The sequence below is a fragment of the Tachyglossus aculeatus genome, chromosome 11 (genome assembly GCF_015852505.1).
Source record: "Tachyglossus aculeatus isolate mTacAcu1 chromosome 11, mTacAcu1.pri, whole genome shotgun sequence".
Lineage (NCBI taxonomy): Eukaryota > Metazoa > Chordata > Mammalia > Monotremata > Tachyglossidae > Tachyglossus > Tachyglossus aculeatus.
In genome coordinates this window covers 60,918,995-60,991,083 of record NC_052076.1, presented here as the reverse complement: position 1 = coordinate 60,991,083, position 72,089 = coordinate 60,918,995, and positions in this window count along the sequence as shown.

Genomic DNA, 72,089 nt, shown 5'->3' with positions numbered 1-72,089 from the left:
AACAACCTCCCAGCACCAGAAACCTCCAGGAAGCAGGCTTTGGGAGGCCTGGAGCAGGGAACCTAGCTAAATGGAAGAACCACAGAAGGAAGGTGAACTAGGCGGAAAACTTCTCATGCAGGGAGAACTGTGGTTTTTTGGAAGGTGGTTGCTAATGGGGAAGAAGGGGGCAACAGGTACGTTAGTCACCTCTGCCAATGACTGTCTCTTCTGTCCATCTGTTGCCCCTGACATTTTCTCTCTTCAAATCCCAAATCGCAGTTCTGTCACTATTGAACACAATTCCCTGACTTGTTTTTTTAAAAAATAAGATCACCTTTTCCCAGTGTTCAGCTCCAATGGCTTTGCTTCAGGGTCAGGCTTCATCCCCCAATTCCAGTCACAGTGAACCAAAAAGGGGAGAAGGACAGGGCAGGAGAAGGAAAAGAGAAAAGCTGAGGAGCCCTATAAGAGATGAGTTGGGGATAATGATGGAATGGTGAATGTGGTGGTATTTCTTAACCACTGATTATTGCCGCGTTGGATCAAGTACAAAATAAACAGATGAGAAATGGTCCCTGTCCCACTTGGGGCTCCCAGTCTGAAAGGGAGGGAGAATGACCATTTTATTCCCATTTTACAGATGAGGGAAGTAAGACACCAAGAGCGTAATAAGGGTAGGGAAGAGAGGAGAGGGGGTAGAGTGGAATGGGGGAAAGGGTGAAGAAGGAGTTCGGAAGAGGAGGTGCCTATCACCTTGCTCCCTCTGGTCATCTTCCTTCTCTGCCACTTTCTTCCTCCCCCCAACTCAGTATAGCTGTCTTTGTCCTCCATCTCCCATTCCTTTATCTTCTTCTTTGTTTCTTTCTCAGTGTTCCTAAGTCTCCATGATGATCCCGCTTCCTTTGCCACAGTGCCCTCTCTACCGTCTCCCACTAATTTCATTGAATAGAAGTACCATGAGGGGCATAATTGAGGGTCTATCTGGGATCAGATAGGTCGACAGAGAAGAGAAAGGCAGTGGAAACAGGTAGAGAAAAGCATGAGGACCACATAAGAAGACTTTCTAACAAAAGCAATGCCATTACCGTGGCAGACTAATAGCCTCCGGCCTATTGTTCTGCCTTCAAAAGTGGCAATGGGAGGCTTGAAAGAACAGTGTGATAGATGCTTTCCTTGACATCCATCCTCATGTTTAGAGATGCACCATCTAACATCCCAAACAAAATCCATTATGGGCGAATCATCTATAAATTTTCTGTCTGTACTACTTCCTGTAGTAAAATATTACATGTGCTATTTACCCAGTAGGTGCGTGAAATGTTTTGTTTTGGCTGCTCTGACTCTCCCATCCTCAAGCTTAAATGGATGTCCCCACATCATGGTATTGTGGGATTTGATAAACACCCCCTCTCAACCTGCATCTTTATGTTCATGTACTGAAAGAGGTCTATTTCAGGCTGACATCATGAAGAAGGTTTTCCATTCCCTTGATGATCCTTGTTGCTGATTTCCTACCTTCTCCAGCTCTGTTATGTCCTTCCCAAGATGCTATGACCAAAACTGCACACTATTCCAGGTAAGTTTTATATTGTGGCAAAATGATGCCTTTGGAGGTGTTTCCTATCCACTTCCTGATGATGCTGATTTTTTTACAGTATTTGTTAGGCACTTACTACATGCCAGGCACTGTACTAAGCGCTGGGATGGACACAACCTAATCAGGTTGGACAATGGCCACGTCCCACACGGGGCATGGGGCTCACAGTCTTAATCCCCACTTTATAGATGAGGGAACTGAGGCACAGAGAAATCAAGTGACTTGCCCAAGGTCACGCAGTAGAAAAGCAGTGGTGTTGGGACTAGAACCCAGGTCCTTCTGCCTCCATTAGGCCATGCTGCTTCTTGGCTGCTAATGTATAAAAATACGACAGCAGCAGAATTTCCTTTGACCACAGGCTTGTATCCTACACCATAGATCATCCTGTAGTCTCAAGTACTTGTGCTTGATAGGCTGTGCCTAACAAACTACTTTCCAGCAAAAGCTTTTCACTTCACTTTGAAGCTCTGAGGGCTTGCATGCCATTTAAACTGTACCTAACTTAATTCAGCTAACCAGATTATGCTTAATGGAGCTCATGCACTAATCTCGCTATAAAATGGAAACTTGTGGGAAGCAAAATCAAAGACAACGGGATTGTTTATGATGAGTTTCCCGTCGCAGTCATGACAACCAAGGCCCCCTATCCATCTCTCCAGCACAAAGCCTCAATTTCCATTGAAATCAACAGGGGCTCTCCAAGTGCATTCAACTCTGAGTCCTAGAAATGTTAGTGCAAGGAGCCACAGACTAAGACCCAAACATCTGTTGATTCTGAAATGAGTACAGGGGCATTCTCTTCTCACTAATATACTTCCGTAATCATTCAACAGAAAAGAAAATCTCCACAAATGCTACTGCCCTCCTACCGTACATTCCAGCAATACTACAAGTAGAGCCAGGCCTTTGTATCTGAGAGGAGAAAGAGGCACAATATGGCATTCACCAAACATTGAGCCAAATCCAACTCCGGTTGGATGATGGTGTAGATTGGAAAATTATAAGCCAAAACCTTTTCAAGCGCTTGTATCACTTCCAGAAAGAGTGCCAAGTTATTCAAAATGAGACTACTGTACTACTCCAAGTGTTTGACTGAAAATCTGATCCCACATCCCTAAATCCTGAAAGGTTCTTTTATAGGCACAGTGTGATTTCCTTGTTTTCTTTTTTTTTTTCCCCACCAAAAGGAAAAAAAAATATATTAGGATACCTGGAGTCTATTTCTGTGAGCCGGAACCGGTGTCTTGGAATGCCAACATTAACCTGAAGGGCAACCCTGAGTGCTAGAACTGGAGTCCCGCACTCACTCCTAAACTGAGGGCAAATTTGTTAGCTCTGCTTCTCCTCTGCTTTAGTCGGCACAGCAGGGAGAATTGGAAAGGCATCTGAGATTCAAAAGGTCAAATCAGAGATTTTTCAATGGTTCAAATTGAAGACTGGAATCTAGATGGGAAGGGGTTCTCTTTAGAGTCATCTTATTATGTGGCAGAGAAGGAAAACAGACAGTTCAATCACAAAATCATAATGCTTAAGCAGCATGAAATCATAAAGCTAGCAACAAAACAGGTGAAGCATGTTACATTTATGAGTCATATGCTTCTTCCTTCCTAACACCGCACTGGCTTGCCGATTGCCCTAAATGCCAAGTTTTTTCTAGCCTCTCTCAGCGGGGGGGGGGTGTCAGGGAATTTTGCATATGGGCGTACTTAACTGTACTACATTCCAGCACAGGAAACTAACACATATGAAGAGTCAAACTGCATACTTAACAATGTGTGCCGGTTACCGCGTACACTAGATGGAGGGGTAAGCTTTTTAAAGAGCACGTATTCATTATTCAACAGACACCTCCTAGCCCCATAATCTTTGTGGATTCATTGGCCAAGTACCAACAGAGCTGAAATAATGACTGTAGGGTTAATTTATGACTCTGCACTGGGCTTTTTTTCCCCTCCCTTTTTGCAGACCTTCAATAGTTACCATTATGACTAAAGTCATGATCACCAATCCTGTTTCCAAGATATCTACTCAAGTGACCACGATCCCCACCTGTGAGGGATTTAAGATGTCCTCCGCAGGTTAAGATGTCTCTGTTATGCCTAAGCGAAGGTACTCCCTGAGTTCCCACATGAATGATATCTGATTATTCTTTTTAGCATCTTGCTTCAAGAAATCCTATTCCTGTAATGATGTCATCAATCCCCTCCACACTACAGAAAGAGAACGAAATGCAAGCTAGTGAAATCCGTGTGACTCCAATTCTTTCAGATGTCTCAGATAACAATCCCAGGCCCCGAGGCCATAGTTATTATCCATATGGCTTTGGGGGTCCTATCAGAATAACTGGGGAAGGAAACAGAGAAAAATTCACAGTACCTTCAGAAATTTCTCACTCAGAATTTAGAACTTGAAGTTTAAGGAGAAAAAAGGGGGAAATCTCACTACACCATCAAAGCCCTACTAAAATAACACCTCCTGCAAGAGGCTTTCCCTAACCAGGCCCTCAATTCTCCTATTCACCTTCCCTTCTGCATTGCCTATTCACTTGCATCTGTAAGCCCTAAACATGTTCATCAACCCACCCTCAGCCCAGACCACTTACATACATATTTTTATACCCTGCCATTTCCCCTGTCATTTACTATAATGTCTGTCTCCCCCTCCTCTAGACTGTTTATGCCCCTCCCCTTCGATGAGGTCAACTTGTTTTTAACAGCCCTGTTAAGTACCTTCCTGTAGGGTTGAGTCAGTGGGACTCTCTGGATCAGTTTGCCTTGCACAAAGAAGGCTTTGCCTACTGGGATATAGTCCCTTTATCATTAAGAACAATTAAGAACATTATCATGTTCTTCAGGATGTGACAGGCTACCCTGATCTGCTGGATATCCTGCAGATATCCAACTTCTGTTTATGGCCCACAGATGCTTATAGCAACATTAATGCGACCTTTGGCAGTTCAGATGGGTCCCCTGCATATCCCAGCACACCCATTCTCCCCAACTTCAAAGCATCCCAGGCCCCTTCACATATAGATTCAAACTCAGATCAGAGATCTCTCCACATCAACGTGAGAGACCTGGTCATCATTTCAGAATTTTAATTTCTCTGAGTAGGCCTCTCTACTCAAAAATGTCAGGTGGTTTCCTATTCATCTCTGCGTCTGGCAGAAACACCTCACCGTCAGCTTTAAGGCACTCAATCAAATCTCTCCCCCTTTATCTATCCATCCTCCTCTCTAACTACAACCCAGCCTGCACACTTCCCTCTTTGAACACCAACCTACTTACTGTACCTCACTCTCATCTCTCTCGCCATAGAGCCCTTGTACACACCCTCCCCCATCCTGAAACTCCCTTCCCACTTATATTTGACTGACCACACTCTCTCCATCTTCAAAGCTTAACTAAAATCATATCACTTTCAGGAAGCATTTCCTAACTTCTCATCTCCCAACCCTACCCTATTCTCCCTCCATCCTGTGCCACCTAAGCACTTGGTATCCATACCCTCTAAGTGTTTTAATAATCACCCAACCCCAACTCCCAGAGCACTTATGTGCATATCCTTTTACCTAAGCGCTTTTTGTACTTCCCAAGCGCTTAGTACAGTGCTCTGCACATAGTAAGCGCTCAATAAATACGATTGATTGATTGATTTACTCTGGTGCTTCCCCTATTTTTATTTTATTATCTATCTCCTCCCCTGGATTGTAACTCCTTGTGGGCAGTTATCAAGTCTACCAACTCTATTAGACCAACTCTAAGAGAAGCAGCATGGCTCAGTGGAAAGAGCAAAGGCTGTGGAGTCAGAGGTCATGGGTTCGAATCCTGGCTCTGCCAATTGTCAGCTGTGTGACTTTGGGCAAGTCACTTACTTCTCTGTGCCTCAGTTACCTTATCTGTAAAATGGGGATTAAGACCGTGAGCCCCTGTGGGACAACCTGATCACCTTGTAACCTCCCCAGTGCTTAGAACAGTGCTTTGCACATAGTAAGTGCTTTAATAAATGCTATTATTATTATTATTATACTTTCCCAAGCACTTAGTTCAGTTCTCTGCACCTGTTAAATGCTCATTAAATACCACTGGTTGATTCTAAATAAAAGTCCACACTCAAGAAAGTTCAGGTTCCAATTTCCTTCATCCCCTTTCGATTCTAACCTCACACTTTGCAGCCAATACCAATATCGCATAGGTCGGTCGGATCAACACCAGAAACCACCACTGGTAGGTACGCAGACCAAAATTACAGAAACCATCTTCTTCTCCCCTGTTTAACTGAGGAAACTCTGGGTGTGACGGGGTCATAATTACAAGAACTGGAAAAAGCTCAATGCAAATATTTCTATGATGCAACCTCTTAATGATCTCAATAGCTTTTTGGGGGCATATCATCTACCTTATGCAACTTACAGCCAAACTTCAGTCTTCAAGTAAATACAAAAGTGGTGAGAACTTCAGGCACTGTTTCCACTGACAGCACTGCTCGAACCATTTAAAGTACACTGAAATATTACAGCACTAATAAACATGCATTATCTATATTCCTTTTTGTTTGGCTTTTAACAAAGTAAATCAGATGCTTGAAAACCAGCTTTGTCACCTTCAGGAAACCCTCCATGAAAAATGTCAGAAAAGACTCGTTTCGTAAACTGATACGCATTCCCTGGCTTACTTCAAATATTCTTAGTTCAAAGACCAAACCCCACAGATTTCTTTAGAAGAAGCAGCGTGGCTCAGTGAAAAGAGCACGGGCTTTGGAGTCAGAGGTAATGGGTTCGAATCCCGGCTCCACCACATGACGGCTGTGTGACCTTGGGCAAGTCACTTAACTTCTCTGAGCCTCAGTTACCTCATCTGTAAAATGGGGATTGATTGTGAGCCCCACGTGGGGCAACTTGATCACCTTGTATCCCCCCAGCGCTTAGAACAGTGCTCTGCACATAGTAAGCGCTTAACAAATGCCATCATCATTATTATTATTATTATTATTATTTAGAAGATTCTTTTTAGGTGGGCGATTGAATAAAACACAAACCGAGACGATCCTTCCGGTTTCCTCTTCTGAAACTGCTATTTCTTTAATGGTATTTGTTAAGTGCTTACCATGTGCAAGGCACTGTTCTAAACGCAAGGGGTGGATACAAGCTTAACAGGTTGGAAACAGTCCGTGTCCCAAATGGGGCTCACCATCTTAATCCCCATTTGATGGATGAGGTAACTGAGGCACAGAGAAGGTTAGCGTTCCACAATAGACAAGTGGCAGAGCTGAGATTAGAACCCTGTTCTTCCTGATTCCAGGACTGGGTTCTGTCCTCTAGGCCACACTGCTTCTTGAGTGGGTATTATTCCCACCTACTCCTGTGGTGAAGTTGCAAGCAACTCTAGTCATCAGCAATGGTGATTCTCACCTAAAGCGTTCTGGAAAGGACAGAGAGAGTTTTCTCTAGATCCTTGGTTCTATGCTTGTAGTCTAATACATTGTTCTCCTCCCAAGAGCATCTGAACTCCTTGGCCTCTACTGAGATTTAGAAAAGGAGCTGAAAACCTTCAAGTTGAAGATCCTGGGATGGGGTCACTGAATGGTTGGTGAATGGTTAGTCAATGGGTCAGTCAGTCCCTAAAGACTGTAAGCTTGTTGTGGGCAGGGAACGTGTCTATCAACTCTGTCATGAGCCTTCTTCAGTGCTCTGCACACTATAAGCACTCAATAAATACAACCTGATAACCTTGTATCTATCCCAGCGCTTAGAACAGTGCTTGGCACATAGTAAGCACTTAACAAATACCATTATTATTGTTATTATTATTATTGCCCTCAAATGTTGCCCATACATACATATTTATTACTCTATTTATTTATTTATTTATTTTACTTGTACATTTCTATCCTATTTATTTTATTTTGTTGGTGTGTTTGGTTTTGTTCTCTGTCTCCCCCTTTTAGACTGTGAGCCCACTGTTGGGTAGGGACTGCCTCTATGTGTTGCCAATTTGTACTTCCCAAGCGCTTAGTACAGTGCTCTGCACATAGTAAGCGCTCAATAAATACGATTGATTGATTGATTTATCAAAGGGAATTCAAGAAAGGTTTATTGAGGAATCAGTATTCAGTGACTCTTTAACTCAGATTGATGCCTACAAAGACTACCACATTTTTTGCTTCTCCTGATCAGCATATATTCAGTTCCCTATCTACCATCCCCACGAAACGTTAATAGTTTCTAAAGGTTCAGGCACAGAGGTGTTATCCTGAGATGAAGAGAAACAAACCAGAAAGGAGGCCATCTTGGGACATGTTTGGGACAAGAGGTGCGGAGAGAGAGAAAATACAATTTCAAGGTCCTCAGGAGAGCACTTGGAAGGTAAGACACTGTTGGTTTTATGTGCTAGGATGCACCAGATCCAGGGGTAAACAAACATTATCATTTGCTGATTTGCAAGTAATGAGCAGTTGACAAAATCAGTAATCAATCTCCAAAAAGCTGGTTCATGAGCTGCTTGCCTCACAGAAGAACAATTGAACAAAAGTTTACCCTAGACCCGTGAAGGGAATTTTTACAGCCTTTAAAATCTACTGATGTAGTCTGGGAAGGAATGCATCTGTGGAGCCTTCGAAAAGTCTACACCGAAGAAAACATTTTTCTGCATGTTTGGGGAAAAAGGGAATGTTAACAAACATGCAAGCTTTTCAAGGGCACATAAAGTTGTATATTTGTTTGTAGCCAGTCCTTGGGCTCTTTTCAAAATTTTAGGCTGCCCTAAGGGCTTCTGATTTATTTTGCTCCTAGATATTTCTATTTTAAAAACACTCTTTAAATGGACATAAAATATTTATTCCAGGAAAATCCAAACAGTTTGACAAGGCACCAGGTGGTAACTTTTTCACATTTACCCAGCAGCATGGCTGAGTGGAAAGAGCACGGGCTTGGTATTCAGAGTCGTGGGTTCAAATCCCGGCTCTGCCACTTGTCAGCTGTGTGACTTTGGGCAAGTCACTTAACTTCTCTGGGCCTCAGTTACCTCATCTGTAAAAGGGGGATTAAGAATGTGAGCCCCAGGTGGGACAACCTGATAACCTTGTATCTATCCCAGCGCTTAGAACAGTGCTCGGCACATAGTAAGCACTTAAATACCATTATTATTGTTATTATTATTACCCTCAAATGTTGCCCAGTTATCAGAGTAACCCTCGCCACAGCCATCTTAGACGCCCCACACAGAGTGGACAGTAGTGGAAAGGAGAAATAGAGGCAGGTGCACACTCTGGGGGAGGGCAAGGAGGAACCAAACTTTGGTCTGAAGCCCAGGGTTCAGCAGAGACTTAAACCATCCCCAATAGCTGCCTTGGTAGCACTTGCCACCCCTATGTCAGTGTCTTGGGCCCTGGGCTCATCATGTTTGGTTTCCTGTTCTCTGTTTTGCCCACTCTTAACAAAAACTGCCCTGGGTTTCCTCCTCCTTGTGGAAGTGACTTCTGCAGGCCTCGTGGAAAACAGAAAAATATCTGGATTTGATGGCCTTCCTGCAGAACTTTATGGGCGCCTGGGGAGTGGAAGGGGAGAGGAAGGAAGAGGGGCATAGGGGATATTACCCTCAGGCATCTGCACAAGCTTACGATCAATAGCTAGAACACTAAGGAAATGCCACGAGACTTCAAAGATGCCACCACAATCACCGTTTTTAGTAATAAAGAATCAATCAATCGTATTTATTGAGCGCTTACTGTGTGCAGAGCACTGTACTAAGCGCTTGGGAAGTACAAGTTGGCAACATATAGAGACAGTCCCTACCCAACAGTGGGCTCACAGTCTAAAAGGGGGAGACAGTGAACAAAACCAAACATGCTAACAAAATAAAGTAAATAGAATTGATATGTACAAGTAAAATAAATAAATAAATAAATAGAGTAATAAATATGTACAAACATATATACATATATACAGGTGCTGTGGGGAAGGGAAGGAGGTAAGATGGGGGGATGGAGAGGGGGACGAGGGGGAGAGGAAGGAAGGGGCTCAGTCTGAAAGAAGAGATCACTGATGCCAGAAACTATACAAAAATCCTCAATGCTGGTAAGAGTCCACTCAGAGCCTTATGAAATTCATAATCAATTGTGTATTACCTACATAATAATGTAGTTTCAGTCCAGTGTGCAGCACAGCTGATATGGGAAGTGGCGCGGCAATCAATCAATTGCATTTATTGAGTGCTTATTGTCTGCAGAGCACTGTACTAAGCGCTTAAGAGAGTACAATATAACAGAGTTGCCAGACGTGTTCTCTGCCCACAACAAGCTTACAGTCTAGAGGACGAGCTTACTATCTAGAGGGCAAAGATCTAGAAGTCTGAGGACCTGGGTTCTAATTCAGGCTCTGCCACTTGCCTACCACGCATCTTTGGACAAGTCACTTCACTTCCTGTGCCTTGGATTCCTCATCTGTACAATGGAGATTAAAAACCCATTCTCCCTGCTCAGTAGACTGTAAGCCCCATCAGAGACAAGGGCCCTAATTGCATTGTATCTACCCCAGTACTTAGTACAGTGCTTGACATGTAGTAAGTGCTTAACAAATACCACAGTTACTATTATAAGATCTCTATATCATGTTAAATGACCTTGCCAAAACGTACCTCACCCCCGGGGCAGGTCTCCGGAAATTACTATGCAAATTTGGTTATCCTGAGAAGATGGTGAAGCTACTCCAAGATGGAATGGATGGTCAAGTGAGAGTTGAAAAATACCATGTCTGACCCATTCCCTATCACTGTTAGAGTGAGGTAGGGCTGTTTAGTAGTTCTTTCATCCTTGAAGATATCTTTCAGTGACCTACTCTGAGAGATAGAAAGCATAGGACAACCAAGGCTTTTCGGGGGGCTGGAGTTGGGGAAGAAGGAGGAAAGTGTTTCGGATAGCTGATTATGGGCAGGGAATGTGTCTGCCAACTCTGTTGTACTGTAATCTCACAAGGGCTTAGTACAGTGCTCTGCAGAAAGTAAGCACTCAATAAACACCATCGATTGGATTCACCTGTCCATCTGGAGAACTACATTTGTTGACTTTCTGTGCTGCTCTTGTAAGACTGACCTATTTCTCATCCCTTTTAAACTTTGATTTTCCTTCAAGATTCTTAGGTGAAAGCCTGGCCCGAACATGGGTGCCTCCATTTTATTGGTTTTGTTGGGTGTTTTTTTCCTCTGTATTTTGCTGCTTGTTGCAGTCATAAGAAGTCATTTCATAAAATGCCATCTGCTACTTTGTTTCCAAATATCAGAGGCAGAACAATGTCCAATTTTAATATCCTACTGTTTGACTGTGTTCTGGGCTAATTTGTCCTGTGATAACAATGAATCAAAGACGAGGGATATGAGAAAGGGTGCATCTAAAGGGACTCTACCTCCCCAGATAGCAGTAGTGAGTTCAGTACAGGCCTGTTTTGCTGAATTATCCATATCTCCTGACAGCTGAATTGGTGCAGCTCATCAATTCCATATCACATTGCAGTACAGAAATAGTGAAGGGGTAAAATCTTTTTTTTTTTTTCCTCAGTAGGCTGGTATAGGCCTAGTATTCACAAAATCCAACAGAGATGGCAGTTTTCAGCTCGCCTAATAAAGAAGGTCGTTCTAGTGACTTAAAGCAAGTTTGTGCTTTTGCCGGTAAACTCTTCACTTTGTGCATATGCTGGGGGTGGGGATTCTGCAAATGATCACTTACAGTTATGGCGCTCTAAAAATCATAACAGTTCCAGTAGGCATAACTTGAATCCTTCCAGACTGTAAGCTTCTTATGGGCAGGGAATGTGGCTACCGTGGCATTGTAATCTCCCTAGTGCTTAGTCCGGTGTTCTGAACAAAGTAAATACCACCAATTGGTCGATTGAATCAGAGAAGGTTTGAGGGATGGGGTAAGCTAATGTTAGGGAAGGAATTTACTAATTGTCCTTAAGTCCCTCTAGAATGTGGGCAGGGAATGTGTCTGTTATACTGTTATGTTGTACTCTCCCAAGTGCTTAGTACAATGTTCTGCACACAGTAAGCACTCTATAAATACAACTGATTGATTGATGGAAGTCAGTTGTTCTTCAGAGCTACAGATGGTATCTCCTCCTGCCTTCAGGACATCTCTATCTGGATGTCTGCCCGCCATCTAAAACTCAACATGTCCAAGACTGAACTCCTTATCTTCCCTCCCAAACTCTGCCCTCTCCCTGACTTTCCCATCACTGTTGACGGCACTACCATCCTTCCCGTCTCACAAGCCCGCAACCTTGGTGTCATCCTCAACTCCGCTCTCTCGTTCACCCCTCACATCCAATCCGTCACTAAAACCTGCCGGTCTCACCTCTGCAACATCACCAAAACCCGTCCTTTCCTCTTCATCCAAACCACTACCCTGCTCGTTCAATCTCTCATCCTATCCTGACTGGATTACTGCATCAGCCTCCTCTCCGATCTCCCATCCTCCTATCTCTCCCCACTTCAATCCATACTTCATGCTGCTGCCCGGATCGTCTTTGTGCAGAAAAGCTGTGGGCATGTTACACCCCTCCTCAAAAATCTCCAGTGGCTACCAATCAACCTACGTATCAGGCGAAAACTCCTCACCCTTGGCTTCAAGGCTGTCCATCACCTCGCCCCCTCCTACCGCACCTCCCTTCTCTCCTTCTACAGCCCAGTCTGCACCCTCTGCTCCTCTGCCACTAATCTCCTCACGGTGCCTCATTCTCGCCTGTCCCGCCATCGACCCCCGGCCCACATCATTCCCCTGGCCTGGAATGCCCTCCCTCTGCACATCTGCCAAGCTAGCTCTCTTCCTCCCTTCAAAGCCCTACTGAGAGCTCACCTCCTCCAGGAGGCCTTCCCAGACTAAGCTCCCTCCTTCCTCTCCCCCTCCTCCCCCCCTTCCCCCCCGCCTTACTTCCTTCCCCTCCCCACAGCACCTGAATATATGTATATATGTTTGTACATGTTTATTACTCTATTTATTTTACTTGTACATATTTATTCTATTTATTTTATTTTGTTAATATGTTTTGTTTTGTTGTCTGTATCCCCCTTCTAGACTGTGAGCCTGCTGCTGGGTAGGGACCATCTCTATATGTTGCCAACTTGTACTTCCCAAGCACTTAGTACAGTGCTCTGCACACAGTAAGCGCTCAATAAATATGATTGAATGAATGAATGAATGAATGAATGAAAAGAAAATGGGTTTAGATTGCTTTAAGAGAGGATTTAGTTAGACCTGAGGGGGAACACCTTGAGTTCTGGGATAATGAAAAATAATAGAACAGGCCACTAAAGGACTTTAAGGAATCTCAGTCCACAGAGATCTTAAAATAAACCCTAGGTAGTTGATTTATTTGGCCAGGATAGTTTAATTATTCACCTCCGTGGAGGCAGAGGGTGGGCCAGATATCTTCCTGAAGCCTCTTCCAACACAAGGATTCTAAAATTATGTCATTCTGGGGGGAAACCACCAGACCTCAAGATAATGACAATTTCATTCAGAGCCACCCAATAACCAAACCCTCAGGCCCTAGATTTTTGGAACTATTTGAAGGGGAAGGGGGACACAGCCCTGAAAGATACAACCAGGTTAGGGGAAGGTTAGAGAAAACCCAGGGGTGGAGGAAGCTTGGCTAAAAATAGCAAAAAGTCCACTCCAGTGATCTGACAGTTTAATTTGAGAGACTCTTCACACACACCATTTGTGTGAAAATTCAGCATACGGTAGCTGTCAGGATGCACATTCAGTGCAAATGTCCTGCAAATACCATTTTTTTCATCGCACTGTAGCACACCATTGAGTTGTTCCATTTTTCTTCTTTCCCTCTCTCTAATACCTCCCAGTTATGGCAGGCATTTAAGAAACTACTCATTTTCTCATACAGCTACAAAGCTCCCATCTTAACTGGCAAAATCCAAGCTATCTTCCTTGCTGGACTCTTATTATATCTTTCACTTGGCACTCAGCATCCAGGACTCTTGGAAACAACTGGACATTAGTCAGCCGGACTTTTAGGTATGTAATCGCAGGTGGGTGTGTGGCACAGCAAAAAAACAAAAACAAAAAAACGGTCAAGCCATGACAATGAATGATGAATACAGTACGAAGAGTGGAATGACTAGCCCAATATGCATTTGGGCAAATGTCCAGTGGTCTGGCTGGTTTGGGGGTGGAATGGAGCTGCTAGCATGAGACTAGAGTGCTCCCATTCCAAACGTTCAAGTCTGGAAGTTGTCCTTGATCAGGATGTCCCTGTCCCAGTCTCACTCTTAGGAGGTTGGGAGCATCATAGGCCCCAGGCTCTGCTCTTTCCCTCAAAGTGTGAGCCGAGATCTGGTCATGGACAGTGCTGTTTCAGTCTCTCAGTTATGACAGAGAGGTGTGGGAATGAACTAACGAGTTCCTTTTCCAGAACAGGCTCAATGACGGGGAGTGGCTTGCAATTGGAACAACCTAATGCAGCCCACAGGTCCAGGGACATTCAGAAATGGGGAGATCCATGATGAGCCAGAACTGTTTCTAGTGGCCTGATGACTTGCCAACCCACTGCAAGCTGAAAGGACAGGAAGCTCGGGTAGGCCTGGAAATTAGAGTAGGGAAAAGGAGAAAGTGTGGCCCTCACCATCTTCAAACACTCCTAAAATCCCATTGCCTCTAGAAAGCCTTCCCAAATCAATCCCCAATAACCCAAGTTGTGTTGACACAACAGTCACCCTTAGCATTTATGCATTTACACCTATACTCAGCCCTCGTGTACCCTTTATATTCAACTGTCCATTCTGTTACTTCATTCTGATATATATTCATGCTACACATTTTATCCTTGATTTCCTCCTGCTTATGTAATTTGTAAATAATTTTATCTTTCTCTTTCTCCACAGATCGTAAGCTCCTGAAGGCAAGGAAGATGCATTTTACTTCCGTTGCATTCTCTCAAACGTTTAGTACCATGCTCTGCACTCAGATGCGCAATAAAAACTGTTGATTGATTGAACAAAGAATGAAAAAGGAAGAAGCAATGGAGATGTACAAAAAAAGAAGAAAAGAGGAAAGGGACAGAGAGAGAAGAGTTGTGGTGGTGGTGGTAATAACAATAATAGTTATTAGCACCTTCTGGGCAAGAAAAAAAAAATGACACATGTGAGACTTAAACACAGTTCCTGGCCCTCCGGCACTTCACAAACTAGAAATAAGATAGCAAAGATTTTGGCACCAGGCCCAAATGGAAAGATGAAATAATATACATTCAAAAATAACGTAAGCAGAGCCCAACAAACCCAGTAGTAATGGGAACCTGTAGAGGCCTCAGGATGCTGCCACCTCAAATCATGAAGCATCTAGTAACAGTCAAACCTTCCCAAAGCTCTAAAATTTGTAGAGGCGGCATGCTGCCACTACTTAATTCCCCATGGCCCAAGTTGCCCGGGGGCATGTCGGGAACAAGGGCACTGGGTAGCGAGGAGGGAACATGGCAAGGGTTACTAGTGATTTTGTTTGGCAGTCTGGTGGAAAGAGAAGCTGAGAGGTGTGCTGTGCTGCTGCTGCCCCTTAAATCCCCTGCAGCAGTGCCTACAAGGGGCATGTTGGGAGCAGGAGTCCTCGATATCATGTTGGGAAGGCAACAGGGGCTACTGGAGGTTTCTCTCTGCAGTTAACCAATCAATGGAATTCACTGAACACTTACTGTATGTAGGGCACTGTACTAAGAATTTGGGAGAGTACAATACAACAGAGTTGGTAGACACATTCCCTGCCCACAGTGAGCTTACAGTCCAGAGGGGGTAGATGGACATTAATATAAATAAACTATGGATATATGTTACGGTACAAAGAAAAGCGGAGTGGGATGGTGACAGAAGGAAAAGGAGGATGTGGATTACTGAGGCGGATAAGGACATGTAGAATGGAAAGTGCAAAGACAGAGATGGGAACAGGGAAGGGGAGAGACAGGATAAATGCAGAACCAAGATGGGCACGGGGGGAGAAAGGGAAAAGGGAGAGAAGGTTAGGAAAAGAGAAGAAAAGAAAGGCAAGGAGGAGAAATGCATGGACAGTGGTGGGAAGGGGGAAATAAAAATGAAAGGAAAGGAGAGGGAAGGATAGCTTGGAAAGGAAGAAGAGGATCAGACAAGGGATTCAGGGGAAAAGGGACAAGAAAGGAGGCAAGAGGAGAGGGATGTCTCAATATACATAGGGAGAGGGGAAGGAGACAAAGAAAGCAAGCAAGAAGAGAGATCACTCATCCAATCCTATTTATTGACTGCTTACTGTGTGCAGAGCACTGTACCAAAATCAAAGACCAGAGGGACAGAGAAGACAAGCAGGGGAAAGGAAGCAGAGAAGAAGAGGAGCAGAAGCGAAGCTCACAAGGGTGCTTTTAAAATATGACAATGGGGAAGATATCATATTGAAACCCTAATCCTAGAAACCCCACCCTGTGGATATTCTGCCTTCCCCAAAATGTCCTGGCATCCTGGAAATGTATCCAGTCAGTTTAGAAGAGGACGAAGTTCAATCCTTGATTTGCACATCGGCATGAGTGTGTTTGTACATAAATATCTCCTGTATGTAACACAACATGCAGTGTGTTGACAACATGAAAAAAATAAGAAATCCTGAAACAACAGATATTGATCTATCAGAGAGTTTGTACCACTGAAATGTAGAGGAGGAAATGGCTACTTCAGCAAAGCCAGCCAGTTCTCATATTACAGTATCACACTCCTTGACAGACTGTTAAGGCAATACTTATGGTTGCAATCACACATTTCTGTTCTAGGAATCAAACTGAGGGGATGCAGAGGTCCAAATGAACCTCTGAAATATTTCTGGCAATCTCAGAGGGCTGATGAATTGCCAAATTACCGAGACACAAATGAATGTGTAAGTGGCTGCAGTAATTGAACCAAAAAGCTTTTTTTTAGTGAATTTCAAAATCCTTGTACAAAATTAAAGAGAAATATTTTTCTGAATTATTCTTTTTGTCTCTAAAATTACTCAACTGACAGCTTGACTGTGCAAACTAGAAGCTCTGGCAAAAGCAGATTCATTCTAATCTAATATTTATTTGTCATTTTTTAAAGACTTTCCCCTTTTATGATCTATCTGTAAGTTTGTTCTCGGCTGGAGAACGTCACCAAATGAGGAGGCCTAGGATTCTTTTCAATGTGAAATTCTTAGCCTCCCCATCGCCTTTTCAACTACAAAGCAGGATGGGAGCTTTCAGTGTTCTGCAAATCCAGATTTGTTTCTTCCTTATTCATTCATTCATTCAATCGTATTTACTGAGCGCTTACTGTGTGCAGAGCACTGTACTAAGCGCTTGGGAAGTACAAGTTGGCAACATAGAGAGACGGTCCCTACCCAACAACAGGCTCACAGTCTAGAAGGGGGAATCTCAGTGTGTTGAAAGCAGCCTTGAGAAAAACCACTCTATCAGCCCAATGCGACTTCAGATTTATGTCAGACAGGCTTCATTCATTTTACTTTCTAGGAAACCTCGAAGGGAAAAGGCCACCCAATCAATAATTGGTGTGAATTGGTAAGGGCTCCCTACTTAAATTTGCAAGATAGAACTGAAAGATTCACCTCAGTATGCTTTATGCAGATAAAGATCTGGCTTTGAGGTTTGTATATAATGGAACTGAACCTGAACTCTTTCACTAGTCACTCAGTCTTAGGAATTACCGATCCACAAGGAAAAAGAGTTATAATCAGGTGTCCATGACTCATCTGAATTACTGCCCTTACCGCTTTGGATGTTCTACAGAGTTTCTGGCTTGGTTGGATGATTTTGCCAAAAAAGAATTCCTAATGTACACGTCTAAAAATAAATCACATTCAAACCTGACTTTCCCAAAACGATTACATATACGAGGCCAAACAGTGTTGCCAAAAGTGTGTTTCAAAAATCCACCAAGCAGGTTGAAGGGGGAAATTTCATATTACATGTACTAACCTCTGCTCATTCTGAAGGATGCCAGCTATAAAATACATTGGAATACTGTTATGTTTATTGATTGCACTATACATCAAAACCAAGCAGACTTTATGACCTTGGACAAGAAACACAAGAAAGTTGACATCATTGATATGACTATGATACTGAGGTCAAATTACCTTTCCGCAGCAAGCCGGGACGCCAGGGCCACTGGGTGTAGCTTTCAGGTTGGGATTTATGGTGAGTGATGATGAGCCTTGAGATGTTACTAGAGGGCAGAAGACAGGGAAAAATCAATCAATCGATCCACGGTATTTATTGAGCGCTTACTAATGGGAGAGTACAATACAAAAGACTTGGCAGACACTTACTTTCCCTATAGCCTGGGGGGTTTGATGGGCTTCCAGCAACTCCTGCCTCACCTCCCCAGAAATGGATGAGTTTCCTCATGCAGGCCATAGCCCTAGTCATCAGTTGCCTGACACTGCAGGACAGTGTTCAGAAGATATTAATGGATCATATCCCAGGGTTTGAGAACACAGCCAGGCATGGTTCAAAAGTAGAAAGGGCATCTTGACTTCTTGACACGCTGAGAAAAATGATGACTGGTGCTCGGACTACTGCTGCTTTGCATATGGCCCAAGTCTTCCCCAGGACCTTGCACATCACTAGCATTATGAAGTATAACAGAACAGTTGGCTCCCTAACTGAAACCCAGAATTTCATACCTACCCAAACATGGAGGGGGAAAAAAAATTCACTAGTTCATCTTCTGTAAATATGATATTGCTTTATGGTGATATTTATGGAAAGATACTAGGGCAGGAGGGGCAAAAAACCTCCCCCCAGAAACCTAAGATATCAACTGGGGCTAGGAGTCCTCCATGAGATTCAGTGAGAAGCAGTGTGGCTTAATGGATAGGGTACGGGCCCATGCTCTTTCCATTAAGCTACGCTGGTTCCTGCAGCAGGAGGGATTTTAGGAGGGCTTTAAAGATGGGTAGTTTAGGGGAAACAGAGTGACCTAGTGGAAAGGTCACAGGCCTGAGAGTCAGAGGACCTGGGTTCTAATCCTTACCCTGCCACCAGTCTGCTGTATGACTTTGGGCAAGTCACTTTACTTCTCTGTGCCTCAGTTACCTCATCTGTAAAATGGGGATTAAGCCTGTGAGTATCATGTGGGTATGGATTGTGTCCAACCTGATCAGCTTGTATCTACCCCAGTGCTTAGTACAAGGGCTGGCACATAGTAAGTGGTTAACAAATTTCATAAAAAAATGAGTCCGTCCACTCACAAATATGAAATGAGGATGGTTTATTGGGTTTTATTGGATTTTAAAACACACATCCTGGTGAGTCAGACAATCCTCCAAACAAATAACACAACCCAACAAGTCTTCCAAGGCTCTTTCTAGGGTTCACCTGCAGTTATTGATTGTTAATAATTATGGTATTTGTTAATTTCTTACTATGTGCCAGACACTGTACTCCGTGCTGGGGTAGATACAAGCTAATTGGGTTGGACACAATCCATATCCCATGTGGCACTCACAGGCTCAGTGGAAACAGCCCGGGCTTGGGAGTCAGAGGTCATGGGTTCTAATCCTGGCTCCGCCACTTGTCTAGTGTGTGACCTTGGGCAAGTCACTTCACTTCTCTGTGCCTCAGTTCCCTCATCTGGAAAATGGGGATGAAGACTGTGAGCCCCATGTGGGACAACCTGATTACCCCGTATCTCCCCCAGCGCTTAAAACAGTGCTTGGGCACCTAGTAAGTGCTTAACAAATGCCACCTTTATTATTATTATTATTTTACAGATGAGGTAACTGAGACAGAGGGAATTCGCTTGCCCAAGTGACTTGTGACTTGCCCAAGGTCACACAGGAGACAAATGGCAGAGCTGGGATTAGAACCCATGACCTTCTGACTCCCAGGACCATGTTCTAACCACTATACCAGATTTACTGGCCTGAAACCCAAAGTAGTCCCTGGGGCTTCAGACCCTGCCCTGGCAACCGGTGCCCTTCGGATGATGTTCTTTCAGGGTCATAGATTCAGGTGATGCACGAATCAGCATCATGGTGCAACACTGCTCTGGCAAAAAAGATCCCAGATGCAGGAGCTCCTTTCCAGAAGGTGTTAGAGAAGTAGCGTGGTTCAGTGGAAAGAGCGCAGGCTTTGGAGTCAGAGGTCAGGGGTTCAAATCCCAGCTCCGCCAATTGTCAGCTGTGTGACTTTGGGCAAGTCACTTCACTTCTCTGAGCCTCAGTTACCTCATATGTAAAATGGGGAATAAGACTGTGAGGCCCCCGGTGCGACAACCTGATCACCTTGTAACCTCCCCAGCGCTTAGAACAGCGCTTTGCACATAGTAAGAGCTTAATAAGTAACATTATTATTATTATTATTATTATTATTATTATTATTATTATTATGTTGCAGTCAGAGTAATCTTCCAGCAGGTATTTGAGGTCTGTAGCATCCAAGGCAGTGTTTGGGGAACAGTCAACTTAGGCTAGAATGTCTCTGTACCAGCACAACTGTACCAGCATTCTCAGTCAGTAGCCTCTCCTCAATTCTACATGGTTCCGTCATTCCTTTCCGTCAGTCTCAGTTCACTCAGGATGACTAAAATCAATCAGTTACATTTAATGAGCCCTACTGTGTAATAATAATAATAATAGTAACAATTGCAGTATCTGTTAAGCACTTACTTTGTGCCAAGCACTGTACTATGCACTGGGTTGGATATGAAACCACCCTCTCAAAGGTCACCAATGATCACCTTCTCGCCAAATCCAACAGTCTCTACTCCATCCTAATCCTCCTCGACCTCTCAGCTGCCTTCGATACTGTGGACCACCCGCTTCTCCTGGAAAAGTTATCCAACCTTGGCTTCACTGACTCTGTCCTCTCCCATTTCTCCTTCTATCTCTCTGGCCATTCATTCTCAGTCTCCTTCATGGGCTCCTCTTCTGCGTCCCACCTCCTAACTGTGGGGATCCCTGAAGGTTCAGTTCTAGGTCCCTTTCTTTTCTCCATCTAGAAAAGAACTCATCTGCTCCCATGGCATCAACGACCAACTACTATGTGGATGATACCCAAATCTACGTCTCCAGCCCTGATCTCTCTCCCTCGCTGCAGTCTCGCATTTCCTCTTGCCTTCAAGACATCTCTACTTGGATGCCCTCCCATTACCTCAAGCTTAACAGGTCCAAAACAGAACTCCTTATCTTTCCACCCAAACACCGTCCTCCCCGTGACTTTCCCATCACGGTAGGCGGCACCACCATCCTTCCTGTCTAACAAGTCCGTAACCTTGGTGTTATCCTCAACTCCTCTCCCTCATTCAACCCAAATATTCAATCCATCACTAAATCCTGTCAGTCCTACCTTCACAACATCGCTAAAATCCGCCCTTTCCTCTCCATCCAAACTGCTACCACGTTAATGCAATCACTCATCCTACCCCGCCTGGATTAGTGCATCAGCCTCCTTGCTGACCTTCCAGCCTCCTACCTCTCCCCAATCCAGTCCACACTTCACTCTGCTGACCGGATCATTTTTCTACAAAAACATTCAGGACATGTCACCCTGCTCCTCAAAAACCTCCAGTGGTTGCCCATCCACCTCCGCATCAAACAAAAAGTCTTCACCGTTGGCTTTAGAACATGCCATCACTTTGCCCCTCCTACCTCACCTTGCTACTCTCCTACTACAACCCAACCCCTACACTTCACTCCTCTAATGCTAACCTTCTCACTTCGCCTTGATCTCACCTATCTCGCTGCTCAGCCCTCGCCCATGTCCTGCCTCTGGCCTGGAATCCCTTCCTCCCCAAATTCAACAGACAATTACTCTCCCCGACTTCAGAGCCTTACTGAAAGCACATCTCCTCCAAGAGGCTTTCCCTGATAAAGTCCCCATCTTTCCTCTTCTCCCACTCCCTTCTTAATCGCCTTTACTTGCTCCCTTTGTTCTTCCCTTCCTTCCAGCCCCATAGAACTTATGTATATATCTGTAATTTATTTATTTATATTAATGTATGCCTCCCCCCCCAGACTGTAAGCTCGTTGTGAGCAGGGAATGTCTCTGTTTATTGTTATATTGTACTCTCCCATGTGCTTAGCACAGTGCTCTGCACACTAAGCGCTCAATAAATGATTGAATGAATGAACACCCACCATGTCCTCCCAGTACAGGTGGCTAGTAGGTTAGTAGCTAGTGAGGAAGATTGAGGGTTTTTTGTCCCTTTCCCATGAAATCCTGGGGAAGAACAGTAAAAATGACAATAATGAGTCCAAAAAGGTCTTGTCTAATATTTATCGCTTAAAATTACCATAACATATTTTAGCATCTTGCAATTTGTAAATGAAATGATGGCTGATAGTTTACAACTCCAGCAAATATGGGAATGTACTTAGGGTACCCAAAAAGATATTAGTCATGTCTTTGGAACAAGTTCTCTAGATTTCTTCACTGTCTGGGGAAGCTTATTAAACACATGACATGCCTAATATTTCTCAGCACAGTGGCTATTTGATTACCAGATTTCTACTTTCTTGAATTCTCCCCAACATAATATTTCTTTTAAAACTACAACATGCAGTGAGTCAGATGGAATCCCGCAGGGAGAGGTACAATTAAGAATCTTATGCAATAACACATTCCTTAGTCCTTACAGTCAGCATATGTATGGGCATCAGTGGTGGAAAAAAACAAAGTGCTGATGTTAGTGCTCTCCATCTAGCATTTTATTTTTGCAGCTTTTTGTGTATTTTAGTTATTATCACAAGCTACTGCATTATACACTTCAGCATTATTATAACCCTAATGCATTAATTTCTTACAGAATTACAATTTTTTCTAGCATTGTGCTTACGTAGGTCCCCAGGAATATTGTATATTTATCAGTTTTGATTCCTACATCCTCATCTACCTTCTCCCTGAATACCAATCATATCTTATGTTCGATTCTAGGGACATCTTCTTTTGTGGTTTTTCTGATGGGAAAAAAAGTGGGAGAAAAGAATAGAGAGGGAGAGTTGTACTGCTTCACAGAAGGGTTGTTTTGGATAATCAATCTTCAGGAATGGAAAATATTCTGTGCTACTTAGTTAGCCAGAGGTCCTGAGTTGAATGTATTAGTCCTTTATTTGACTCTCCAGCTCAAAATGTTAATAAGATATTCAGCATTATAAGAGAGCTAAGAAGATGAGGTGTTGAGACCGAGACAAATACCAGATATAGTATTTACACCAGGGATTGTATGGTGTAGGAATGAAATAATGCAAATAATTCAGCTGAACACATTCTTTTCGGCTCCATTTCCACACGGGTTGAACTAAACGCTTAGTCCTAACCAAGTGAGGGAGACACTTTCAGATCATTATGAGGACTATACCAATAGCTCCACCCAAGAGTTCACCAGAAAACCTGATGTTAACAAATTGATTACCTAGACAGAGGCCATAATCAAGCAAGTGGTCCCTGGGCCAACAATAATGCCATATGCAAATTGCCGATCTATAACCTGTTAGTCTGAAAAGGAGGCTACTAACCCATATATGTTCGGTTGCTAGTTTGTTTTACCAGCAGCAGTGCTGTTTACCTAATGTAGACCTGCTAAAGGAGTAATGTTGCAGGAAAGGTGTTCTATCATCTGTGGATTAGTTTCATCCATAAGTTAGATTTCAGTCTGGACGACTACCTTGGTTGTCCCTTCTTCCATCTTTTTTAAAATGTACAAGATCTTTATAAGAGCAAAGAGAAAGAAAAGGACTCCTTTCCCATACCCTTACCCCTCCTCTCTCTTCTGTGTCATCTATGCACTTAGATCCATACGCTTTGGGCATTTGGTATTCACCCCATCCTCAGCCCTACAGCACTGACATACATATCTGTAATTTATGTATTCATATTAATCTCTACCTCACCCTCTAGACTGTAAGCTCGTTGTGGGCAGGGAACATGTCTACCAACTCTAGTGAATTGTGCTCTGGACACTAAGCACTCAATAAATACTATCGATTGATTAACCTCTCCTTTTATTCATTCAATCATATTTATTGAGCACTTACCATATGCAGAGCACTGTACTAAGCGCTTGGGAAAGTATAATATGGCAATAACTACATACTACTTTCTGAATCCTCTTCCTGGAATGTCACTTGGCACACATTTTTCTCCTCCTCAAACGCCTTCTATAGCTACCCACTTCCCTCTGCATCAGGCAAACACACCTTACCGCTGGTCTCAAGACTCTCTTCTAAGGATCTCTTACCTTCTACTTTCCAACTCACACCCTTCATTCTAAAACTGAACTCTTGATGCTGCTACCTCTGGCCCTTTGCTCCTTCTGTTCCCTCAGCTTGGAGCTTTCTATGCTCCACAAATCCACTGTCATAATTTTTGATAATGGCATTTGTTAAGTGCTTACTATGTTCCAACCACTGTAGCAAGCACTTGGGTAGATACAAGCCAATTGGGTTGGACACAGTTCATGTCCTACATAAGGCTCACAATTTTAATCCCTGTTTTACAGATGAGGTAACTGAGACACAGAGAAATGAAGTGACTCGCCCAGAATCATATGGCAGACAAGTGACAGGGTTATGATTAGAAGCCAGGTCTTTGGACTCCCAAGCCCATGCTCTTTCTGCTAGGTCAAACTGCTTCCTCCAATCTGCCAATCTTCAAAGGCCTCCTAAAATCCTTCCTGCTCCAGGAAGCAGTGTAGCCTAATGGAAAGAGCACAAGCATGGAGGCCAGAGGACCTGAGTTCTAGTCCTGGCTCCGCCACTTGTCTGCTGTGTGGGCAAATCACAACTTCTCTGTGCCTCTGATACCTCATCTGTAAAATGGGGATTAAGACTGTAAGCCCCATTCATTCATTCAATCGTATTTATTGAGCGCTTACTGTGTGCAAAACACTGTACTAAGCACTTAAAAAGTACAATTTGGCTTAGTACAATCCATGGAACATGGACTGTGTCCAACCTGATTAGTTTATATCTACCCTAGCGCTTATATCTACCCCAGAAAGATTCTTCAGAAGTCTGGGCTAAGCCTAAATGAGCCAGTCAGATGGGGAGTGGGAAACTACACCAATTGGGTATCCAAACATGTCCCAATCTTTCTAAAAATTCAGTTGTCTTTTGAGGGATGAAGTGGCCAAATAGTTTTGGATGGGGCTTAGTACAGTGCCTGGCACATAGTGAGGACTTAATGAATACCATTAAAAAAAAGATTCAAACAACAAACCATGCTTCTCTCTCATATCAGGTTGCGGTAAAATATTCCTCAACCAATATCAGATAATGGAACAGATATTGCCTTTTTTGATTATTGTTTTTATAGTTCACTCTGCCTCTGTCAAATCAGCTTAATTGCCTTTAGTTATGTCTTGTCTTGCCTTATGCTGTCAAGTCGTCTCCAACTCACAGCGACGCCAAAGACACATCTCTCCCAGAGCGCCCCACCTCCATCATCAATCGTTCCGGTAGTGTATCCATAGAGTTTTCTTGGTAAAAATATGTAAGTAGTTTACCATCACCTCCTTCCATGCAGTAAACTTGAGTCTCTGCCCTCAACTCTTTCCCATGCCACTGCTGCCCAACTCAGGTGAGTTTTGACTTGTAGCAGAATGCCTTCCACTTGCTAGCCGCTGCCCAATCTAGGAATGGAATGGGTATGCCTCCTCTTGACTCTCCCTCCTGTAGTCGAGACTGTAAAATACTGGAAACTCTCCAGGTGTGACCCTGAGAGGAATCAGTTATGTCACAGAACAATAATAATAATAATAACTGTGGTATTTGTTAAGCCTTTATTATGTGCCAAACACTGTACTAAGTCCTGGGATAGATACAAGTTAATCAGGTCAGAGAGATTCCTCTCAAACATGAGACTCACAGTCTCAATAGGAATCTTGACTATGGTGACGATGAACACATTAAAAAACTACTAAGAATGAAAACTAATAGTTTTCCTCTCAGTTTCACTTGTTTGAACTTGTAATCGATCAAACTAACCTTTCCTGGATAATTATAGAGCTCCTTTTTTCTATGTAGGCAGATGAAGCATCTGTGCTCCTATCTCCCTGAACCCTCCGTGACATCTTTGTGGAAGCTCTTGGCGGAGGTTTATTCTCTTATTAAAAGGTACGATAATACCATAAAAAAACGCTCCTTCCCCAAAACTGAATGACATTCTCTCTCAGGATGGGAATGGGGAAGAGCTGGCAAAATAAAAGAAGTACACTCAGAATTCACTGATATCCTAATTCAATCTCACTCCCTCCCTCTGCTTAGCCAACAGACAAGGACTCTCCCCATATTCAAAGTCCTACTAAAATCATATCTCTTCCAGGAAACCCTGACTCAACTCTCACCTCCTCACCTTATTTTTCCTCCCTTCTGTCTCAACCACGCAACTAATACCACCACTTTACACTTTGGTACCCCAAAGCCCCTGACCCACATCCCCACTCCCAAAGCACTTAAGTACCTATCTTAATACTTGGCTGTTTCCCTTAGCTATAACTTATTTTATATCTGTCTCCCTCATTAGACCATAAGTTCCTTGAAGGTAGGGATCATGTCTACTGCATTGTATTCTCCCAAGTGCTTAGAAGCTCATCTGTAAGCTCCTCATGGGCAGAGAATATGCCTACCAATTCTATCATACTGAACTCTCCCAAGATCTTAGTACAGTGCTCTGCACATGGTAAGTGCTCAAAGATGATCGATTGATGGAGAATAGTGTTCTGCACAGAGTGCTCAATAAATACCGCTGATTGATTGATTTGGTGTTTGGTCTACTCAATCCTTTGTCAAAACACCATCATCATCATCATCAATTGTATTTATTGAGCGCTTACTGTGTGCAGAGCACTGTACTAAGCTCTTGGGAAGTACAAATTGGCAACATATAGAGACAGTCCCTACCCAACAGTGAGCTCACAGTCTAAAAGGGGGAGACAGAGAACAAAACCAAACATAGTAACAAAATAAAATAAATATAAGATGTAATGGCCAGAAGGTTCTCAAGCAGTGCCATTTATATACACTTGGTAGGGTATTTATTCATGTCGCTTAACTGCTAGATTGGTATAGCACCTTACTCTTTGTTAGCCCTCCGTACATGTTGGTGAGAAATAATAATCTCCTGGAAGGGGAAGAGTTAGCTTTGTCTTTTGTCACTGGTCTTTTGCAGCAGGATAGACATACACAGGAATTGTGCACAACTGGGTTGAGTGGAAATTGCTGCTTGACTGGAAATTGCCAGTTGACCCTGAGTACTGTTGTACTTCTTTAGGGAAGGCTATCTTTATTTAACAATGACTGCTGGTCTGGTAAGTAACTAAATTGCTTAGTTACTGACATATTCGGGGAAGATTCTTCAGAAGTCTGGGCTAAGCCTAAATGAGACAGTCAGATGGGGAGTGGGAAACTACACTAACTGGGTATCCAAACATGTCCCAATCTTTCTAAAAATTCAGTTGTCCTTTGAGGGATGAAGTGGCCAAATTGTTTTGGATGGGGCTTTTTTCTTACCAAAAAGATCTTAGAATTGACCGCTTCTGAATCCAACCTCGCAGTGAGGTTCAGTTGGGTTGGAGAAGATGGGAGGGAAGTGGGGGTAATATAAAATGTCTCAATAAAGTTGATAATAGAGACTGGATCTGGGGGTTCCAAATACCTATTTAGTAGCTGCAGGCAGAGAGTGTCTCCTCAAATAGGAAAACTCCCCTTTCGGGTAACAAAAAACTCCCCTTTCAATTAACCTAGGTGTCCGCTTTCCTGCTGTTGACTGCTTGTTGAACACCTACTGAGGGGTTTTTCACTCCTGTTAACAGAGGTAACTTTATTCTGTTCCAGTATGTTCTTTCAGGAAAAAAAAAATACCTTAGTTTTAGAATAGCTGTGCACTGTTAATATTTATTAATTGACATTAATAAACAGCAAGGGAGATTAAGTCCTATGAGTGTTATGTTTTATTCATTCATTCATTCAATCATATTTATTGAGCACTAACTGTGTGCAGAGCACTGCACTAAGCGCTTGAATCACTAAGCGTTTTAGAATCATTATCGCCTTTGTGCTTGGGACCACTGAATGCAAACATATATGAGATACAGTGCCATCTTTGAAATCTTTTAGAAGGAGGAATCTTTTAAAAAGTATTGATTTTTTTTAAGGAAGACACGCATTAAATAGAGGAAGTAGCACACCAACATCAGAATCCTTTCCCACTTTGTTTCCATTTAAATCTGCACACATGGCAAAGGGTTGTTTAAGGGCCTCAAATGTACACATTTCTCTTTCCAAGCAGGAATATGAATGTCTCAATTTAAGTGAACTCAGTGGGTGATCCAATTCCTCTACCCCATGCTTCTCCTGAATAACAAAAAAAGAAGTGAAGAACTACCTAAAGGTTACTGAGCTGCAAAAGAAAGTGGATTGTTTCATTTTAATGTATTTTATCAGAGGGACTTGCCTTCCTTAAAGTATGTTACATTTATGCAGTAAACAATACTGAATTTGCTCTGAGACCAACTTCTAGAATCAAGGATTCATTTAAAGATATTAATAATAATAATAATAATGGCATTTATTAAGCGCTTACTATGTACAAAGCACTGTTCTAAGTGCTGGGGAGGTTACAAGGTGATCAGGTTGTCCCATGGGGGGGCTCACAGTCTTAATCCTCATTTTACAGATTAGGTAACTGAGGCACAGGGAAGTTAAGTGACTTGCCCAAAGTCACACAGCTGACAATTGTCGGAGCCGGTATTTGAACCCATGACCTCTGACTCCAAAGCCCGTGCTCTTTCCACTGAGCCACGCTCCTTCTTTGGCTTCTCGGTTTGGGGAGGTCAGGAGAACTTCACACGGCAGGAGACAATTGAAAGAGAGAATCAAAGGATAAAGGACTGGAAGAGACTATTTAGGACATCCCCCATGTCTTCAGGCAGAATTACACCTAAACTATCCCTATAATAACCGCATTGATGAAATGAAATGTAATCCTCAGCTACCAGCTATGTCTTGATATCACTCCAAAATTGGTGTCAGTATTAACTTACTCTGCATGGGAATATAGAGTGAATCTGACTAATGGCTATCTGACAACCCCAGGAAAGAATGAAACAGCTAAAGTTCAATAATTTCCCACAAATGTCCCAGACCCACAGCACACTCAAATGTCCACCCAAGATATTCTAAATATGCTGAGTGCCAGATAGTGTTTTGAAACTGTAGCTACAGAAACAGCTAAGAACATATAAGCCTAGGCGTCCTTTCCTCTCTCAACTTTCTACTTCCCGCATCTGCCATAACTTAATAATAATAGTAACAATAATAATTTTGTTAGTATGTTTGGTTTTGTTCTCTGTCTCCCCCTTTTAGACTGTGAGCCCACTGTTGGGTAGGGACTGTCTCTATATGTTGCCAATTTGTACTTCCCAAGCACTTAATACAGTCCTCTGCACACAGTAAGCACTCAATAAATACGATTGATTGATTAATAATGGTATTTGTTAAGGACTTACTATGTCTCAAGCACTGTGCCGGAGTAGATACAAGTTAATCGGGTCAGACAGAGTCTCTGTCCCACTTGGGGGATTCACAGTCTAAGTAGGAGGGAGGACAGGTATTGAATCCCCATTTTACAGTTGATGAAACTGAGGCACAGAGAACTTAAGTGATTTACCCAAGGTCACAGAGCAGATGAGTTAAGTGACTTGACCAAGGTAAGTTCGTAAGGATATCAAATTTTTTGCCACTCATCATTCTTTCAGTCTCATGAATTCATAACCCCAATTTAGAAATGTTTAGAAATCATTTGCCTAGGTAAATGAATCTGCACTAGTAGTGGTCAGGGTTCCCAGAATAGATCACTTTCATTTCTACCAACGATAATACAGACCTGAGTAGTGCAGAACATTGTCCTGCACCCGGTAGATGCTTACTGCATCAATCAATCATATTTACTGAGTGTTTACTGTGTGCAGAGCACTGTAACAAGCGCTTGGAAGAGTACAAGACACATATTATTGCTCATTATTTCAAATTTTACAGACTAAAACAACTCCCATACCCACATGGGTTTCTCTTTGAAATAGCCTTTCCAAACTGCTTCCCCCTCTGAAGTTGGAGGTCCCAAAACCCTAACAAATCAAAGTCATGTCATTCATTATGTTTTTTCCTGTCTTCCAAATGTTTTTCACCAAGGTGCTGAAAGTAACTGAAGCTTCGAAATAGCATCCATAAGCACTCAGTGACCAGATTAAATGAAAACAGAGCAGGAGGAAAAAAGGGCCTCCAAGGAAAAACACAGGCAACTGTCCCTTTTAAGGAAGTCTTTCCCCTTACTTCGACTGAATATTCAGTTCTCACTCAAAGTACATGTCATTTTCACTCAAAGGCCGGGGAAAATGAATCCTTCATTCTCTCCAGTGGGTTAAGGTATTTGAATGAGATCATGTAAAGTGTAAATCCTCCAGAGGGTCTTAACAGAGAACACCATTCGGGAGAGAGATACTCTGGTACGAAACAAAAGAGTTTAAGCACTAATTCTCATTAAAAATGCAACTGCTACTTTCATCAGAGCTGATTTCCATATCAGCAATTTAGGATATCATGGTTTGGTTAGTTTTTCCTCAGCTTTAGAAATCCATTTAAAGTGTGGGCTGGAGGAAGTTGATCTTGGAGCTGACTTCACCAATTTAATAGATTGCATTCATTGAGGATTATAGCATGGATTTGCTAGAGAAGTTGTGAATAGTAGATCAGGATTGGAGGGAGATGATTGGGGAGGGGCCCGAGTGGAGGAGTGATATTGAACAGGCACAGAATATTGAAACCATGGAACTGAAAACAGATTCATAGAAATTGATTGGCTGCCTCGAAATGAATCACACCTCTGTGAAGAAATCACAAGATTATTGCCAAGTGCATTAGCCTGCTGCAATAAAAGACCCTCTGAATAAGACACACTTTCCAGCAAGTTGGATTTTTGCATTGCTTGGTGCCAGCTTAGTGATTTGTTTTGGATTAAACACAGCAGCCTGTTAGCCCTGTGAGTTAATATTCAGGGAAGGCAACTGAGTCCCTCGCTGAACTTTGAACACTTTTTTTTCATAAGAGAGAAAATGGATTCAATCAGGCTACCGTCTTGCACTCATCGAGCTAAAATGATCCAGATAATAGGCCTTTTTTAATCTTTTCTGGACCATTCCTTGGAAGGGTTTGGTTCATTTTTTAGCCTTTCTCTGCCCACTAGTCTCAGCTGGGAGAAGTTGTTCTGGCCATTCCTATCCTTCGGAGCTTGATACAGTTTGGGGTTTTTCAAAGTAAGGAACACACTAGGAGCTTGGCATGGAGCAGACGGTCTTATCAAACCTGGTTATTCATGGGATTAGGAAAGCAAATACGGTAAAAATGAATCTAGGAACAGTACCAAAACCAGAAAACTATAACAGATTTAATTGGCCCAGGTTGAAGTAGCTGAGGCAAAAGTTTCTGACAACACCGTGAAATTGGGATGGGCTGTTCACTCCAAACGCAGTTTTTCTTTCTCAGAGGCGGAAAAGAGTTTGCATTCCCAAAAGAACCTATCTGTTGGTGGTCTTCCTGCTCTAGACCAAACCAAACTTAAAAACTTCAGGGAGAGAGAAAAGAGAATGCTGGGATACCTGAGCTTGCTTGTTTGATTTAAACTGGCTCCATTATAGGATTTTTTAAAGACATTTGCTTTAAAAGACATTTTAAATGTCTTTTAAAGATATTTGCTTTGAGAAGCAGCATGGCTCAGTGGAAAGAGCTCGGGCTTGGGAGTCAAAGGTCAAGGGTTCTAATCCAGGCTCCGCCACTTGTCAGCTGTGTGACTTTGGGCAAGTCACTTAACTTCTCTGGGCCTCAATTACCTCATCTGTAAAATGGGGGTTAAGACTGTGAGCCCCATGTGGGACAACCTGATTATCCTGTATCTACTCCAGTGCTTAGAACAGTGCTTGGCAAATAGGGCTTAACAAATGCCATTTTTATTATTATTAAAAATCTGTTGTCATCCTGACTATATCCATTCCACTCCTTTTAAAACTGCATTGATACCAGTAAATGTAAAATAACACAAACCTTTTGCCATGTCAGGCCCCGGGATAGGCAAAATGACTATTTTCCAACTATCTTCCAAAGTTTCTTCCCACAAGGTCGGAGCAATTCAAATTCACTGATCACAGCCTCTCTGGAAGTTAAGGGTTGACTTTTGAGTTCCAGCTGCAACCTTTATTTGAATGAGAACTCTCCAGAGCTAGTCAGAACTCCTGGACCGCTGAACTGGGATGAGAAAAGCCATGCTCCTTCAATGTAGGAAAATTTAATGACAATAATAAAAGGTTTGGGTTGCAATAACAACACACCAAATGTTTTTGATTTATAAGGAAAAAGAGAGCCATGCTCGACTTGGAAATGGATTTGAAAATGAGTATGTGTCCAGCACTTTTAAAGTACCCAGAAGTAAAATCCTCAGTTGATATTCAGAAAAGCAGCAGGGAACGGGTCTCTTTCAACAGCTAAGGCACTGAAAGATGACTATGAACAGAACAATGCCATCAGAAAACATGAGAAATACACATCGGGCAGTAATAAGAACTTCATTCAGCTTGTACTGGCAATTGATTTCAATGGAATTGCAACTACCCAAGCAAGGTCAAGACAGCTCTCTCGAAAATATAGATCCCTTTACCAAACATTGTTGTGCAGGGCTCACTTATTTTACACTAATATGTACAGATGAATTAAGAGATCTGACTATGGAGTCCCCTATACTGTTTTCCAAGTTTGGCAACCATTACTTCAGTGCCATGATATTACATTTTCCTAACCATTCTCCCAAGGAACCCAATACCAACAAACTCACTTGGGATTTATCCTCTGTTTCTTGATTTTTGCAAGACGGTTCCACTAACATATGAAATAAATGATCGGGCAGTACATTGCTTTATTAAAATTGACAAACAGATAAGAGGTAGTCTTGCATTTCAATGCATAGACAGCATTACAGGTCATTGCAAGACTTCAAAGATTAGTTTCATACACCTCAATTCAGAACCCAATCTAACAAAAAAGTCAAAAGTTGAGGCTCCTCAGGGATACAAACAGTTGATAATATATTCACAATGAAAAATGTTCTCCTTGTTGTAAAAGTGTTAATTGAATATGGTCTTCTCTGATATCAGAGGTTACTCTACTAAACACTCTCACCAATGTTACATAAATTCCTAAATGTTTCGAATGAAGTAGAAGTATCTTATTTAATACCTCATTTCCGAGAATTCACAGAGATGGTAGATTCTCCAATAATTCATCAAACATCAAGATAGTATGCAAGTAATTTACACAGAAGCTTATTATTTCTATCTTTAAATTAATTATTACATCTAAAATGTGAACTTTTAGCTTCATCTTTAGGTCTTCTAAAACACACTTTCTAGAGTATTCTCCCAATTATTTAGTACAGCATGCTGCACACAGGAAAAAGTCAAAAAAAATTTTAATTGATATCTATTGAGCTCATGGACTATGAGAGAAGAACTGAACAAGCACTGGTTAGTGGCAAATCAGAGCAAGTATACCAAAGAGTTTTCCTCTCTTAAGACTGACCCTCTATCAAATAATTTCTTGTCATTACGTTTCTTCAGCCAGTCAAGTGCTTCCCGGAGGAAAGGGGTGAAGACAGAGGGGGAAGAGAGGGAGGAAATGGAAGAGGACAAGGAGGAAGGAAAGTCGAAAGTGGGGGTAGAAAAGGAGAAGGAGAAGGAAAGAGAGGGAGGAGGAGGGCAGGAAGGGAGAAGAAGGAGGGGAGAGGAGAAAGAGGAGGAAGAAAAATCTGGGGAGAAAGTGTTTTATTTGGAAACATTGATTAGCATTTTCTAAAAACAACTTTATCACAGACAAAACCTTGGCATCAGGTCCCAAAGTGACAAGAGTGACAAGTAGCAAAATACGTGAGTCACATTGTAAAGCGACGGACGTGATCGGCAATAGCTTTCCCAACACACTGTAACTGATATGTCAGCAAGTCATCTCATAAAAATGCAAAAAAAAAAAAGTTTGCAAAAATACGGGTCTAAACATTTTTATAGTGTCTTGCATCTCAAGTAATTGCACAATAATAATATGGTAATCTAATAGTAATTGACAAGATAGAAATGCCTAGTAATCATGTATTGTACCTGACATAAGCTATATTACATCATCCAATATCCTGGCTTTCATACAACTATTTCATTACCTGAAAGCTTCCTAGTAATGAATATGCTATTAAGGGTTTTTTAAAAAATTTTCATATTTCTCATGTAGCAGATTTTCAATAAATTTCCCTGACTTCTTTCATAAATAAATTGCATTATTCCTCATTATTAAAAAAACCCACTTTTTCCTGCTCTTAAATAGATGTCGTATAATTAGATGACCTTCCTACATAAAATCATGAATGAAAAAGGACCTGACAATTTGCAGAAAAATATTTAATCAGACATTAGGGCGTTAAATACAGTTAGGCAGACATAAGGCATTATCATGCAATCAAGAGCTTGCAGAAGGAATCCTTTACAATACAATAGTTTAAAAGAGAATTTAGGTTTACTACAGCATTAGACGAATCCTACTATCAAACGATTTATCATTGATTTCTTCATTTTGTTGCTTTATACTTGCTTTTAAAATATGCTCGGTAATTAGTAAAAATTGTATACAATTCAAATGACATTTCGGGATAACTTTTATTGACTTAACCCTCTGGTAATAAAATGATAACAGTCAGTATTATTGTGATTCATTGTAATTTTTACTTTCACTTTTTAATGGACTTGGTGCAATATAGAATTGAATGTAATGCTGCTGCCACCTCAAGGTCACTATAGAAAATGAGATGGTTTATTTCGGTGGATTTAATATATCTGGGCATGTTTAAGTAATACATTTAAACAACTAATTGATGAAAATTTCATATCTTGGTCACAGGGCAGTTAATCTAAAATGTTATTTGCAACTAAGGCTATAGATTTCCCTTGCAATTTGATTGTGAAATGAACTCTGGTGGGCCAATATGTACACCAAGTTAGAGAGAAAGACGCATGGTCTAGCGGATAGAATACGGGCCCGGGAGCCAGAAGGTCATGGGTTCGAATCCCAGCTCCGCCGCTTGTCTGACTTTGGGCAAATCACTTCAATTCTCTTTATCTCAATTAATTACTTGTGACTGCAAAATGGGGTTTGAGGCTCTGAGCCCCACGTGGGACAGGGGCTGCCTCCAACCTGATTTTCTTGTATCCACCCCAGTGCTTAGTACAGTGCCTGGCACATAGTAAGCGCTTAACAAATACCATAATTAGCAGCATGGCCTACTGGCTACAGCATGGGCCTGTGAGTCCGAAAGTCATGGGTTCTAATCCCGGCTCTGCCACTTGTCTGTTGTGTGACCTTGGGCAAGTCACTTTACTTCTCTGTGCCTCAGTTCCCTCATCTATAAGATGGGGATTGAGACTGTGAGCCCCATGTGGGACAGGGACTGTGTCCAACCTGATTTGTTTGTGTCTACCCCAGCACTTGGAACAGTGCCTGACCCATTGTAAGTGCTTAACAAATACCATAAATATTAATATTATTATTACTATTATTATTCTATTACCAGTTGTGGGTTGATGTCAGGAATAAACCAGACTACATTTTACCGACACAACGGGCTGGACTGCCCAGAACAAGAAAATCGTCTGATTGATCAATCGCATTTATTGAGCATTTACTATGTGCAGAGTGCTGCATTAAGCACTTGGGAGCGTACAATACAACAGAATTAGCAGGCACAGTCCCTGTCCATCTTACGATCTAGAGGGGTAGACAGTCATTAATATGAATAAGTAATTTATAATTTAAAGACAAGTATTTAAGTACTGTGGGCTTGGTGGTGGGATGATTATCAAGTGTCCAAAGGTCACAGATTGAGGTGCATAGGTGACACAGAAGGGAGAGCAAGCCAGGGGAAAAAAGGCCTCTTGGAGGAGATGTGACCTTAGTAATGCTCTGAAGGTGGAAAGAGTGGTGATGTGGTGACTATGGAGTGGGAGGGCATTGCAGGGTAGGGGAAGGATGTGGAAAAGGGAGTGGCAGTGAGATAGACGAGATAGGTGCACAGTGAATAAGCTAGTGCTAGAAGAACAGACTGTGTGAGCTGTGCTGAAGTAGATTAGTGAAGTGAGATAGGATGGGGCAAGCTGATTGAGTGCTTTAATTATGAATATGCATTTTTATTTGCATTTTTGAAATGTGATGCTAATTTTAGCCGGAATTTCCCCGCTTCTCCCTCTAGACTGTAAGCCCTTTGTGGCCAGGAAACGAGTCCACCAATTCTGTTGTTGTACTCTCCCAAGCACTTAGTCCAGTGGTCTGCACACAGCAAGTCCTGAATAAATACCACCGGTTGACAGAGTGATTCCCTAGTACAAACCAAACTTTAGAAAGGTCCTTGTCCCGAATCCCTCCTCTGAGCCACCCTAAAGTTGGCCAGTCTACCTGAATGACAGAGATTAACTGGGGTTTGCCACCCCCACTCCATCGCCAACCTCGCCCTTCCACTCCTGGGGTTGCCAATCTTGGGGGTGCCGTTACCAACTACGGAGAATGATTTTTACAAACACCATAAGGAAAATTCCATTGTTCATCCTTTTTTTAAAAAAATTGACAGATCAAAAGCAGAGGAGAGCAGGCTTTAGCGGGGATGGGAAGGGACCAGGGTGATCATCCACAGGGGAGCAACGGGCTGGACTCACAAACCCTGTTTGTAGCAACCATCCTCAGCAGTCCACAATGGAGACAGGGTGCACTGCTCTCAAATTGCATGTGTTGGGGATAGAACATGTCAATATCTTGTGGGCATTAAGGAAGGTCCGGGTGGGATGGCAATCTGAAAGTCAGGCCAGGAGGACTTGCACATACCCAATGCTGAAACCCATCCTTCTGTCGGCTCTGCTTCATCCACGCCACATCACGCCAACACCTGCCTGAAGTTTTTGCTCTTCAAGAGCACTTGACCAGCCAGCCACCTTGCCTCTCTGCTGGCCAGCAAAGAATCTGGATTGAGTGGTGTCGGACCTCTGGACCCCTAAAGGAGTGGGGGAAATGTGGGGCGGTGGGGGGAACCACAAAGAGATTCGCTCCAACTCGGGATCCCAACACATCCCCGGCTTTGCTCAGCGATGGGTCGGGGCGTTATTTCACAGTCCCATGGGGATCACCGGAGAGATCCAGGAACAAATATTTGGAAGCTGCAACACCTTCTACTCGGATTCCAGACAAGAATGCTTCGAAAAGGATCAGATCTGCCCGTCAGCCTGCTCCTTCCCTGAATGCGGTCATACAGGCACCTGCCATTTTAAATGAGGAGGTGGCAGGGAAGCTGTGGTGGCTGTGTCGATGGCAACCATTGGCACTCCCAAAATTCCTCCTGTTGTCACCCCGATATGGCAGCCATTCACATTTCCAGATGGTCAAATATTTTTAGAGGCTCTACATGCACAACAGATTTTAGTTCTTTTTTAGGGACTACCTGTAAATTTATGGATTTTTTTACATAATATTTAAGTGTTTACTTTGTGCCAGGCACTGTAATAATAATAATAAAATAATAATAATAATGATAATAATAATGGCATTTGTTAAGTGCTTACTATGTGCCAAGCACTGTTCTAGGCGCTGGAGGAGATACAAGGTTATCAGGTTGTCCACGTGGGGCTCACACTTTTAATCTCCATTTTACAGATGAGGGAACTGAGGCCCAGAGAAACTAAGTGACTTGCCCAAAGTCACACAGTTGACAAGTGGCGGAGCCAGGATTCAAACCCATGACCTCTGACTCCCAAGCCCGGGCTCTTTCCACTGAGCCACGCTGCTTCTCTAAGCACTGTACTAAGCGCTGCTGTAGATATAAATTAATCAGATCGGACACAGTCCATGTCAATCAATCAATCGTACTTATTGAGTGCTTACTGTGTGCAGAGCACTGTACTAAGAACTTGGGAGAGTACAATATAAGTATATGTCCCACCCAGGGCTCACAGTCTTATTCCCCATTTTACAGATGAGGTAACAAGCACAGAGAAGTTAAGTGACTTGCCCAAGGTCACCCAACAGAACTGGTGGAGTCGACATTAGAACCCAGGTCCTCTGACTCTCCCCCTTCTAGACTGTGAGCCCACTTTTGGGTAAGGACCATCTCTATATGTTGCCAACTTGTACTTCCCAAGCACTTAGTACAGTGCTCTGCACACAGTAAGTGCTCAATAAATATGATTGATTGATTGATTGATTGACTCAGGCCCATGCTCTTTCCATTGACTACACTGCTTTCCATGGTTGGCACCACGATCATCTTGGCAGGACAGAGAAAAGCAGACCAAGCATGGCACCTCCAAAAAAAAAAAAAAAAAACACAGGAAAAACGACAGCCACTGCTGTAGCCATCCCTGTGAACTCTGGGTGCAAGGAGCCTGAAATTCTGCTACTCTATTACAGTTCCTTATTGATCTTTGTCTTGGTCTTTACATTGTCTTCATGCTTTGTTTCATAACCCCTGACCTTTCTGTCATCAGTCCCCTCTGCCCCTTTTTAGTTTTAGATTTTGGAGCTGCATAAGGCACGGAGATCCTTTCTGATTCCTGTGTATGTATCCTTTCCCAGTGTTCAGTTCACTGCTCTGCACACGTAATAATAATAATAATAATGGTGGTATTTGTTAAGTGCTTACTATGTGCAAAGCACTGTTCTAAGCGCTGGGGAGGTTACGAGGTGATCAGGTTGTCCCACGGGGGGCTCACAGTCTTCATCCCCATTTTCCAGATGAGATAACTGAGGCACAGAGAAGTGAAGTGACTTGCCCAAAGTCACACAGCTGACGTGGCGGAGCTGGGATTTGAACCCATGACCTCTGACTCCAAAGCCCGGGCTCTTTCCACTGAGCCATGCTGCTTCTCAAGTACTTAATAAACACAACTACTACTACTACTATTACTACTACTACTTCTACTCTACTATTTCAACTTCTACCCTTTGTGCTTGGAGAGAATCCAGAGGTGAGGCAGGCTGGTGGGGAGATAAAACTAATTTTGGTATTTAAGTGCTTACAATGTGTCAAGCACCATACTAAGCACTGGGGTAGATACAAGCTCATCAGGTCAGATGCAGTCTCTATCCCACGTGATGTTCACAGTCTAGGGATGTGGGAAGATGCGTTGATCCTCTGTTCCCCCTGGTCAGCAGCTGTCACGGGACAGCTGTCAAGCGCTTAGTACAGTGCTCTGCACACAGTAAGCGCTCAATAATACGATTGATGATGACAATGCTGAAGCAACAGGAGAGAACACCCAAAATTGATGCAGTCTCTAGCCTGAAAGCTCCTCGTGGGCAGGGATTATGTCTACCAACTCTGGGATATTGTATTGTATTCACCCAAGTCCTTGGTAGAGTTCTCTGCACACAGTAAGTGCTCAATAAATAGCCTTGAATGATTGATAATGCCTGGGAGAGGGAGCTGTTTTTAGCTACCCCACCCTGAATCATCCAAGCTAGTCCCACCACATTCCCTCCCTGGCACCGCCACAAGGACAGTGGGGAAAACCAAAGGGGTGAAAGGAAAGAGCAGCCTCTGGTCCCAAAGTCCATTCCTTCCCCCGGCTTGTGGAGAGACTCCAATCATTCAATCATATTTATTGAGAAGCAGCAGGGCCTAGTGGATACAGCACGGGCCTGGGCGCTTAGAACAGTGCTTTGCACATAGTAAGTGCTTAACAAATGCCAACATTATTATTATTATTAAGGATCTGGATTCTAATCCTGGCTCTGTCACTTGTCTGCTGGGCGACCTTAGGCAAGTCACTTTGCTTCCTCTGTGCCTCAATTACCCCATCTATAAAAAGGGGGTTAAGACCTTGAGCCCCATCTGGGACACATCAACCTGCTTACCTTGTATCTACCCCAGTGCTTAGAACAGTTCCTGGCACATAGTAAGTGCTTAACCAATATCATAAAAAAAAATTTTTTTTAATCACCCATCGACAGTTCTCCGTTCCATCATTCTTCTTTATCCCTCTTATCTTAGGATCTGAGTTTCCTCCTTACCTCAAATCATAGCACTGAGCTATTTTCCCTTTCAATATTCTGTGCTAATGTATGTCTTCTACCCTTTCCCCAGTCCAGGCCACTCATTCATTCAATAATATTTACTTAGCCCGTACTGTGTGCAGAGCACTGTACTAAGCTCTTGGGAGCGTAAAATACAACAAAACTCAGACAAATTCCCTGCCCACTCACCACTTCTCTGGAATGCCTTCTCTCTTCATATCCGCAAACAATCACTCTCCCCACGTTCAAAACCTTACTAAAGGCACATCTCCTCCAAGAGGCCTTCCCTGACCAAGCCCTCATTTCCCCTTCTCCCACTCCCTTCTGCATCACCCTTGCACTTGGATTTGCTCCCTTTTTTCACCCCTCCCTCAGCCCCACAGCACTTACGTACATATCTGTAATTTACTTATTTCTATTAATGTGTTTCCCCCTCTAGACTGCAAGCTTATTGTGGGCAGGGAATGTGTCATCCAAGTCTGTTGTATTGTGCTCTCCCAAGTGCTCAGTACAGTGCTCAGAAGATAGTAAGCGCTCAATAGGATTGATTGATTCCTGGGCTGATCCCCCGCCTACTATCTACTTCCCTTTCTCTGACCCCCATTCCAATAGAAACTGGTGAGATTCTTTTTTTCGGGAGTTATAAGGAAGCAAGGACCAGGGGGCCAAACTTCCTGCTGAGGAAATGAGCATCCACTTTAGCGGGAGGCTGGGCGGGGTGGGGTGTTCCTGAATTTGCGGAGACTTCTCTCAAATGTATAAAAGTAAACGATTGATTGAAACCTCTCTGACTTAAGTCATGTGTGTCACCATAACTTGGACACATGTTTAACATCTTTTTCTAAATAACATTTTTCGGCAGATCTTCTGGGACACACTTTTGCCAAGGAGTGGCTGCACACTACCCTGAAAGCTGGAATTGGGGCTTGTGCTCATCGTGGCTCTGTGGAAAGAGCCTGGGATTGGGAGTCAGAGGTCATGGGTTCTAACCCCAGCTCTGTCACTTGTCAGCTGTGTGACTTTGGGCAACTCACTTAACTTCTCTGGACCTCAGTTACCTCATCTATAAAATAGGGATTAAGACTGTGAGCCCCACGTGGGACAACTTGATCACCTTGTATCCTTCCCAGTGCTTTAGAACAGTGCTTCACACATAGTAAGCACCGCTTAACAAATGCCATTATTATTATTAAGCCTGAATTCTTAAGTCTGCTGCTTTTTCATGTCCACATGGGGAGAGACATCAGCATCCCTGCTTCACACAATGGGGATTCTGGACATGTACCTGAGCACCTTTCTAGTAATAATGGCACTTTTTAAGTGCTTACTATGTGTCAAGCACTGTTCTAAGTGCTGGGGTATATATAAGTTAGGTTGGACACAGTCCCTGTTCCAAATGGGGCTCATAGTTTAAGTAAGAAGGAGGACGGGTATCGAATCCCCATTTTACAAATGAGAAAACTGAGGCACGGAGAAGTTAAATGATTTATCCAAGGTCACAGAGCAGGCAAGTGGTGGAGGCAGCATTAGAACCCAGGTCCTCTGGCTCCCAGGACACACTCATCTAGAAGCAACAAAAATCTTGGCATATTCTGCCTAATTCCCCTATCTAATCCATGCTGATCTTTTATCCCCCACTTCTCTGTGCTTCTTTTCCCTCATCAGTAAAATGGGGATTAAAACTGTGAACTCTATGTCCACATGCCCACCTCGATTAACTTTTATCTACCCCAACACTCAGTAAAGTGCCTGGCACATAGTGCTTAACAAATAGCATCGTGGCTTAGTGGATTTCGCATTTCCTCTTGCCTTCAAGACATCTCTACTTGGATGTCTTCCCAACATCTCAAGCTATGTCCAAAACAGAACTCCTTATCTTCCCACCCAAACCCTGTCCTCCCCCTGACCTTCCCATCACTGTATATGGCACCACCATTCTTTCTGTCTCACAAGCCCGTAACCTTGGTGTTATCCTCGACTTCTCTCTCTCATTCAACCCACATGTTCGATCCATCAGTAAATCCTGTGGGTCCCACCTTCACAACATCGCTAAAATCGGCTACCACATTAATGCAGTCACTCATCCTATCTCGCCTGCATCAGCCTCCTTGCTGACCTCCCAGCCTCCTGCCTCTCCCCACTCCAGTCCAGACTTCACTCTGCTGCACAGATCATTTTCTACAAAAACATTCAGGACGTGTCACCCTCCTCCTCAAAAAACTCCAGTGGTTGCCCAACCACCTCGGCATCAAACAAAAACTCCTCATCATTGACTTTAAAGCTCTCCATCACCTTGGCCCCTCCTACCTCACCTTGTTACTCTCCTACTACAACCCAGCTCGCACACATTTGTTCCTCCAATGTTAACCTTCTCACTGTACCTCGATCTTGTCTATCTCAGTGCCAACCCCTGGCCCACATCCTGCATCTGGCCTGGAACACAAGCCCTCCTCAAATCTGATAATTACTCTCCCCGCTTTAAAGCCTTATAGGAGGCCCATGGCCTCCAAGAGGACTTTCCCGACTAAGTGCCCCCTTTCCTCTTCTCCCACTCCCTTCTTTGTCACCGACTTGCTCCCTTTGTTCTTCCCTCCTCCCAGCCCCACAGCACTTTTGTACATATCTGTCATTTATTTATTACTATGAATGTCTATCTCCCCAAATCTACACTGTAAGCTCACTGTGGGCAGGGAATGTATCGGCTAATTGTTGTATTGTACTCTCCCAACTACTCAGTACAGTGCTCTGCACACAGTAAATGCTCAATAAATACAACTGAATGAATGAATGGATAAACCACAAGCCTGGAAGTCAGAAGGACCTGGGTTCTAATTCTAGCTCTGCCATTTGTCTGCTGTGCAAACTTGGGCAAGTCACTTAACTTCTCTGTACCTCAGTTACCTCATCTGTAAAAGGGGTGTTAAGACTGTGAGCCCCATGTGGGACATGGACTGGGTCCAAATTGACTAGCTTCTCTCTAACCCAGTGCTTAGAACAATGTCTGGCACATTGATTAGCTTGTATCTACCCCAGCGCTTTGAACAGTGTCTGGCACATAGGAAGTGCTTAACAAATGCCATAAAAAAATCAGTCTAACTAGAAAACAAAGCACGTAAATAAGGACTTACTCTTCTTGATAGCTAAAAAACCTGAATCTAGTTGAGTATTGTTCTGCATCTGGGTCTCACTGGTCTAGATCTCAGATAGAATTTACAATGAGATAATCAATCAATCAGTCGTATTTATTGAGCACTTACTGTGTGCAGAGCACTGTACTAAGCGCTTGGGAAGTACAAGTTGGCAACATAAGATGTATGGATTACATCCATAGATGTAATATGCAGGATCTGTCTCTTGATCTGGGCATACTCAGTAACACTGAAAGAGAAAAGAGCAAAAACTCTCCCACACCCAGATACATGGAGGGAACACAGTGACCCACAGCAGTGACCACCTGAGCTACACAGAAAGAAGTGCACAGGCACAAAGACAGAGAATGGAAGAGACCAAAAGGCAAAGACAGAGAGATGGAGAGAAATGAGATGAGAGAGAGGGGGAGGGACACAGAGGAGGATAGTACCAAGGTAGAGAAATGGTGACCAAGAGGCAAGTACTGAATGTCAGAGATTGATTGAGAAAGAAAGAGAGCGAGAGAGAGAGAGACAGAGAGAGAGAGACAGTAAGATATGGAGGATGAGCCTGAGAAAATCTGAATCCAAGACAGAGATGAAAAAAAATGGTGTCAAAGACAGGCATAATGTAAGCAAGGAGGAGGCAGAGAAAGAGAGAGAAATAGAACAAATCATGAAATTTAAAAGCAGAGGCATTCAGGGAGAGCAGAGAGCCACTCATTGGAAAAGGAGCTGGTTCCTTCATCCCTACTTGCTCTCCATCTTACTTTTTCTCTCTTTTCCCACTACACCCCAACTTGTGCTCTTTGTTCCCTTCCGAGATAACCTCCTAACTATCCCCCATACGTGACTCTTCCTCCTCTAACCTACAGTTCCCCTCTTTCTCCATGTTTGAAATGTCTTTCCTCCTACTTCACCAAGCCACAATCCTCCCACCTTGCAAAATTCCCATAAAAGTCATCACTTCCTTTCATGGGCTTTCCCTAAATATCCCCCAGTCTTCTTGTTCATGCTGTCCCATTAATCACCTCAGCAATGATGGATTTATCTATTTATTTGATATGTATATATTCACTTTTGTCTGTTATTTACTGGGCATTTTCTCAATATTTCTATAATTACTCTCTCATTCATTTAACTACCAGGTATTCATCAACTAATATCCACTACTTTCCCCGTTATTTTGTAAATTCCTAGAGGTACATGATTGTCCCATCAAAACATCAAGCTCAATGTGCTCAAAATTCAACTTCTCATATTCCCTTTCAAATCCTTTTCTCCGCCTAACTTTCCCATCAGAGTTGACGTCATCTCCCTCCCGAAATCTGAAGGCCGCAATCTTCGTATTATCCGTGACGATGCTCATATTCGGTCGGTTGCTAAATCAACATCCTGATGTTTCTTCCTCCCTAATATTTTCCAGATCTGCCCCTCCCTCTCCAAACAGCTACTCTCCTTATTCGGGCATTTTGTCATATCACAGCTTGACTACTGTATCAGCCTCCTCACAGGTCTCCCTGCCTCCAGTTTCTCCCCTCTCCAGGCCACACTTCACTTTACTAACCAGGTCAGTTTTCAAAAATATCATTCTCCACCCATCATGCCACTTCTTTAAAACCTTCAGTTGTTATCCATTCCTTTCCATATCATTATTTTTATGGTATTTGTAAAGCACTTATTATGGGTCGAACACTGTTCTAAGCACTGGGGCAGATAATAATAATAATAATAATGGCATTTATTAAGTGCTTACTACGTGCAAAGCACTGTTCTTAGCGCTGGGGAGGTTTCAAGGTGATCAGGTTGTCCCACGGGGGGCTCACAGTCTTAATCCCCATTTTACAGATGAGGTAACTGAGGCACAGAGAAGTGAAGTGACTTGCCCAAAGTCACACAGCTGACAATTGGCGGAGTCGGGATTTGAACCCATGACCTCTGACTCCAAAGCCCATGCTCTTTCCACTGAGCCACGCAGCTTCTACAGTGTATCTAACTTGTAGATACAAGTTAATTAGGTTGGACACCATCCCTGTTCTTCATGGGGCTCACTGTCTAAGTAGAAATCAAGCAGAAACTCATGGGCATCCACTTCAAGTCCCTCCATCAGCCCCTCCCTCTTTTTTCCATTCTCTTCTCCCACAATATTCCGGCTCACATGGCTTCACTCCTCTCAAGATCACCTACCCTCACAGTGTCTTGTTCTCATTTCTCCCACCTCCAACCCCTTGCAGACCTTTCCTCCTACTTCCAACTCCCTTTTCCTTCAAATTTAACAAAACAGGTCTCCCTTCTTCAAAGTCCCTCAGAAAATATCTATCTTCCAGGAGTCCTTCCCCAGTTAATTTTTCTTCCCCCAGGATTACATTCCCCCAGCTACTAACTCAGTACTTCTGCACTAACTATGCACTCACACCCACCCATAACCTGTTTATACTTATCAGCTTCATACCTTAAGGACTCGATCATCTACAGATCCATTTTTCTTTCTTCTTCTTCTAGTTGTAAATCATTTTGTCTGCCTCCCCCAATAAATCAATCCATTGTATTTATTGAGCACTTACTATGTGCAGAGCACCGTACTAAGCGCTTGGGAGAGTATGACAGAATTAGCCAAAACATTCCCTGCCCATAATGAGCTTACAGTCTAGAGGGGGAGATGGTCATTAATATGAATAAATGATTTATAATATATAACTTAAAGATATGTACACAAGTGCTGTGGGGTTGGGGGTGGGGTGAATATCAAATGTCCATAGGTCATTCATTCAGTCGTATTTATTGAGCACTTACTGTGTGCAAAGGTTACAGATTGTAGTGCACAGATGATGCAGAAGGGAGAGGAAGCAGGGAAAGAGAGCTCAATCATGGAAGGTCTCTTGGAAGAGATGTGACCTTAGTAATGCCTTGAAGGGGGAGAGAGTGGTGGCCTGGCATATATGGAGGAGGAGGGAGTTCCAGGCTAGAGAGAGGACGTGGCAGCCATTGGCGACTCTTGAGAAGTGGGAGGACATGAACTGAATATTTCTTTTGTAAATGGTTCGTGAAGCAGAGTGAAGTATGGATTGGAGTGGGGAGAGACAGGAGGCTAGGACGTCAGCGAGGAGGCAGATGCAATAGTCAAGGTGGCAAAGGATAAGTGCTTGGATCAGCACAGTAGCAGTTTGGATGGAGAGGAAAGGGAGGATTTTAGCAATGTTGTGAAGGTAGATGACAGGATTTGGTGACAGATTGAATAGGTGAGTAGAAGGAGAGAGATGAGTCGAGGAAAACGTCAAAGAAACAGGCTTGTGAGATAGGAAGGATAGTGGTGTTGTCTATAGTGATGGGAAAGACGGCAGTTGAGGGGGCAGGGTTTGGGTGTAAGAGCTTATGTAATATTTTCTAATTCTTTTGTACTCTCCTCAGGACTTAGTACAGTGCTCTACACAAAGTGGGTACACAATAAATGCTTGACAGTTCACCTCTAATCAATTCTACCTCAGAGAAATAGTAGAAGAGGTCCTGAGAGGAAATGGAGAAGAGAGCCAGAAAAGGAGAGATGAGTCAAAAGATCGGGTTCTAATTCCGGCTCCATTACTGTCTGTTGTGTGACCCTGGGGAAGTCATTTAACTTTCTTGTGTCTCAATTGCTTCATATGTAAAATGAGGATTAAATCCTCCTCCCTCCAATTTACACTGTGAGCCCCAAGTGGTATAGGGACCGTGTCTCACCTGATTATCTTGTATCTGCCCCAGTGCTTTGAACAATGCTTGACACACAGTAAGCACTTAAATACTGTAAAATAAGAATGTGGTAAAAATGAGCAATTCTGGGTAGATTCAAGATAATTAGATTGGCTACAGTCCCTGTCTAAGAGTAGACAGTAGACAGGCTAAAGAATAGAGAAAACAGGTATCTATCCTCTATTTTAAGGAAAAAAACTGAGGCATGTAGTAGTTAAGAGGAGCAGTGTGGCTCAGTGGAAAGAGCCCGGGCTTTGGAGTCAGAGGTCATGGGTTCAAATCCCGGTTTCGCCACTTGTTAGCTGTGTGACTTTGGGCAAGTCACTTAACTTCTCTGGGCCTCAGTTCCCTCATCTGTAAAATGGGGATTAAGACTGTGAGCCCCCCTGTGGGGCAACCTGATCACCTTGTATCTCCCCAGCGCTTAGAACAGTGCTTTGCACATAGTAAGCGCTTAACAAATACTATTATTATTATTATTATTATTATTATTAAGTGATTTGCCCAATGCTACACAACAGCCAAGTGGAATAGGCAGAATTAGAACCCAGGACCCCTGGCAGCCCATGATCTTTCAGTAGGCCACACCACTTCTCGGCGAGTTTCTCTATAGCTAAGTATCCCTATAGAGTAGGGGTAGAGTCTAGTATTAAAAGAATGGGTGAGTCATATGGGTAAAGAGGGATTGCCTAAGAAAAACAGAAAAGAACTTTTGAGGACTCAAACTTGTCACCCTTGGATCTGAAACCCTTTGGAAAACTAGTGCTGGGGAGGCAAATTCTAACAAGTATCTCTCAGTCAAAACGTACGTTCTCTGCCAAGGAGATTGCTAATAAGAATAGCTGTGGTGATGGATAATATTTATCATTTCACCTACTTAATGTGGGCTAGACAGAGTTAATCATTACATATGTTAACATTATGGAGGTTTCACCCGTTTTCATTCAATACATAAAAGATTTACAGGAAATCTTCAGGCAGTTAAATGAAGAGGCTGGGTTCGTCCTTAAATTGGCCCAATGCCAGTCTTCCGAGAGGAACTTCAATTCCTGGGATATAGAGTCATGCAATCAGGAAGCAATTCTGACCTCAATAAGGTCAGTGTCACAGGCAACTACCAAGTGCTCAATTTAGAGACATAACTATGACAACTACTGCACCCAATAAGTTATTAGAGGAGATTTATTGACGGATATGCTTGAACAGCGAGACCATTAATTGCAATTATCAGACAAGACACTTTGTTCATCTTAGGGAACTGATTGCCAAAATGCCCTAACAACTTCAAAATCCCATTTACTTAAGCTTTCTGCTGGTATTACAGCACCTGATTTCCAACTTCCAGATTTTTCTGCATCAGGTATAAGTGAAGTCAGTTTTAGAAATAGTTCTGCTGACAGGAAGATGATGAGATAGCTAAGGCTATCAGTGCTTGCTGTAGACAGCACCACCTTCCTCAGTGTTTGCCAAAGGGGACATGAGAAAATGGTAAAGATCAGTTAAGGATTTGGGCCCAAACACTGAATCATCCCCACCCCAGGGATGCCCATAAAACACTGAAAACTTACAATAATAATAATAATTGTGGTATTTGTTTCGTGCCAAGCTCTGTTCTAAACGCTGAGGTGGATACAAGATAATCAGGTTGGATACAGTCCCTATCCCATGTGGGGCTCACAGTCTCAATCCCCATTTTACAGATGAGGTAACTGAGGCACAGAGAAGTGAAGTGACGTGGCCAAGGATCACACAGCAGACATGCGGCAGACCAGGATTAGACCCATGAGTAAGATGCCATTATTTAGAATGAGTTCAGAGGGAGAAATGCTTCCTCATCAATAATCAATTAGTGGTGTTTATTAAGCACTTAATATGTGCAGAGCACTTTGATAAACACTTGGGAGAGTACAATAGAGTTGGAAGACAGAATAATAATAATAATGGTCCCTGCCCCAAAGGAGTTTACACTCTAGTTGGGATGACAGATATTAAAACAACTTATGGATAATGGGGGAAGGAACAGAGTGTAAGGATATGTACCTAAGAGCTGTAGAGTTAGGGCGGGGTGAGTATCAAAGTGCTTAGGAGATAGGGGCTTAAATGCATTAATAATATAGGAAGAAGGGAGAAGAGAGTGGGGATATGAGAGGAAAGTCAGGGAGAAGATATATTAGGAGGGCTTTAATGATGAGGAAAGTGTGGTCTGTCAGATGTGAAGGTAGAGGAAGTCCCAGGCTGCCTTGGCAACCTGGTTGATGGTTGATGGGGAGAGAGACAAGTGGAGCAAAGTGTGTGCGATGGGCTGTAGTGGGAGAGGACCAAGGAGGGATGGAGAATAGAGGGGAGAGAGAGCTGGTGGACAAAGGCACTGGCACTTTTCAAGCACATCACACTGACCTAACCATCTAGGACTCCATTTTGAGGCTCTGACCGGAGATCAAGATTCTGAAGTTTAAGGCAAAGTTGCAAGTGATGCGAAAATTGCTCAAATGACATGAAACCCTCATGTATTGTCGCTTCGATCCCCAGGTTTTCAACTGGCTTTTCTTTCCATGACTCTGTCAAAGATTCCTCCAAAGCAAATTATACATTTTTTTCCTCAAGCTTTAAACCCAAGTTGGTGATCACTCAGTAATCAGACTAAATAATTTGGTATCAGAAAGGCCAGGGCTTTTCCTCTGGGAAGTTTGATGAGATGATAGCAAGCCTAGTGGTATGGGGGATAGATTGAACAGGCCCACTTGAGGTCTAAGAACCAACCTTAACTGTGGGGGTCTCTCAAGGTTCAGCTCTGGGTCTCCTTCTATTCTCCAATTAGACCCCTCTCTTGGAGAACTCATTCGCTGCCACGGTTTCAACTACCACCTCTTGGGATGCAGATGATACCCAAATCTACTTCTTCAGCCCTGATCTCTCTCCTTCACTGCAGTCTCACATTTCCTCTTGCCTTCACGACATCTCTACTTGGATGTCTTCCCATCACCGCAAGTTTAACATGTCCAAAACAGAACTCCTTATCTTTCCACCCAAACCCTGTCCTCCCCGTGATTTTCCCATCAATGTAGACAGCACCACCTTCCTTCCTGCCTCATAAATCTGTAACCTTGGCATTATCCTCAACTCCTCTCTCTTATTCAATCAATCATATTTATTGAGCACTTACTGTGTGCAGAGCACTATACTAAGCACTTGGGAAGTATAAGTTCAACCCACATATTCGATCCATCACTAAAGCCTGTCAGTCCCACCTTCACAACATCGCTAAAATTGGCCCTTTCCTCTCCATCTAAACTGCTACCACGTTAATACAATCACTCAACCTATCCCATCTGGATTACTCCATCAGCCTCCTTGCTGTCCTCCCAGCCTCCTCCTCCAGTCCATACTTCATTTTGCTACCGGATCATTCTACAAAAACTTTTAGGACATGTCACCCCGCTCCTCAAAAAATTCCACCCATTGCCCAGCCGCCTCCACATCAAAGTCTCCTCACCACTGGTTTTAAAGCACGCCATCACCTTGCCCCCTCCTACCTCACCTCGCTACTCTGCTACTACAACTCAACCCCCACACTTCACTCCTCTAATGCTAACCTTCTCAACGGGCCTTGTTCTCACCTATTTTGCCGCTAACCCCTCGCCCACGTCCTGCCTGTGGCCTGGAATGCCCACCCTCCGTGAATCCGATAGACAATTACTCTCCCCTCCTTCAGAGACTTAATTGAAGGCACATCTCCTCCAAGAGACCTTCCCTGATTAAGCTGCCCCTTTTCTCTTCTCTCACTCCCTTCGGCTTCACCCTGACTTGCTCCCTTTGTTCTTCCCCTGTCCCAGCCTTACTGCACTTACGTACATAACTGTAATTTATGTATTTGTATTGATGTCTGTCTCCCCAACTCTAGACTGTAAGCTCTTTATGGGCAGAGAATGTGTTTATTGTTATATTGTACTTTCCCAAACTCTCAGTACAGTGCCCTGCATACAGTAAGTGCTCAATAAATACGATGGAATGAATGAATAAATGAACCCTTTTCTGATTCTCTGACCTGTTCCAAGTGAGCCACCTCAGCCCACGCTCTTAGGCAAGACTAGCCTCACCAGAAATTGAAAAGGCCCACTGTGGGCAGGGATTGTCTCTCTTTACTACTGAACTGTGCTTTCCAAAAACTTAGTATAGTGCTCTGCACATAGTAAGCACTCAGTAAATACAATTAAATGAATGAATGAACTGAAGGTGAGCCCGGCAGCAAAATGATGATGTGGATAAAGTAGCCTACTGGCCAAGGGCTTGAAATTTTAGCTTAAAAGAAAAAAATGAGAAAGAAATGAATAAATGGAGGGATGGAATAAAGGAAAGCAAGAAGGGGGACATTTCAGAAGAAGAAAATGAGGGAATGAAAAAGAGGGAAAGGCAGGGGAAGACAGAAAAAAAAGAGAATGATGAGAGGAGAAGATAACAGATAAGATTGCTTGCATATAGCAAATCCAAACTCCACAGTATAGTCAAAGTGAAAAGGGAAAAAAAGCAGGTGACAGGAAAAAATAAATCTAAAGTGGGCCAAATTGCAACTGTTTTCATAATAGGGTGCCAGACTGCCAGGTGAAGTCAGTATGTGAAATAAATCTAATATTTCATTCTGAGAGAATGATTGAGAAAGAAATCACAAGACATGAATACCTTAATAATTCGTTAGAATGTTGGGTGTGGAGGGTAAGAAGAAATGATTTTATTAAACAGAGTCACTGTTCTGTAATTTTGGAAAGTATGATCATTAAATTAAATACCCAAGGCCCAACCAAACTAAAAGAAGCAGCATAGCTTAGTGGAAAGAGCACGGGCTTGGGAGTGAAAGGTCATGGATTCTAATCCCTGCTCTGCTACTTGTCAGCTGTGTGACTTTGGGCAAGTCACTTAATTTACCTGGGCCCCACTTACCTCACCTGTAAAATGGGGATTAAGACTGTGAGCCCCACGTGGGACAACCTGATTACCTTGTATCTACTCCAGCACTTAGAACAGTGCTTGGCTCATAGTAAGTGCTTAACAAATAGCATCATCATCATTATTATTATTATTATTATTATAAAAGGAAATATGACATGGCTATTCTCCTTTTTATAAAATCAATACAGTACAAACCAAATTTACAATTTCTTTGCAAACTATTTGGATTTAATCAACATATTACTTCCTTTCTTCTCCAAATGTGGGAGATGCATATCCAGGATTAAACTAATAGAAACCAACCCCTAGATGTCATTGTTGCAGCTGAAATATTGCTCTATGGATTCTGAAAACTTGAATCTAAAGAGATAGCAACGTAGGGCTGAATAATACATCTAAATAATGCAAATTCAATTCCATTTTAATTCTTCACCACAAAGCCTAAAGGCTTCTGGAATCCTAAACTAAATTGCAACTAAATCTCAGAATGTTGGCATGCCTTGATTGCCAAGAAGAGCAGCACTTACTAAGACTACACAAAAAATATACTGTATCCATAGGAGTACAAATACACATAACATAGAGCAGAGCCAATTCTGAAAACTTTAAAGGTTAATTATCCAGTTTGTGAATTATCCAGGCTTTTCCTTCTACTCCCTCTCGATTACTTTTGCTTACTTCTGCCCCTTAGTTGGGCAGATAGGAGGAGGAGATGGAATTCGCATCACCCTATTTTGACATCTACTAGAAGCTCAGATAAAAGGTTTGTGTGGGAATAAGGTTGAAATAACTGACTAAAATGATACTTGCTTTTCTGTAGACTTCATTTAGCCATACTCCTGTTACAATGGATGAGTTATATTTATTCACCCAGACAGAGTAGCTGGAAATGAGATTATGTATTCTCAACTGGATTCAGAAAAACAGAATTCTCAATACCAAAATTTCTCCACTCTTTCAATAAACCAAAGATCAAAATCCCTTAAAAATGTGTACTCAAAACACAATAAACTTTGGGGGAGCTCTTATTTGGAAAGTGGTCTTTCTTAAATTTCTGTAGACCTTTTCAAAGCACCTGCATAATCAATTGCATTTGAGAGCTTATTATGTGCTGAGCACTATACTAAGCGCTTGGGAGAGTACAACATAATGGAGCTGGTAGACATGTTCCCTGCCAACAATGAGCTTACAGTCTAGAGGTAAAGGTTTCTACCTTCGGAAGTTCAGGATTGGTGATGACAATGTAAAAAATCTGTCTCTAATCCTTCAATTAGAAGGAATCCAACTCACAAACTGATGGCAATTCAGCCCTGTTTGACTAGCCTGGTATATCCACTTTTCCCTTTCTTCAACCCCCTTCTGTGTAACCTTGACTTGCTCCCTTCATTCATCTCCCCCCAGCCACCAAGCCCCACAGCACATGTACGGATCTATAATCTATTCATTTATATTAATGTCTGTCTCCCCTTCTAGTCTTTAAGAACATTGCGGGAGGGGGATGTGTCCATTATACTATTGTATTGCACTCTCCCAAGTGCTTAGTACAGTGCTCTGTACACAGGAAGCACTTAATAAATATGATTGACTGACTCCAGTGAAAGCACCAACCCCCTTTTCCAAGTTCTATATTTTGCTTAGCAAAAGAAGCTTCTTACTCTTCTCACTCTCCTCAATCCCCTTTCCCCTCTCTCCCCAGTGAGAAGGAACCACGGATAATTACACATGATACCACCTCATAAGCACTTTTTTTGGAGAAGGGAACCTTTTTCGCAACTTAAATAAATCATTTCTCTCAGAAGAAGGTGATGATGTAACACCCTTCGGAATAAGCATCACCCACAGGTCGATGTCAGCCCAAACGGTACCACCCTCAGCAGCCCACCTGGCCCTTCTGGGCATAAAGTGGCAATAAATCCTCAAACCTGGCCAGAGCCCAGTGAAGACTTCAAGATCTCTTTCTTGTATCCCTTGTGAAGGACAGACAGATTTTATTGACAGAGATGACCCGAAATTGCTCGGAGTACTCACGCTGTACATCCGCATCAAAGCAGAGAGACAGTCTGGCTGAGGCGAACTCACTGAAACCCTGAATAACTCCACTGGGTCATGGTTTAGTTCTGCAATAGCTCTGTGGTATATCCAAAGCCAGACTCCACGGAGCCTTCTGTTATCCTCAAAACCAGCCCTGCGCCACCTGTGCTTCCATCGGGCTTCTACATTTCCTGGATCCCAAACATAAATCAAAATGTATTCTGAGAATCTCTGACAGAAACGAGTCCTTTAGGTGATTTAGGGGCAAGAGGGTAGGATAGGGATGGCAAAGAAGTACCAACTTATAAACCAAATGCTCCTTCTTGGACACCACTGTTCGCCTGTGATGCCTGGGCAGACCACTAGATGTCGCTATTATTACCTAATGATTCCAGAAGTCCAAACACTCAGGGATCATTTTCAAGGGGAATTCTGGAAAAAAAAGTTCAGTATCTCCCTTAACCAAGTATTGCTGGAATTTTAAATCAATCAATCAATCAATCAATCGTATTTATTGAGCGCTTACTGTGTGCAGAGCACCGTACTAAGCGCTTGGGAAGTCCAAGTTGGCAACATATTGAGACAGTCCCTACCCAACAGTGGGCTCACAGTCTAAAATACTCTCAACATTTCCGACCAAGGGATCCCTTTTAGGCATGTCAGTGCCCGCTGCGACTTAGAACAGATACAGTGGGGAAAATATAAAAGGTGCGCAAAGTCGTGAGCTGTAAATATTGTAACTGGATTAAATATAAATACTCATCCTTGGGCTTCACCACACACTGCTCTCTATATAAACGGTGAACCTGACATCATTTTTGTAAGGGACAAAACGTGGCTCAGTGGAAAAAGCATGGGCTTTGGAGTCAGAGGTTAGGAGTTCAAATCCCGGCTCCGCCAATTGTCAGCTGTGTGACTTTGGGCAAGTCACTTGACTTCTCTGTGCCTCAGCTCCCTCATCTGTAAAATGGGGATTAAGACTGTGAGCCCCCCGTGGGACAACCTGATCACCTTGTAACCTCCCCAGTGCTTAGAACAGTGCTTTGCACATAGTAAGCGCTTAATAAATGTCATTATTATTATTATTATTATCACTATAAAAATCTTGTTTCTTCCTGCATCTTAGCTGTAGACAATAACCCCAGCTGACATCAGGGGGATTTGACACTGGTTACGTTTTAGTATGATTCAGAACGAAGGCCCTGAACAGTATTAAGCTGTGCTCATACTTTTATTCATTCACTCAATAATATTTAAAGAGCACCTACTATGTGCCCAGCCCTGAACTAACCACTGGGGGCGAATACAAAGGCGAAAGTTGAGACATTCATTCATTCATTCAATCGTATTTATTGAGCGCTTACTGTGTGCAGTGCACTGTACTAAACGCTTGGAAAGTACAAGCTGGCAACATATAGAGACGGTCCCTACTCAACAGCAGGCTCACAGTCTAGGAGGGGGAGACAGACAACAAAGCAAAACATATTAACAAAATAAAATAAATAGAATAGTAAATATGTACAAGTAAAATAGAGTAATAAATATGTACAAACACATATACAGGTGCTGTGGGGAGGGGAAGGAGGTAAGGCGGGTGGGATGGGGAAGGGGAGGAGGGGGAGAGGAAAGAGGGGGCTCAGTCTGGGAAGGCCTCCTGGAGGAGGTGAGCTCTCAGTAGGGCTTTGAAGGGAGGAGGAGAGCTAGCTTGGCGGTTGTGCGGAGGGAGGGCATTCCAGGCCAGGGGAGGATGTGGGCCGGGGGTTGATGGCGGGACAGGTGACAATGAGGCACAGTGAGGAGGTCAGCGGCAGAGGAGCGGAGGGTGCGGGCTGGGCTGGGGAAGGAAAGAAGGGAGGTGACCTGACCCCTGCTCACATACCATGCGATTTCACCTCTGTGCCTGTCCCGAAAGCTTCTGCTCAACTGACGGATCCTGCCCAAGGCCCAGGCCCCGGCAGGTCTGGGCAGATCCCCCAGGATAATGTGGCATTTCCAAGGGGCCAGTGCCTGTGGGGGCTGGTTTGAGCTGGTATACTTTGTGTTGAGTTCCAAGCAACTCTTTACTTGCTTGGACCTCGGAGCAAATCAAGAGCCGCTCAGAACCACTTAGGAGAGCAGCAGGCAGAAGTAGATGAGTTTCCATTCTTCTAACTTGCCCTTCCCCTGGCTCTTAAGCACTCAAGGCAGGGTTTTCCATCAGTGATTTATTTCGGTGCCCATCTAACCTGGGGTGCTACCTGCCAGTACAGTTTAATTTAACCCTCTCTCTGAACAAAAGCAACTGTCCTGAGGCCTTCCAGGTGAATCGCAGAATTTGGGGACAGGGTAAGGGGATGGGAAAGTCGTGGATTTTTAAAAAATATTGGGCTGATATCGGGTCTTCTGAGCAGACTTGGGAAGCCAGAAGGCTCCAAACAGTTGATCTGTTCTGCTCATGCCTTCCTCCCTAATGAGACCGTAAGCTCACTGCGGGCAGGGACCATGTCTAACAACTCTGTTACTGTATTCTCCCAAGCACTTAGTACAGTGCTCCATACATAGTAAGTGCTCAATAAATACCACTGATTGATTGCTCTGCAGAAAGCAAGTGCTCAATAAATGTGATTGATGGATTAAATTGAGGGGCAACACTAGATTTGCTGCAGGAAAATTACAAACCTAATTGGAATTTTCTACAGAAAAATTACCTTGAAAAATGCCTCCCTGTCTTTTGGCTACCTCTTGAGCTCTGGGAGGAAAAAAAAATGAAAACTATACAATGTATGTGATGGTGACAACAGGAATTTTAAATGTCAGAATCTGCTGCAATAACATAGGTCTTCTAGCTTTTAACATATGCAGAATGACAGATACCTAATTTATGATCATTCTTGAGACCTGCACTATAATTACAAAGCATTTCTAGATCGAAAGCATAGGGAACTTTGAGTTAACGCTAATCTATTACTGACAGCTGTATATGCAATAATATATCATGTCTGTTCATTTTACATTTCTTGAGGGCTCACATAGAGCAGTCTATTTCATTCATTAATAAAATCAAGACTTACCATTCATCTTAATGTGCTGAAAAATGTTTTGAACCTCAGGGACACCTATAATTATACGTCACAGGCAATCCTATAATACCACATATCTGAAGAATTTATACAAGCATTAATTGACCTTATTTTAGGAGTAAAGTATTGCCACAAAAAAGATAAACAGCACGCTCAAAATCACCTAGCAAATACTTTGTTATGACAGGATGAACACTTTTGAATTTTACTACTGGCTCTCTAACCATTAGGGCTCATCAATTTCTTCATTTCACCCTCTTTTCTTTCCATCCTCTTTGCGCCACCCATCTTTGAGCACATCGCGTGGCTTTATCAGTTCATGCATTCAAAAGTTTTTTGTTTTTTAAAAAATCTGTAAAAAGTTTAGGGGGCTTTCCCAACTAGGGAAAGGAAGTAATTCAGTGTCATCTCTATTCTTTAGGAATCTAGAATGTACATTATTAATCCTTAAAAAAGAATTCTAATCTAATTACACTGAACACAAAGGTTGAGGGTTTTTTGTCATTTATCACAGCATGGAAGTTAAGTTATTGGCTTCCATCAAGTTTTAACTGCTTTTGTGTGTCCTGCTTTCAAGCAATCATCACCTTGAGATTATTGACTCCGCAAACCTCAGAAAATTCCAAGAGGGTAAAAGAAAACCTTGCTTAAATTATAAACCACTATGTTACTGAAGCAGATGTAAACCAAGATACTTGTGAGCCAAGTAGATCCTTTACCTCCCCAACTTTTTAATTACCTCAAAGTAGGATAATATAGTACGGTGTGTGGAGATAGTGATTTAGTTATCTAGAGTATCTTTCATCGAGACTCAGTATTGGATTCAACTGTACCTAGCTTAGATAACGGAGTAAGTGAGTTTTATATCTTTTAGAACTAATTCCCCTGAGATGACGGGCTAATTAAATCATGATTAAATACACATCTAAGGCAGGTGAAACGGGGCTTAGATGGGGATGGAAAGTCCTCAGGTTCAGGGAAACTGGATTTCAAAGTTTCCTTTTGCTTCTCTGCCCAACGGAGAACAGTGTGGCTTAGTGGAAAGAGCAAGGTCCTGGGAGTCAGAACCTGGGTTCTAATGCTGGTTCTGCCAGCTGCTTGCTTTGTGACCTTGGGAAAGTCACTTAACTCCTCTGCGCCTCAATTTCCTCAACTGAAAAATAGGGATACAATATCTGTTCTCCCTCCTACATAGACTGTGGGCCCAAGCTAGACAGCGACTATGGCCAACACGATTAACTTATACCTACCCCAGTGCTTAGAACAGTGCTTGACACATAGTAAGTGTTTAACAAATACCATTTGAAACAAATTATTAAATCCGATTTCTGGAAAAAATATGGAAAAAAGAGAAAGAAGGGCCACTTCTGTTGTGCACTTTTAAAATGGTCAGATTTGTTGCTTTTCTGATTTAGATAGACGGAATCATCTTGTGGTTCTTAGATCCTCAGTATTTTCGAATTTTAAGATGATCCCACAAACCCAAAAAAGGCTAGAGAACACCGCAGGTCTGCAGACTTTCAGTTTGGCCTGAAGACCACCAAACTCTGACATTCTCCCAGATTTTCTGACCTTCATGACTCAAAGTTCTACTTCCTTGTCAACCTTTACATTTTGGGGCTGTCAGCGGCCTACATGACAGACTTTTGTGATGCCATTTAGTTTTGTTACCAATGAAAATCTTTATTTATAAGGTTTCCTAGTACTGGTAGGTATAGCACCTGAGTTTGCATGAGATGTACTGTCAGTCCAAAGCCCTGGACTGCCTTTTCAAATCAGTACCCAATCATCTTGTGTTCCTGGGTGCCTGCCTCTAAGGTTGTATGGTCAACTGTCTACAAGATTGTCTACAAGCACCACCATTAGACTGTAAGGTCCACATAGGCAGTGATCAGGTCTACCAATTCTAAAGTGTTTTTTCCAAGTGCTTAGTATAGTGCTCTGCACACAGAAAGCACTCAGTAAATACCACTGATTGATACAGCAACTCTTGGAAGACCGTTTCTAGTACTTTTGATGATGCTCTTGCCTTGCCCTTGGATTTGGTCTCTTTATTCACCCCCTCCCTCAGCCCCACAGCACTTTTGCACCTAGCCGTAATTTATTTGTTTCCATTAACGTTGTTTTGTTGTCTGTCTCCCCCTTCTAGACTGTGAGCCCATTGCTGCGTAGGGACCGTCTCTATATGTTGCCAACTTGTATGTCCCAAGCGCTTAGTACAGTGCTCTGCACACAGTAAGCGCTCAATAACTATGATTGAATGAATGAACATCCTTCTCCCCTTCTAGACTGTAAGCTCGTTGTGGGTGGGAAACGGGTCTACCAACTCCACTATTTTGGAGTCTCCCAAGAGCTTAGTACAGTGCTCCGCACACAATAAGTGCTCAATAAATATGATTGATTGCTCCTGTCCCACTGAGTTGCAAAAGCTTCTCAGAGGACTGGAAGAGTATTTTTCTGCTGGACTAAGGTCCTATGTTTTCTCCTCTAGAACGGCTAGATCCTCTAAACTGGACAGGACTATGTCTACTCCCCAGCCTGTTTACCCCAACAGAGATGAAGAGTGGATCAGTTAGGATGCTCTCACAATAAAGGAGTTAGCGAACAGAGCACAGCCTGGGAGTCAGGAGGTCATAGGTTCTAATCCCAGCTCCGCCACTTGTCTGCTATGTGGCCTTGGGGAAGTCACTTCACTTCTCTGTGCCTCAGTTCCTTCATCTGTAAAATGGGGATTAAGACTGTGAGCTCCATGCGGGACAGGGACTGTGTCCAACCCGATTTGCCTGCAACCACCCCAACGCTTAGGACAGTGCCTGACCTAGTTAGCACTTAAACACCACAGCTGATATAATTGCCCAGGTAGTCGTGGAGCTCTGTCAAAATCTCAATGAATTTCTCAAAGCAGCCAAATTTACTAAGCAATTGCCCCAGCCCTGATCTACTGATGGCACCAGATCACTAAATTCTGTTGGTTCAACCTTCACAGCCTTGCTAAAATCTGCCCTCTCCTCTCCATCCGAACTGCTACCACATTAAGCCAAGCACTTATCCTATCCTGCCTTGATTACTCTATCAGCCTCCTTGCTGATCTCCCTGCTTCCTGGCTCTCCCCATTTCAGTCCACGCTTCATTCTGCTGCCTGGATCGCTTTTCTACAAAAACGTTCAGTCCGTGTTTCCCACTCCTCAAGAACCTCCAATGGTTGTCCATCCACCTCAGCATCAAAAAGAACCTCCTCACTATTGGCTTTACAGCACTCAATCACCTCGCCCCCTCCCACCTCAACTCGCTACTCTCCTACTACAACTCGGCCCGTTCACTTCACTCTCTAATGCCAACCTACTCGCTGTACCACCTATCTCACCACCAACCTCCCACCCACATCCTGCCTCTGGTCTGGAACACCCTCCCTTTTCATACCTAACAGACATTAAATCTTCTCTCCTTCAAAGCCTTATTGGAGGCACATCTCTTCCAAGAGGCCTTCCCTGACTAAACTCTCATTTCCTCTTTTCCTACTCACTCATTCATTCGTATTTATTGAGCGCTTACTGTGTGCAGAGCACTTAGAAAGTACAATTCAGCAACAAAGAGAGATGATCCCTGCCCACTGACTCACTTCCTTTACTTACTGCCCCCAGCCCCACAGCAATTATGTACACATCTGTAATTTATCTATATTAATGACTGTTTCCCCCTCAAGACTAAGGTCGCTGTGGGCAGGGAACGTGTCTGTTATATTGGAGAATCAGCATGGCCTGATGGATAGAGCGTGGGCCTGGAATCAGAAGGACCTGGATGCTAATCCTGACTCTGCCACTACTCTGCTGTGTGACCTCGGGCAAGTCACTTCGATTCTCTGTGCCTCAGTTCCCTCATCTATAAAATGGGGATTATGACCGAGAGCCCCACATGCGACAGGAACTGTGTCCAACCCACTGTGCTTGTATCACCACGGCCCCCCCCCCCCCACCTCCAGTGCTTAGTAGAGTGCATGGCATATAGTGAGTGCTTAACAAATACCATAATTATTATTATGTTGTACTCTCCCAAGCACTTAGTACAGTGCCATGCACACAGTAAGCATTCAATACAACTGACTGATGCTTTTGTAAGGTCAGTGAAAACTAAGTCTTGGTACTGATCTTGCATTTGATGTGTCAGGGTGTGGTCTGAAACACAGTGCAATTCAGGGAACATGTGTCAACCATATTCTTCAGGAACTGATGTGGAAGGATTCTGACTAGGATCTTGCAAGCTATGGAGAAGTGAGATGCCAGGATAGTTGCCACAGTCTGATCCTTCTTTCACCTGTTCTTTCTTATCTCTGTGGGTCTTCAAAACTAAAGCACTCATCATCAGCAGCAGTTTTTTTACTAAGCTCCTATTAAATGCAAAGCACTCGACTACACCCGGAAAAGTGCCCCCCACCAAAAAAAAAATTTTGCTTTATGGTGCTCACAAACTATCGCAAGGCATAAGCAAACAAAAGGAAACATTCGGAGTGCTCAAGCACAGATAAAAATAAGAGAAATATATGCATAAAGTGTCATATATATATATATAAAGGTTCCTGTGGTCTGTAGACCTTGAATGACCAAGTTAGTGGAGGAATTAAATCAAAGAGTAGGAAGTCATGACGGAGATAAGGTTTTAAAGGAGGCTTTTAGAGGAGGGGAGATTCATGGTCTGGCAAAGTAGAAAGGGAACTGACTTCAGGCTGGAAAAAACAATGGATTGGAGCCTTTAGTCCTTTAACTCCCATTTCTCTCTGTCCATTAAACATATTTTCCTGTCTACACATTTTATCTCCTCCTTATTCAAAATCTGAAGGTTCACCTATTCAACCTATCATAGTGTATTTACAATTCTCCAAGTTTTCCACTACTCTTCTCTTTATTAATATTTCTTCCATTTGGCTACTGCAATGGCATAGCTCATCATCCAATAAATTGGCCTGCTTTCTGTTTTTAGCCCGTATAAATTCGCAGGCCATATCGTTAACTGTGGTAAGGTTGTCTATGCACAGACTGCTGCAAGCTGTGACTCTACGAATCAGCAGAACAATAGAGGAAGTTTAGATTCTCCGTACATGTACTGTGCACTCAGTCCTGCCACAACACGTGTCTTTGATATGAATTTTGGCTAAAAAGTAATGAGGGAATTAGGGGATGGCTCTTCCAACAGCATGATCTTGTTTTAGCTCAACGTGCTGCATTATCAAAGAAACTGCTCGTACACACATGTGCAGTATTGGAACGGCCAAGTACTACAGCAAAGATTTTACTTAGGAACACAACTCCTGGAACAAAGAACTGGAGGTATTTGACTCTGCCAATGCTTTGGGAGGCAGAAGGAGTAATGTCCCTGCATTTCAGGAAAGTCCTTTTTTTCTAATTACTCTTTTCTACATTTCCTTACTCCTTTATTTCTACTTTGGTCGAGTTCTTCCTGATTCTTCTCTATTTCTCCTTTCTGTCACTTATTCTGTCTTCTTGCTCTAGAGTATGCCTGTGTTCAGCCATTAGCAATCCTTTATTTACACCATTCTGTTGTTTATCAAAATGACTGGCATGGAGTCAGCCCAATGCTAGGATTCTGGGTCAATGTTAGAAGTCAATATTAGAATTTAAGCCAGTTCCCCAAAAGTCAACAATTTTTTGAAACGGAGCTACCGGTCCAAAAGATTACTGAAAAAGGTACACGGCACTTGATCGGACACCATCAGAGTTCCAACCATAAACGATGCCGACTCACAATCTGGCTGTGTTATTCCCATGACCCGCCGGGCAGCCTTCCGAGGAACCAAAATCTTTGGGATCCAGTGGGATTATGGTTGCAACAAAGTTGATTTACCTGGGCTGGGAAGCAGAGGCATGGGAAAGAGTCAAAGGTGGATGATTCTGTGCTCAAAGCTGATCAAAGAGTTTTTATTGCGCCTAAGGCGGCAACGGTAAAATAGCAGTGGAACCTGCCTCCTTAGCTCTAGTTAAAATCACCAATTTTTCAAACAATCGTATTCCATGAGTACTTACTGTGTGCAGAGCACTGTACTAAACACTAGGGAGAATACAATATAACAAAGTTGATAGTCACATTTACCGCCCACAAGAAACTGGGGCTTAACTGAGTCATTTCTGCGTAGAACCAGGGATTTAATTCAGCACAACCTTAGGCATTGCCTGATGGAGGGACCCCTGAAGCCTCACAAGCTGTATTTGGATTGAGAACTGCTCCAAAATAGATGGGAAGTAGGACGGGAATTTCAGGGTATACCGTAGGGATGATTAGGAACTCTTCACAGTTTTCTCTGGGGAAGAAAGTAGGCAATGAACGGGATGTTTGGGGGAACCATCTTACCTTGAGGAGACAGAGGCTGGACTAGATGAAGCTTGATAATCCCCTCCACGCAGGAGGGCTGGAAGGCTTGCCTAAGGAGAATTTGGGGAGAAGAGGTATTAGGATGAGGCTGGCTCCTGAAGTCCCCTCTCCCCAAACTGGGCAAAAAATCCATTACCTCTTTGAAAAGGCGTGGCTTAGAGGACAGAGCACGGAGCTGGGAGTCAGAAGGATCAGGGTTCTAATCCCGGCTTCCCTTCGTATCTTCTGTGTGACTTTGAGCAAGTCACTCAGCTTCTCCGTTATTTCTTCTGTAAAGTGGAGATAAGAGTGTGAGCCCCACCTGGGAGAGGGCCCGTGTCCATCCTGATTAGCTTAGAACAGTGCTTGGCCCTTAGTAAGCACTTAATGAGGCCCCTAATGATTATTATTGTCCCTAATTGGAAAGTTGGGAGGGGGGGAACCCAACTGAAGCCCACCGTGGCTCAGTGGAAAGAGCTCAGGCTTGGGAAGTCATGGGTTCTAATCCCGGCTCCGCCACTTGTCAGCTGCGTGACTTTGGGCAAATCACTTCACTTCCCTGTGCCTCAGTCCCCTCATCTGTAAAATGGGGATTAAGACTTTGAGCCCCACATGGGACGTGATCACTTCGTATCCCCCACCCCAGCGCTTAGAACAGTGCTGGGCACATAGTAAGCACTTAACAAATGCCATCATTATTATTATTATTGAGACTGTGAGCCCCATGTGGTACAACCTGATCACCTTGTATCCTCCCCAGAGCTTAGAACAGTGCTGGGCACATAGTAAGTGTTTAACAAATGCTATTGTTATTATTATTATTAAGACCGTGAGCCCCACGTGGGTCAAGCTGATTACCTTGTAACCCCCCCCCCCCCCCCGCCCCGCGCATGCTTAGAACAGTGCTGGGCACATAGTAAGCACTTAACAAATGCCATCATCATTATTATTACTATTGTTAAGACTGTGAGCCCCACGCGGATCAAGCTGATTACCTGGTATCCCCCCAGCGCTTAGAACAGTGCCGGGCACATAGTAAGTGCTGAACAGATGCTATTATCATTACTATTATTAAGACTGTGAGCCCCACGTGGGACAAGCTGATTACCTTGTACCCTCCCCCCGCCCCCCCCCCCCCACCCCCACCAGCGCTTAGAACAGTGCTGGGCACATAGTAAGCACTTAACAAACGCTATTATTATTATTAAGACTGTGAGTCCCACGTGGGACAAGCTGATTACCATGTATTCCCCCCCCCCCAGCGCTTAGAACAGTGCTGGGCACATAGTAAGCACTTAACAAATGCTATTATTATTATTAAGACTGTGAGCCCCAAGTGGGACAAGCTGATTACCTTGTATCCCCCCCAGCGCTTAGAACAGTGCTGAGCACATAGTAAGCTCTTAACAAATGCCATCATCATTATTATTAAGACTGTGAGCCCCACGTGAGTCAAGCTGATTACCTGGTATTCCCCCCCAGCGCTTAGAACAGTGTGTGGCACATAGTAAGCGCTTCACAAATGCTATTATTAAGACTGTGAGCCCCATGTAGGACAAGCTGATTACCTTATATACCCCCCAGCGCTTAGAACAGTGCTAGGCACATAGTAAGCGCTTAACAAATGCCATTATCATCATCATTATTATTATTATTATTGAGACTGTGAGCCCCACGTGGGACAAGCTGATTACCTGGTATTCCCCCCCACCGCCCCCAGCGCTTAGAACAGTGCGTGGCACATAGTAAGTGCTTAACAAATGTCATCATCATTATTAAGACTGTGAGCCCCACGTGGGTCCAGCTGATTAGCTGGTAACCCCCCGCCCAGCGCTTAGAACAGTGCAGGGCACATAGTGAGCACTTAACAGCTATTATTATTATGACTGTGAGCCCCACGTGGGGCAAGCTGATTACCTGGTATTCCCCCCCCCCCCCACCAGCGTTTAGAACAGTGCATGGCACATAATAACCGCTTAACAAATGCAATCATCATTATTAAGACTGAGCCCCACGTGGGACAAGCTGATTATCTTGTATTCCCCCCCCTCCAGCGCTTAGAACAGTGTGGGGCACATAGTAAGCACTTAACAAATGCCATTATCATTACTATAATTAAGACTATGAGCCTCACGTGGGACAAGCTGATTACTTTGTATCCCCCCCCCCCCAACGCTTAGAACAGTGCTGGGCACATAGTAAGCGCTTAACAAATGCTATTATTATTATTAAGACTGCGAGCCCCACGTGCGATAACCTAACTGGTATCTCCCCCAGCACTTAGAACAGTGCGTGGCACATAGTAAGCGCTTAACAAATGTCATTATCACTACTATTATTAAGACTGCGAGCCCCACGTGGGACAAACTGATTACCTTGTATCCCCTCCAGCGCTTAGAACAGTGCGGGGCACATAGTAAGCGCTTAACAAATGTCCTTATCACTACTATTATTAAGACCGTTAGCCCCACGTGGGACAAACTGATTACCTTGTATCCCCTCCAGCGCTTAGAACAGTGCGGGGCACATAGTAAGCGCTTAACAAATACCATTATCATTACTATAATTAAGACTGTGGGCCCCACGTAGGACAAGCTGATTACCTTGTATTCCCCCGCCCCCGAGCGCTTAGAACAGTGCTGGGCACATAGTAAATACTTAACAAATGCTATTATTATTATTATTAAGACTGTGAGCCCCACGTGGGTCAAGCTGATTACCTGGTATCTCCCCCCCCCCCCCCAGCGCTTAGAACAGTGCTGGGCACATAGTAAGCGCCTAACAAATGCCATCGTCATTATTATTACTATTGTTAAGACTGCGAGCCCCACGTGGGTCAAGCTGATTACCCGGTATCCCTCCCAGCGCTTAGAACAGTGCGGGGCACATAGTAAGCGCCGAACAGATGCCATTATCATTACTAAGACTGTGAGCCCCACGTGGGACAAGCTGATTACCTTTGCATCCCCCCCCCCCCTCCGCAGCGCTTAGAACAGTGCTGGGCACATAGTAAGCGCTTAACAAACGCTATTACTATTAAGACTGTGAGCCCCACGTGGGACAAGCTGATTACCTGGTATCCCAAGGTTAGCCAAGCCAAGCGCTTAGTACAGTGCGCGGCGCGTCGTAAGCGCTTAGCCAAGCCAAGCGCTTAGTACAGTGCGCGTCGTAAGCGCTTAGCCAAGCCAAGCGCTTAGTATAGTGCGAGGCGCGTCGTAAGTGCTTAGCCAAGCCAAGCGCTTAGTACAGTGCGAGGCGCAAACGCTTAGCCAATCCAAACGCTTAGTACGGTGCGCGGCGCGTCGTCAGCAGTTAGCCAAGCCAAGCGCTTAGTACAGTGCGCGGCGAGTCGTAAGCGCTTAGCCAAATCCGAGCGCTTAGAACAGTGAGCAGCGCGTCGTAAGCGCTTAGCCAAGCCAAGCGCTTAGTACAGTGTGCGGCGCGTCGTAAGCGCTTAGCCAAGGGCTTAGTACAGTGCTCGGCGCGTCGTAAGCGCTTAGCCAAATCCAGGCGTTTAGAACAGTGCGCGGCGCAAGCGCTTAGCCAAGCCAAGCGTTTAGTACAGTGCAAGGCGCGTCGTAAGCGCTTAGCCAAGCCAAGCGCTTAGAACAGTGCGCGGCCTAAGCGCTTAGCCAATCATCGTCATCATCAATCGTATTTATTGAGTGCTTACTGTGGGCAGAGCACTGTACTAAGCGCTTGGGAAGTACAAGTTGGCAACATAGAAAGACGGTTCCTACCCAGCAGTGGGCTCACAGTCTAAAAGGGGGAGACAGAGGGCAAAACCAAACAGACCAAGAAAATAAAATAAATAGAATAGATATGTACAACTAAAATAAATAAATAGAGAAATAAATACGTTCAAATATATTTTTATATATTATATATATATATATATTACCGTTACTATTATTATTTATGTATTATTACCCAGGCCGTTGCGCGGGGCAGCGGGAGCCGGGGATTCCTGGGCCTTCCCGGCTCGGGGAGGTCAAACGTTTAGTACAGTGCGCGGCGCGTCGTAAGCGCTTAGCCAAGCCAAGCGCTTAGAACAGTGCGCGGCAATAAGCTCTTAGCCAATCCAAGTGCTTAGAACAGTGCGCGGCGTGTCGTAAGCGCTTAGCCAAGCCAAGCGCTTAGTACAGTGCGCGGCACGTCATAAGCGCTTAGTACAGTGCGCGGCGCGTCGTAAGCGCTTAACCAAGCCAAGCGCTTAGAAGCGTGCGCGGCGCAAGCGCTTAGCCAATCCAAGCGCTTAGTACAGTGCGCGGCGCAAGCGCTTAGCCAATCCAAACGCTTAGTACAGTGCGAGGCGCGTCGTAAGCGCTTAGCCAAACCAACCGCTTAGTACAGTGTGCGGCGCGCCGTAAGCGCTTAGCCAAGCGCTTAGAACAGTGCGCGGCGCAAGCGCTTAGCCGATCCAAACGCTTAGTACAGTGCGCGGCGCGTCGTAAGCGCTTAGCCAAATCCAGGCGCTCAGAACAGTGCGCGGCGCAAGCGCTTAGCCAAGCCAAGCGCTTAGTACAGTGCGCGGCTCGTCGTAAACGCTTAGCCAAACGCTTAGAACAGTGCGCGGCATAAGCGCTTAGCCAATCCAAACGTTTAGTACAGTGCGCGGCGCGTCGTAAGCGCTTAGCCAAGCCAAGCGCTTAGTACAGTGCGCGGCTCGTCGTAAACGCTTAGCCAAGCGCTTAGAACAGTGCGCGGCATAAGCGCTTAGCCAATCCAAACGTTTAGTACAGTGCGCGGCGCGTCGTAAGCGCTTAGCCAAGCCAAGCGCTTAGTACAGTGCGCGGCTCGTCGTAAACGCTTAGCCAAGCCAAGCGCTTAGAACAGTGCGCGGTGGAAGCGCTCAGCCAAGCCAAACGCTTAAAACAGTGCGCTGCGCAAGCGCTTAGCCAAGCCAAACGCTTAGTACAGTGCGAGGCGCGTCGTAAGCACTTAGCCAAGCAAGCGCTTAGTACAGTGCGCGGCGCGCCGTAATCGCTTAGCCAATCCAAGCGCTTAGAACAGTGAGCGGCGCCAGCGCTTAGCCAATCCAAACGCTTAGTACAGTGCGCGGCGCGGCGTAAGCGCTTAGCCAAGCCAAGCGCTTAGTACAGTGCGCGGCACGTCTTAAGCGCTTAGTAGAGTGCGAGGCGCGTCGTAAGCGCTTAGCCAAGCAAATGCTTAGTACAGTGCGCGGCGCGTCGTAAGCGCTTAGCCAAGCCAAGCGCTTAGAACAGTGTGCGGCGCAAGCGCTTAGCCAATCCAAACGCTTAGTACAGTGCGAGACGCGTCGTAAGCGCTCAGTACAGTGCGCGGCGCGTCGTAAGCGTTTAGCCAAGCCAAGCGCTTAGTACAGTGCGCGTCGTAAGCGCTTAGCCAAGCCAAGCGCTTAGTACAGTGCTTGTCGTAAGCGCTTAGCCAAGCCAAGCACTTAGTACAGTGCGCGGCGCGTCGTAAGCGCTTAGCCAAGCCAAGCGCTTAGGACAGTGTGCGGCGCGTCGTAAGCGCTTAGCCAAGCCAAGCGCTTAGTACAGTGCGCGGCGCAAGCGCTTAGCCAATCCAAACGCTTAGGACAGTGCGCGGCGCGCCGTAAGCGCTTAGCCAAGCCAAGCGCTTAGTACAGTGCGCGGCGCAAGCGCTTAGCCAATCCAAACGCTTAGTACAGTGCGCGGCGCGTCGTAAGCGCTTAGCCAAGCCAAACGTTTAGTACAGCGCGCGGCGCGGCGTAAGCGCTTAGCCAAGCCAAGCGTTTAGGCGCGTCGTAAGCGCCTAAACCAAGCGCTTAGTACAGTGCGCGGCGCGGCGTAAACGCTTAGCCAAGCCAAGCGCTTAGTACAGTGCGCGGCACGTCTTAAGCGCTTAGTAGAGTGCGAGGCGCGTCGTAAGCGCTTAGCCAAGCAAATGCTTAGTACAGTGCGCGGCGCGTCGTAAGCGCTTAGCCAAGCCAAGCGCTTAGAACAGTGTGCGGCGCAAGCGCTTAGCCAATCCAAACGCTTAGTACAGTGCGAGACGCGTCGTAAGCGCTCAGTACAGTGCGCGGCGCGTCGTAAGCGTTTAGCCAAGCCAAGCGCTTAGTACAGTGCGCGTCGTAAGCGCTTAGCCAAGCCAAGCGCTTAGTACAGTGCTTGTCGTAAGCGCTTAGCCAAGCCAAGCACTTAGTACAGTGCGCGGCGCGTCGTAAGCGCTTAGCCAAGCCAAGCGCTTAGGACAGTGTGCGGCGCGTCGTAAGCGCTTAGCCAAGCCAAGCGCTTAGTACAGTGCGCGGCGCAAGCGCTTAGCCAATCCAAACGCTTAGGACAGTGCGCGGCGCGCCGTAAGCGCTTAGCCAAGCCAAGCGCTTAGTACAGTGCGCGGCGCAAGCGCTTAGCCAATCCAAACGCTTAGTACAGTGCGCGGCGCGTCGTAAGCGCTTAGCCAAGCCAAACGTTTAGTACAGCGCGCGGCGCGGCGTAAGCGCTTAGCCAAGCCAAGCGTTTAGGCGCGTCGTAAGCGCCTAAACCAAGCGCTTAGTACAGTGCGCGGCGCGTCGTAAACGCTTAGCCAAGCCAAGCGCTTAGTACAGTGCGCGGCACGTCTTAAGCGCTTAGTAGAGTGCGAGGCGCGTCGTAAGCGCTTAGCCAAGCAAATGCTTAGTACAGTGCGCGGCGCGTCGTAAGCGCTTAGCCAAGCCAAGCGCTTAGAACAGTGTGCGGCGCAAGCGCTTAGCCAATCCAAACGCTTAGTACAGTGCGAGACGCGTCGTAAGCGCTCAGTACAGTGCGCGGCGCGTCGTAAGCGTTTAGCCAAGCCAAGCGCTTAGTACAGTGCGCGTCGTAAGCGCTTAGCCAAGCCAAGCGCTTAGTACAGTGCTTGTCGTAAGCGCTTAGCCAAGCCAAGCGCTTAGTACAGTGCGCGGCGCGTCGTAAGCGCTTAGCCAAGCCAAACGCTTAGGACAGTGCGCGGCGCGCCGTAAGCGCTTAGCCAAGCCAAGCGCTTAGTACAGTGCGCGGCGCAAGCGCTTAGCCAGTCCAAACGCTTAGTACAGTGCGCGGCGCGTCGTAAGCGCTTAGCCAAGCAAGCGCTTAGTACAGTGTGCGGCGCGTCGTAAGCGCTTAGCCAAGGGCTTAGTACAGTGCGCGGCGCGTCGTAAGCGCTTAGCCAAGCCAAACGTTTAGAACAGTGCGAGGCGCGTCGTAAGCGCTTAAACCAAGCGCTTAGTACAGTGCGCGGCGCGTCGTAAGCGCCTCGCCAAGCGGTTAGTACGGCGCTCCGCCCGCAGTGAGCGCTCCGCACGACTGAATGAATGAGCAGATGACGTCACTGACGCCCCGCCCCGCGCGCGCCTCTCCCCCCGCGCACGCGCCCCCTTCTCCCCGCGCACGCGCGCCGCCCTCCTCCCCGCGCGCCGCGGCCACGTGACCCGACCCTCGGGTCACGTGACCCGGGGCGCCGCGGCCGCCATCTTGAAGCCCCGGTTGGGGCCGAGCGGGTGAGGGGAGGCCGCGGCGGGGCGGGCGTGAGGGAAAAAAGGAGAGGAAGACGGAGAAGAAAAGGGAGAAGGGAAGGCCGGCGGCGAGAGGAGGGGACGGGCGGGCGGACGGACGGACGGACGGCCCGGGAGGAACGGGGGGCGGCGCCCCCGCCCAGGTACCGCGACAACCCCACCCCTGCCGCCATTCCCCCCACACACACACACACACCCCGCCTCCCCTCACAGCCCTGCTGCCCTTACGACCCTCCTTTGCACACACTAAACGCTTCATCAATCAATCAATCAATCAATCGTATTTATTGAGCGCTTACTGTGTGCGGAGCACTGTACTGAGCGCTTGGGAAGTCCATGTTGGCAGCATATAGAGACAGTCGCTACCCAACAGTGGGCTCACAGTCCACACACACACACACACACACACAGACACACACACCGCCTCCCCTCAGAGCCCTGCTGCCCTTACAACCCTGCTTTGCACACACTAAACGCTTCGTCAATCAATCAATCAATCAATCAATCGTACTTACTGAGCGCCTGCTGTGTGCGGAGCACTGTACTAAGCACTTGGGAAGTCCAAGTTGGCAACGTATAGAGACAGTCCCTACCCAACAGTGGGCTCACAGTCTACACTCACACACCGCCTCCCCTCACAGCCCTGCTGCCCTTACAACCTTCCTTTGCACACACTAAATGCTTCATAATTCAATCAATCGTATTTATTGAGCGCCTACTGTGTGCAGAGCACTGTACTGAGCGCTTGGGAAGTCCAAGTTGGCAACGTATAGAGACGGTCCCTACCCAACAGTGGGCTCACAGTCTACACACACCGCCTCCCCTCAGAGCCCTGGTGCCCTTACGACCCTCCTTTGCACACAGTAAACGCTTCATCAATCAATCAATCAATCAATCGTATTTATTGAGCGCCTACTGTGTGCGGAGCACTGTAGTAAGCGCTTGGGAAGTCCAAGTTGGCAACGTATAGAGACGGTCCCTACCCAACAGTGGGCTCACAGTCTACACACACACCCACCACCTCCCCTCAGAGCCCTGCTGCCCGTACGACCCTGCTTTGCACAGACTAAACGCTTCATCAATCAATCAATCGTATTTATTGAGCGCCTACTGTGTGCGGAGCACTGTAGTAAGCGCTTGGGAAGTCCAAGTTGGCAACGTATAGAGACGGTCCCTACCCAACAGTGGGCTCACAGTCTACACACACACCCACCACCTCCCCTCAGAGCCCTGCTGCCCGTACGACCCTGCTTTGCACAGACTAAACGCTTCATCAATCAATCAATCGTATTTATTGAGCGCCTACTGTGTGCGGAGCACTGTACTGAGCACTTGGGAAGCCCAAGTTGGCAACGTATAGAGACGGTCCCTACCCAACAGTGGGCTCACAGTCTACACACACACACACACCGCTTTCCCTCAGAGCCCTGCTGCCCTTACAACCCTGCTTTGCACACACTAAATGCTTCGTCAATCAATCAATCAATCAATCGTATTTATTGAGCGCCTACTGTGTGCGGAGCACTGTAGTAAGCGCTTGGGAAGTCCAAGTTGGCAACATGCAGAGATGGTCCCTACTCAACAGTGGGCTCACAGTCTACACACACACACACACCCACCTCTCCCCTCAGAGCCCTGCTGCCCTTACAACCCTCCTTTGCACA